The sequence below is a fragment of the Pithys albifrons genome, chromosome 3, assembly GCF_047495875.1.
Source record: "Pithys albifrons albifrons isolate INPA30051 chromosome 3, PitAlb_v1, whole genome shotgun sequence".
Taxonomy (NCBI): domain Eukaryota; kingdom Metazoa; phylum Chordata; class Aves; order Passeriformes; family Thamnophilidae; genus Pithys; species Pithys albifrons.
The window spans coordinates 63,806,818-63,878,906 of NC_092460.1; the positions used below are offsets into that span (position 1 = coordinate 63,806,818).

At 38.8% G+C, this 72,089-nt stretch overlaps 1 long non-coding RNA gene across 1 annotated transcript; it reads left to right on the plus strand.

Annotated features, from left to right (window-relative positions):
* Positions 1-26,381: 26,381 nt before the first annotated feature.
* LOC139669462 (uncharacterized) lies at positions 26,382-28,753 on the plus strand. The gene is made up of 3 exons (XR_011697265.1): positions 26,382-26,463; positions 26,727-26,830; positions 28,689-28,753. It is a non-coding gene; the product is annotated as an uncharacterized lncRNA (long non-coding RNA).
* The last annotated feature ends 43,336 nt before the right edge of the window (positions 28,754-72,089 follow it).

Below are 72,089 nucleotides of genomic sequence, written 5' to 3' on the forward strand. Positions count from 1 at the left end.
ATGAGATGTAACATAGGATGGCATCAAGTTAGATCAGAAAATTGACAAAAATATTTTTAGACATAGCAAGGGCATTTTAGCACTGGCAGAAAAAGACTTTCTGCCTTCTCTGTTTTTAGCTGAAAATATACAGGGCAATCCAGTTGCTTTTTAATATTTTATAGCAGGTAGAACTGGTCAGATATTTTTTAATGGAAAAGCTTGGTTGGCATATTTTGATTTAATGAGTAAGTTTTTAAAGCAGATTAATGAAAAATACTTGAATGTTATTTTCTTAGAACTCCTTTTGATTTCTTTGAGTTCCAGCTTTAGGCATACGTGCAAAAGGAAATAGCTTGACTTTTAAAGTGAAGGATAAAAAATCATAACATTTAATAGAAATAGTATATGCAAACACACCTTTGAAATCCTCCTGGTGCTTCCATACATGGATCTTGGTTCTCCAGCACACCATGTTGTGGTAGGTGGAAAAATCTGGAGTACACGAAGTCAAAGCAGCAAAGGGCCTTATTTAGACCCACACATAGGGCAGCTTTGTTGATATGAGGCTGTGGCTGAGATGGGTGAGGGAACTGAGGAAAACTCCCTGGCTTTTCCTACCCTATTACCAGTTTCTGTTGTCACATAAGCACTACTTCACATATGATGGCACATATGCCCTACTGCATATGAACACACAGAAGGAAAGTACAAAAGAGTTTCAGAAGGCTTTATGTTACCGTCCAGCGAAGTACACCTTTTTAGAGCAATCCAAAGCAAAACCATTGTACAGCACTGCTACTTCTGCTCACTGAAAAAATCACTGAAAGGGCAGAGCAGGAAGCCAACTCTGGGAAAGAGCAGAGAGTGCAGTCATCTCCTCCTCATCTACTGGAGCAAGAACAAGAGTGAAAGCAAGAATAAGAGCAATTCTACTGCAGAATTTCCAAGTCCTTCTCACAGAGAGCGAGCAGGAAGCTCTTTTTAGCAACAATTTGGTCTACTGCAAATTGCCATGTTGTTGATGTGGTAATCAATGGTAAAAATACAATTCTACATTCATGGAAGTTACCTTGAATGAGAGGACAGAATTAGTGCCTTCCCTTTAGAAATTGGTTGCTAATTTCTAGTGGTTATGTATACACAGCAGCAGTTTGTGTTCTCAGGTAATTCATTGTCAAGTGGTGCTTGAAAACTGACTGGATTTCAGGCAAGAGTGGTATTAAGAATCCAAATGCTTGTAATATCTGGAAAGCATTTTACATTTGGATTTAAGTGACAGAGAAAAAATATATTTCCATGATAACATACAGGTTTTGACCTCATGGAATTTATCTAAAGTTCTGGCAATCAAAAGAGAGCTGTCACATAAACCTTAGCAAAGGCAGAATATGCCACTGAATGATTTACTTCCCTGAAAGGGAATAGAGAGGTATTGCTTTTTGTACATATAAATTCAGTAGCACATTCATCTCAGGAAATTCAACTTCTTTCTACACAGGATGAGATTTATTAGGGCAATGACATGAGGCACTTAACTCAGGAGATATTAATTACCAAACCCAGGAGGAACTTATTACAGTAAATCAAAAACATAAACCTATCTCCATGCCAAGGTCATGCGCTGTTGGTCACTTTTAAACAGAATAGCTATATACTCCTTGTAGTTTCATAAAACTGCATCAGTGACATCAGGTCTCTGACAGATAGATCAAATTACAATGATCACAAAAGACACATGTTTGGAAAATCTTCCTGTTACTGGATCATGGACAGCTGACTATTATGGAAACTAATGTTCTCTCTGGGGAAAAAAAAAAAAGAGAGAGAATATCTGGGCAAAGATGAGGAAAAGTCTTACCCTCTCTGCTTTTCTTCTGTGATTCTCGTCCTGACAGCTAACACACTCACTCCTTCGTTATCCTTTTGCTAGTGTTGTGTAGCTGCTTCAGCAAAGAAGCACTAAACTCCAAGTGTCCTCAATATATTTACAGGCATTATCAAGAGGAGAAAAATAAGGAGAAAATGAGAAATGTTCATTGAGACACAACTGAATTAGTATTCGTCATGGGGAGCAGGTTGGTTTTAACTTGCAAACTGAAGTGAAGCCATTTAGGATCATGGGGGCAATCTATATGGAAAAGAACTACTGTAAGCTCTAGTCCAAATGCAGATTCTGGCAAGCATTCTGCTCAAAAGACGTATGAATTGGCTGTGTAAACCACAGGTTTTATCAAATCATTATGCCTCATTTTATATACAGTGATTCTAGTGATTTCAATAGTCAACTTAGTATTTCATCTTTCAAATGCATTTATAATTTCATCATTCAAATGCCTAGTGATACTTTTCTATCTCCCACTATATGTTGCTTGTCTGTTTTTCATTATTATTAGAATACTTGCATGATTAAACACTTCCATATTCTTATATGATGGGATGATCATAACTCAAATTTCAATAAAATGATCTGCAGAGTATTGTTATTATAAACAAAATATTTTAAATTTCACTTATTTAGGATGATATATATGAAAAGCAGTAGTTAAAAAAGTCCCATTTTTTTGACTTCTCAGAGTAATTTTAAATGTTAAAAAGCCCCTTAAGCACCTAAAGAAGGGAAAGCACACTAGCATTTTTTTACAAAATTTTACTATCTATAAAAGGAGTATCACCCATTCCAACTTCAATATTTAATGAACCTGAAAACAATAGACTGAAAGCGAGACTTTAATTTTCATGGGTAATGAATCAGAATCTGAAAAAGCTGTTTCCCAAGAAAAACTAAAGAAAAACTTTGAAGAAAAACTTTGTGTCAAAATCATCTGATGGGAACTTCTCACAGATCATTATTATTTTCACTCATTAGGATGCTCCTCAAGCCTGAGCTCTTGCCCTCAGTGTTCCCTTACGTTGGTAAGATGTGAATTGCGTTCCAACATGTTAGACAATAACCACAGGTTATATCTTAGAAGTAACATTTATACAAGCAAATTGAGTATTTCTGTCCTCATAGTAATGCTGATCAATGCTCTCTGTTGATCCTCTTGTTTAAGAACAAAACAAATTACTACATTATGAAAACCATTGTGACTACAAAACCTCACTGTGATAGAGAAATTGGTCTGAATGAAAAAGTCTGACAGAGCTGCTGGGAAACAACTCAGAAAAGCTCCCATATTAATATTTCAGGGATTGATATTTAAATTGAAATTGAGATTTTAGACCTGATATCTTTCATAAGATATATGCCTTGTTGACACAAGAGAACCAGCACAATATTTCCTGGCAGTGGCAAAGGCCTTTTGAAAAGAATATTTTAGTAAAACACCACAAGAAACCATTTTTTACAGTAAAGAAATTTCTGCTTTTATTGTTTTTTCTGTCTTTTGAAAAATAATTAAATTGGAAAAAATAGGAATAAGTGACTTAGACCTCTCACTAGTTTTGAGCAGCACTACTGTCCACTTGATTGCCAAAACAGTTGTCAAACATCTCTCTTTTCTTGTGGTGATGGTGAAAGAAGGATGCTGTTGTTTTGGTGAGGGTGCTGCAATGGGAGTGTGAATTATGAATACAGTGTTACACCTGCTTTATGTTTAAAAAGCAGCAACACAGCCTTTGCATTCCCAGTGGGCTTTGAAAAACGTCAGTGATTTTTCTCCTGAAGACTGAATTCCCTTCAGAGTGTAAAATACTAGCTAGTGTGTGTTATCACTTTGTCAACAAATGGTTCATTTTTTTATTTAGCAATTTTTCCAGATGCCACATTTTCTACTGGGTATGATAAGTTATTTACAGACCTATCAGGGTATATAAAATTCATGCACGTATAGAACTTGCATGATTCTCCTGTGAGTTATGTGAAACTGTAACATGCATTTTATGAGGTCTTTTGGGAAGGTGCAAGTGAGAAGAGTTCATACTGATACTCAGAAGGTTGGCAGCAGAAAGCTGATCAAAGCCCTGGAAAGCTTTGATCACTCATCCATTGGATGCCCTGTGTTGTTTGCTTTTGTTCCACATCACCTGGTCATCTTAAAAGCATCACCATTACAAAGAACCAGGTGGCCTCTTTCTGCTATGCCACATACTGTTGAGGGAAAGGAAGACACAGGGTGCTATTATAGCAAGTAGCCTAATACGTACCAGGACATTCAATCCTGCTGCAGCATGTGATGCTCCTCTAGGTGTTTGAACTCAGTATAAATGAGTGATTTCAAAGCAGCACATCATTTGGAAGGCTGGTTTCCAGTCCTTTATCCTGCAGCAGTGGCCATTGTCCTGTTTGTTTCAATGGCCTGAATGTGTGCCAGACACATTCCCATATTTTATCACAAGCAGCTTGTTGGGCAGGTTGTTTCAGGTCATTACTTGCTTTTCTGAGCTCAACCGTCAGAGAGGGGAGTGCAGTAATTAATTCAATCAGATTCAGCTCTACAGAGTATAAATAAATAAATAACACATAAAAGTAGGATGGAATCCTGGATTCTTTATCTCATAGGGATGATATCTACTGATTATGGAATCTTCTCAGGGTCTCAGAGTGCTTAATAAATAAATAACAGAAAGATAAATTAAACACTCAATAAGTTAGGAAGTCAAGTTGAGAAAGGGATATATTTGGCATCAAGTCTTCATGACAGTAGGTCAGCCCATAATGTGCTGAGACTTTCAGCTTCTGAAGTCTGAAGCCTGGGCTGCTTCTCATCACGGGAATGCAGGTCACATAACATACAGTGCACCCAAAGTGCAAAGTATTTATCATCTTTGTGGCAAAAGTGCTTCATAAGTTACATATCTAAAGTTCTGGCCCGTTTGGAACTGCAGCCCCTGACACATAGCTCTGTGCACAAGAGGATGTAATTGCTAAAGACAACAAAGTGAATAATTTACTTTTACTAAGAGAAACCTGAGAGATTCCCTAGAACCTTATCAACCCACAAGCAATTACCTAAAGGTAAAAGTTCCAATACACCCATCCAGTGCCCTGAGCTGGGGTGGATCTGGAATTGAGGCAACCAAATATCCCAGGCGATCTTTGTGGTTTTTTTTCATATAAAATATTGTCTGAAACCAAGGAAACATGTACTGCATCCACACATGCTGAATGTAAGAGAAACCTGGAGGCAGACTGTGAATTATGACTCAATCTCTTTCTAACTTGCTGATGGGAACATTGAGCTGCATATTTCCTATATGTGCAATTCACAAAGAATGTTGCAAGTTTTGTTTTAAAGTACTGTTATGAAGGTTTCTGCTCTCCAACAGAGCGCTGTGGATACAGATGATGTTGGGTTGCATGTTGACTGATGCACACAATGATAGACTTTCATTTCAATGAGATCACGAGGAATCATGAGCAAAGGGAAGAATAGGACACATAAAAGGGAGTTGCAAAGAGAAAGAACAAGAATGTGCCTTATGTCTGTGTGTATCTGTGTATGTGACAAACACAGAGAAACATATTTAATTCTCTAAGCCTATATTAAAAGTTCAGACATTTACAAATTTGAAAGGGGTCCAAACAAATGTATCACAACCAGACATGCCGAGTGTTTCTGATTAGCAAATTACCAAAATTCTATGCAAAATATGGGATTGGATTTGGGAAATAAAAGCCCAAACAAATTGGATTTGGGGAGGTTAAGTACAGTTCTTATGGTGCAAAGGTTTTGGCAATGAGAAAAAACAAAAATTGAAATAAATCAGGAGGTATGTTCTGATAAAAGGATTATTTGGATACTTTATGTTGGGACACTATCTGTTTTCTGCAGCTAAAAAACCCAGAGAATTCTGGAGAATTATATTTAATAATTACTGGAGAATTATAGTTAATATTTGCACTCAGACTAATTAGGTTGGCAACTTTGGCTCTTGAATTCTCTGAGAATTCCCAGCTCCTTTTGCTACTCAACTCCACTATTTCCAAAACCTTTTTTCCAGAAATGAGAATTAGAGTTATATGAGTCCATAAAAACAAAGACTTTTTTTCAGATACTGCCTGATGATCTGCTTTGATGATCTAAACTGAATTATAATTACATAGGATGTTCTTTAGGACAGGAATGATATGAAATGCATTTACAGTGCAATGTATCCATCACACTTTTGATTAAGATGGAAAGCAGTTAATTAATTGCAGAGGAAGCTGATACAGATGTCAGTCCAGCCTTCATCACTGCACTTCCAGTGACTAGTTTTTCTTCTGTGAAAATGAGAACTGACCAACAGATTTTGTTTGGTAGCTGACTCTTGGACTGGGTGTCTTTCAGCAAGAAAAATTTAAGCCAGGAGAGCACGTTTTTACTTTTGATAGGTTCAGTCAGAATTGCATATTGACTCTTAGCTAGAACCTTACATTTTTCAGCAGCCCACGGTGTCTCTGCGACAAAGAATCTTTTCTTTGCCTTACATTATGTAAGAACTTTGCTCCATGTAGCTGGTAATTTCTAAAAGGTTTATGTCAACCATAAATAAGCATCCTTAAGACTGGCCTGTGCATGGGTGGCTACCAGGTTTGCAGTCCCCGCTCAGACCTGTGGAAAGTCAGGAGTCCAGCCCAAATGGTTGTGACCCTCACTAGGTCATGGATTGGGACAGGCAGGTGAGTCTTACCTTTGCTAACTGCCCCTATGAAAAGGTGTCAGGAACAGCTGGGACCACAGCTTGCTTCTGCATTCACCAATCCTTTACCCAGACGGGGACTCACAGAGCTGATGTAGGCAGCCTAAGGCTCACCTTGGGAGTCCAAGGCTCTTCCAGATATGTCTATTGGTATATAAACACCCCATTAAACGCTTGTTCACTCAGGGACCCTTCTCTTCCAGATGATGTCCTGGAGTTCCCCAAAGGGGACTTGTTTTCAGATTTGCTGTCGGTTTGAAAAAAAAGTTGATCTTGAGAAATGCCTCAAAGGGACAATTTAGAAAAGCCCACTGGAGCCATTAGAAAGTTCTGGGGAAATCTGAAACTGTGACACAGCAGGAGTAAAAATCAACTACCCATATTCTGAAACAAAACAAGAATTCAACACAATTTACTTTAATGTCAGTGATTGCAGTGAACTTTTAATTAAGAAAGTATATGTGGAGCAACACAGTTCTCTTCTGAAGCATTCCAGTGGTCTTCTGCCCTGGTTACAATCCCAGAAAGATCCTCTTTTCAATTCATGTAGTGGATGAAACCATTAATCAAACTACTCACACATTTAAAACAAGGGACAGAGTGCCACAGATTACTTGCTGCATTGAACTTGGTTTTGTTGAAAGGGAAGATCAAAAATGTTTCTTTGATGGAGCTCTACAAAATTCTGTATCTTTTCCAATAAGCAAATTCTTCAGTGTTTAATGTATGCTGCATTTGATTATGGAAATTACTGTAGGAAAGAGCAGCAAACAAAAAAAAAAACCCAAACCCAAACAACTTGCACTATTAGTGTATTGCTTCCTTGTGGCAAGGATCTCTAAAATGTTACTGTTTTTCAATTATCTCTTTCTAGTTGATCCTTGAGAAAGCAAAGCTATTGCTCACAAGAATGTTAGCAAACTGTATACATAAACTGGGTAGGTTAGTTTGGCTTTAACTTAAGCAAATAGTAGAAAATACTATTTTTGTGCTATCAGTCTTGTAATAAAACCAGAACACATTAGAAAAATATGTAGCATGTAAAGAATTAATGGCTGTAATTAGTTTCCAGAACTTGGAAGGGAGTCAACTTCCCCATCACATGAGGTTTCCGGGTTCTCTTAAGGATAGCAGTAAGCAGAAATGACATTTCTAAGCATGTTAACTCTCTCCAGGGGGAGGCTGAATTTTACTGTGCAGCAATTTAATTCCCTGTCAAGTTGTATGTGAGGCTTCAATTGTCATAAGGTCAAGCAGCATTCTCTCTTCAAAATTTTTCCTCTACTATTTTCAGTTTCCTATCTGCATAAGGCTAGGAAACCCAGGTAGCCTGTTTTACAGATGTAGAATGGAGACAAACATATAGGAGGTGAAGTCTGTGAGGAGACTTTATAGTAGCCTTCCAGTACCTAAAGGGGGCCTACAAAAGGGATGGAGAGGAACATTTTACAAGGGCATGTAGGACAAGAGGGAATGGCTTCAAGCTGGCATAGGGTAGGTTTAGATTAGATATTAGGAATCGATGATTTATTTTGAGTGTGGTGAAGCACTGGAACAGGTTGCCCAGAGAAGTGGTGGATGCCTTATCCCTGGAAGTGTTCAAGACCAGTTTGGATGGGGCTTTAAGCAACCTGGTCCAGTGGAAGGTTTCCCTGCCCATGGTGGGGGGCTTGGAAGTAGATGATCTTTATGATCCCTTCCAACCAAAACCATTCTAAGATTCTATATATTAAGGTTATTCCTGCAATGCTATGTTGCAGCGTAGAGGAACAAGCAGAACTGCAGAAATGCACTGCTAAGCTATCTCTGCTGAATATTTGAAATGTTCCTGGATTTTGCCTGCATCTATATTGCTTCTCTGCCTTGACCAGTTATGTACCTTACAAGCAATATCCTCAAAAATACTTTTTACAGCTCAGCTGTTCAGTGATGTGTCACCTTTGCATTCATAACCTTAGGCTAGGTATTCAGGGTCTTATTGTAACAGCTGCATTACAAATGGCCCAAATGTTTACCCAGTCTGGTTTTAAAACTCATGCCTATCTTCAGGGTGTATGACAAGATAACTTGTGATTATTAACAATTTTATTTGGTAATATCACACCACAAGCTATTTCAACAAAAGCATTGTACCCCAAGCCTCCACCTTCTCAGAGACACAGGCAATTACTGTGCCTGTGGGAGAGATACCTCCTTTTGGCTAGAATTCATTATAGCCATCAACCATGTACAGGAGCTGATCACTTGACTAACATACTAATGTGAGATGTCAGTGATGCTGAGGCATTTCCATCCACTTTCAATTTTTATCTTGGATGAAGAGATTTGGATTGTTTATCCAGTATGTTGGATAATCACTCACCATTTTGAATATTTTCTTCTTGCTTTCTAGTAAAAGCAATATCCAGTATGTTGGAGAATCACTCACCATTTTGAATATTTTCTTATTGCTTTCTGGTTAAAGCAAGACTCAAGGTTAAAGAGGCTACTCAACACACCTGCTCCCTGTGTAACACCTGTGTGAGCTTGTAAGTGAGGTAGGTGAGAAGTGCCCTGCTTGGCCTAAAGCTTGTACATTTTTGCCAGGTCTCAGAGTTGCTGATACAGCAAGTGATTGAGTGCTTCTCCCAGTACAGTGATTACAAAATCAGGTCAGGAATAAAGCTGACATTTTCCTAACTCTGTTTGCAGGTCTTTCATCCCCTTATGGGTTTGCTTAGTACATTGAAAGGAAAAACGATGGGAACTGATCAGAGCACAAGAGCTACCATGACTTCTATGTAAATTTTTAAAGTTGTTATCTCTAGTATGGCATAAAAAGGCTTAGAAATACTGGATTTATCTCTAAAAACTCTCCGTTGCTAAAGAGAAAGCAAAGACACCTGACATTGTTACTACAGAAGTCTAACTTAAAAGTATTGAGAATTGTAGTGCTAGTGCTTTCTCACACTGTTTTCCCTTCAAAGCCTGCAGGATTATAAAAATTTCCCCATGAGATCTGTCCTTAGCAAATACAGCTTTTCTATACTACCAGAATAATGAAAAATAAAAAGTCAGCCTGAAAAAAGTAATGCTGCTCATCTCATGAAGGAACATAGCACAGACACTCAATTTGGTGTTGTTAAGCTGTACTGAGGTGTGAGATGTCTGTATCAGGGGCTATTGGGGCAGAGTTCTTTGACTGTACAAACCTGGGATTAATGAGGAGCAGTAGGAAGGTGACATTTTACCTCTGTGTGATGCTGCTGAGATCACTAACAGAACAACATGTTCACTCTGGGTGGCCACTGATCTAACAACATGTTAAGAAACTAGAAAGGAAATAGCTGTGAACGAAATAAAGGCACAGAAAAAAATGGGTTTTTTTCTGCTGACAGATTTAAAATGTTCAGCCTGCTTCATTTTAATAAAACCCCTCACCCTCATGATGCTACTTATACTGTCATAAAGAGCTTTTCAAACCAGTAGTGAAACACAATAATGAGACTCAGTGGAGGAAATTATTAATAATTAGAAAAATTAATATAGGAAACAATGCACAAATTTTAACAATGACAAGGTTTAACTACTGGTAAAGTTTATCAGGCAAGATTCTGAATTTAAGATTTTTTAGGGTTTTCCAACTGATATGGGGTATGTCCCCATAAGTATGCTACTGAATTCAACTCAGGAGTAGCTTAGGTTATCCACCGTCAGTCCCTTCCTGAGGTTAGCTCAGGCTCTAAACACTTGCCCTGCACAATGAGAAATATCCTGAGGACTGCCACTTGGCGTCACCTTCCACTAAGCAGAAGGAAATCCACCACATCTTGGAATTTCTGCCACTCACACCACAGAGACCTGTCATCCCCAGGGCAGTAGAACCTCACTTTTCACAGTGAAGCACCAGTTTGGCAATAGAGAACTAGAGAATGTCACGTGTTGGAACTGTGTATTGCAAAGGACAACCTTACTTCTTGGAGCAGACAATGTGCTAAGACGGTCTGTTTCTACGTAGCAGTTCAGCACACTTTGTAATTAGCTGTTCACATGCTGTTCAGAGTGTATAAGATCTGTTCAGCTGGAGACAATGAGTGTTCTTAGAGCCCTTTAGTGTGGCCTCTGGATCATTTGTAGTCTAGATCCCCTTCACTCGAAGTCTGCTGAAGTTTGGAGCTGGTAGAAGTGTGCTAAAATGCTGCCACCTTGTGATGTTTGGCAGCAAACAGTCTGAGCATTCTGCTTGTGTTCCCCTGGGGATGCGATGTTGTGCTCTGGTAGAGCTCTTTTCAGAAGCAGGACAAAAAGCACTGCCGGGGACCTGCATCCCAGATCTATCCTCTGACCATACAGCTCTCCTGGCTGAAGAAATGGAGAGGGAGTCAGAAATCGCCCTCAATTTCAGCTTCAAATCTGAACTTACCGACAGCTCAGGAAAGGAAGAAACTCTGATTTGAACCAGAAGATTTGTCAGGAAGTCAGAGAGATGTAAGTAATTTCTCTGAGTCTCCATTTTGTGACATGAATACCACAAATACTGAACAAATATGCTGTCTTCATATTGGCAGGAACCTCCAAAAATGCAGAATAGCTCTCACATTTAGCCTTACTCACTGCTTTTGTGAGTAAGGCAAAAGGTAACTCCTAAGGATGTGCCTAAGTTGCAAGAAGGAATTCAAAGCTTCACAGAGAAAGTATGATTTACCTGGTACTGGTCTTTAGAATTAGCACTCTCCAACAATTTGCTTGTCTTTCCTTATCCAGTTTACCTTCAAAGCCTTTGTTTGTTTGTTCCAAAGCAGTCTTATGACACCCTCTCTAAACTATACTTCACCCTGCTATGAGCTGCATTTAATGCACTTAGAGTCCATAAACTTATAAGTCTCAGCATCCTCTTTAATGATTAATGGTTAATCAGATTAAGCCACCAAGTTTCTCCCTCTGTAGAACACTGTGCTCTGACAGTCCTTATTTGAGCTGAAAACAGAAAAGTTCAGAATAACCTGGAGAGATCTTTTTAGTATTTGATCAGTGAATCAACATGAATTAGCAATGGAAAGTTATATATGTGAAATGGGAAGTACTACATTATGATGAGCTAAATATTATTTCATTATACTGTTAGTCTGAAAGTTAAAGAGCTTGTTTCCTTTGACCTGAGAGAGAAATTGCTCATCAGGGAACTGTTGTGGTCTAATGCTTTATAAGAAATAGGCTTAAGTCATGAAAGCATAAATTTTTAGATTTACTGCTCTGGCTGTTGCCCCTTGGCACTGACACTGTTTTGGATGTCAAAGCTTGAAGCCGGTTGACAATCTGGGAGTGCCTTTGCCACCTGCTCCTGGACTCTTTCTCTGTGTCCAAGTAACAAATGAGAACTAAGCTGTAAAAATGCTGAGCATCTCCTGTGAAGCTGCTGGAAACTGCAAGAGCTGGGTGCTTCCAAGCCAGACGGTAGAAAGGTTGCTAAGCAAATCAAAGCAGATACTGCGAAATCTAATAAACTCTTTGCACAAAATACTTTGGTGGGAATTGTCCATAAGGTAACATTTCCCCCCTTACTTCTTGCTCACTGTAAGTCTAATTAACTAAATGAATCACATACAGAAATAAGAAAGGAGATTTCCTGATCTGAGTAACATTCAGCACTTAGATTAATATTTCTTTTCCTGTTTCATTTAGTGCTAATAAACTGAAACACAACTACTTCCAGACAATTCTGCTGACATTTGGTGGAGTGACTATGTTGTTATTGATCTCTCGTTTGCAAAGCTGACTTTGCTAGAATGCAAGCAAATTGCAGCACTACTGTTCAGGTAACCTTTGGATACTGATAGTACACTTGTATGTGAATAAGTGTGCTAGTCTGTGTCTGAGAGAGATTCAGACAGCAAGGGGAACTGTAATGCCTGTGATTAGCAGCTTGAAGTGCTGGGCTGTTGGTCCAAGATGGGACCAACAGGCATCTCCAGGCTTTTGGCATCTCCACCACTCATGCCAGTGGGATTAGAGGAGTGCTTTTCACTAGAGAGAGAGAAGCAGAGGGAGAGGACAAGACTACATTGGATTTTTGGACTCTTTGTTCCTCTTCACTCCTAAGAAGGATATGTGTTATATGCTCCCATCACCTCTCCTTTCCTCAGACCTTATAGACAGGTGCTAGTGACAGAAGATGGCTGTTACAGGGCCCTACAGTGTTGTATTTGCCTGCCTCCTACATTTGATTTCTAGGGAGAGGCAATCATTAAGTTGGTTTTGTTGCTCTTGCCCACTTCATGACATTTGCTTCTCTTGCAGCCTCTCCATCCATGCTCAACTCCCAGCTGTCACAGAAAACCACTGAAAGCTGGACTTTCCCAATCAGTCTAATTCCTTTGGATGTATAGTGAACTCCTGAGGGCTGGCATCCATTTCTGAGATTGCCTTCCTTCCCTTTGTCACACATCCTTCTGGTCGTTTCACTGTGAGACTTATGGTTCCTGCTGGTTTCTACAGCCCAGGTTTCTGAAATGATCAGTAAGGGATCTCTAATATAGCCACCCATATGTGGGGATAGAGTAGGCATCTGCCTCACCATCCACAGACTTTTGCAGATATAACAACAAGCAGATGTATCAAAATGGACTGAAAAACTATGACAACTCATTTGGAGGGGAGGAAAACTGTGTCTTATCCCGATTTTAAAACCGTTATGGTTTTAAACTCCCCCCCTCCTTTCCCCCCCCCCACCCCCCCCCCCCCGGCCTCTGTCTATACAGTCTAAATGTGGACACCTTACTCTTTGCTCTTAATAAAAAGAGGGAGAGCTTTGAAACAGTAAAAGTACTATGAGGGTTAAGAACCCTGGGACATTTGACCCTGGCCCCTTTGCTCAGGATGTGAAAAGTAGCCAACAGTCAGTTTTACACTAACAATGATCTACTTATCTCCATTAATATGTCAGGAGGTGTCCAAGAGCCTCTGTGTAGATGGACTATTTATCCCTCTAAGAGTGTGAGGTGAAGATCTTTGCCCCAGGCTTTTGGTCAGACATTCAGTACATTTCTCAGACTGTCAGTTGCCTGTATATCATAACTGTGATGCTCCAACAAGAAAAATGAGATAAGCCAGGCAGAACACAAAGACATTGCCTGATTCTTCATACTAGCTGGGTTTACCTAGTGCAAGTGCTATATGATTCATAACTTGTTTCTCATATGCTGAAGAGAAATCCTGAGCTATGGACAAGTCAAAAGTAGAAAAGAATAAAAAAGTGTTCTTATTTATAGGTAATGGTATATGTACCTCTGGAAGATGTAGATGTGGCTTCTAAAATACGATAGTGGCAAACAGAATACTTTGTCTGAAGGGGTACGAAGATGGATCACAAGTATGTATGGGTACCAAACTGCATTTAGTGTCAGACTGAACAATTGGTTCATCAAACCTGTGTAAAGTAAAAAATTTACTAGTTGCTATTTTATTTTCTGTTTGCTGAATAGAATTTAGCTCTGTATCTTTTTTATCCAGTTATCAAAAGGCTACTTATTGCTGTGGAATAGGGCAGAAATAGGCAAACCAATTATTAATTTAAAAGAGATCCTATATATATTTTGATAAAGTATGTTTCTATGCTCATTCTCATTTGGCTTAACACTTTCAGTAAGTGTATATTTAAAAAAAAATCATCATCATGGCTAGGCTTCGCAAACGAAGATTTGAGAAGGGCACTACCCACGCTTGCTGCAAGCGTGCTGGTGGCTAAAAAGGCCGATACGGGATAGGCAGGTCCGGTCACAAAAGGCACAGCGGAACGTCTCCCTAGGTGACATTGGCAAGGAACAGTTCTTTCTGCGTTGTCTTTTCTCCTCAAGACTGACTCTCCGTGCATTCTCAAAGGAAGCAGCAGCGTCGTGAATGGTGTGTCTCCATGAATCCCGATTGGAGGCCAGAGTGGACCATTGGTGGCAGTCAGTATGGCCAAGGCTGAGGTGTTGTTTCAGGGAGTCCTTGTATCTCTTCTTCGGGGCTCCTCTCTTGCGGCAGCCGGTGGCAAGTTCACCATAGAGCACAATCTTCGGAAGGTGGTGATCCTCCATCCTGGAGATGTGCCCTGCCCAGCACAGCTGCGTTCTCATCAGCATGGCCTCGATACTGCTGACCCCTGCCTGTTCAAGAACAGACACATTGGTCACGTAATCAGACCAGTGGATGTTTAGGATTGAGTGGAGGCAGCGCTGATGGAAGCGTTCAAGAAGCCGCAGGTGGTGGCGGTAGATGACCCAGGATTCAGACCCATATAAAAGAGTAGACAGTACAATGGCTCTGTAGACACTAATCTTTGTACTTTTCTTCAGGTGTTTATTGGACCAGACTCTTTTATGGAGTTTTCCGAAGGCTTTGTATGCCTTTGCTAGCCTGTTGTCTATCTCTTGATCTTCCCGTCTGAGGAAATGATACTTCCCAGATAGGTGAACTGCCGGACTGACTTAAGCTCTGAATTGCCTATGGTGATGTGAGGATGATGGAAGACTTCTTGAGGTGCAGGTTGGTAGAGAACTTCCGTCTTTTTCAGGCTGACTTCCAGCCCAAAAAGCTCAGCAGCCTCTGCAAAGCAGGATGTTAAGCGCTGCAGAGCTGCTTCTGTGTGAGCAACGAGGGCGGCATCATCAGCAAAAAGCAGCAAGCCTGCACAATGGATTTTTTAGGTGAGGCACAGCGTGCACAGAACTGGCCCCACCCTTTACTCCTAAGGTTCATCTGCCACAGCCTAGCGAGCTCGGACCGTGACAGCAAATACCTCAGGACGTAGGTTTGGTTAGAGTATCCTTCTCTTAGATGGATGGCCTTACAGGGCTAAATGAGCTCCATCTGCCCGGGTTTGGGGTTGGAGTTGTCCTTCTCCTAGGATGGTTGCCAGACGGCTAGCGAGCCCATCCTACCCCTGGACACACTTTGTCTGACCCTTCAGCTGAGACCTGTCTGGCATGGGAGACCCTACCGGCGGCACAAACCACCTCCAACATAGCTCTCAACCTCATGAGGGCACACAAGCTTCTCCCCCGCGACAAGGGGGTGTCCCCAGAGAAGTAAAAAAAAAAAAAAATACAACTAGGACATATGTTCATATCTTATGCAAGATAAGACAGTGTCAGCAAAGAGAGAATCAACTGGAGGAACTTTTCTTTGATTAGGTTTTTGAGGTTATTTGACCTTTTCAGCTACGTTGCTCAGTTCTGGCTGGTTGGTTCTGTTCCACTATCCAGTTTCTTACTCTCAACAGTGAAGTGACTTGCAAAGGGATTTCTAGCAATAACACAATACAATCAAATGAAGAATAAAATTGCTTTGGAGAAATGTACACCACAGACAAGGGCTTACATGAGAGCTGCAGGGTGAATGAGTTGGGTTCGGCAGGGAAGAAGCCACAAGGCATGGAATCCTGTCTGTGTCCCTGACTGATTACAGGTGATTCAGGTGTGTCAGGTGGTATACAATTTGTTAGACAGTATTTAGAATTATTTTTAAGTTAGCGTATTTTTCAGTCCAGGTCTTGCTAGAAGCAACTGGACTTTGGAAGATGCAGTGAGCTTTTGTGGCCAGAGCTGTGCTAGGAGGATAGTTTTGCCATTTTTGGAACCTGCTATTGCTTGTCAGGACTGTGAGGATTGAAAAAAACTCAAACAAAAAACAACGCCTGCATACCTATCTCCATGGAAAAATTTCAGATAACGTATTGATTCTTGACTGAACATTATAGAGGTAGTGCTTTCTGTTATTACTATTTTCCCTTCTATTTTTTTTTAACTGTGCTATAGCATATTTGATTAAGTAATATTTCTTTCAAGTATCTGCAGTACTTGTAACTCAAGGAATGTTGTAATTTCTGCTTCTCTGCCTCTTTTTACCCCTCCCTCTAGTATCTTTTCTGTGGTAATTGCTGAGGTAACTATTCCTTCTACAAAAACTTATCCTTCTCATTTTTCAAATTTTAAATTAGAAATTATAAAAAATTATCAAACCTCAGTAATAAGAACTGTACAAATGCTGTTCTGTCTTGTTAATGCATTTGAGCTGTGTTACAAATAAGTCTGACTTTTAACTGAAAGAGTTGCTCTATAGAATCAAGAAAGTTAAAACCACATTTGAATGGGGAGGGCAAGAACTTTCAATACAGGAGATCATCAAAGGTGTTGAAAGGAGGCAGCTGACAATGGAGTGCCTCCCTTATGTCTTCTAAGTTTTACTTGCCTTTTGCAGAGAGTTAATATGACTGACCGAAACTATGTTTGATCCCAGGCAATCATGCCTCAGCCCTGCCCTGAAACAAAAGCAGCATTGCTCCTCGTGCAGATGTATTCAGTAAGATCCTGCTGGTAAATGTGCTCAGCAAGAGATGCCGAGGGCAGTAGTGTCTTGAGGTGTTCATGGTTTCAGGCTACCTGTCAGTTCACTCTCTGCAAGACTCACTGAAATGAAGGCTCTTCTGTAAGTTGCCCTGAGATTTGGTGGCATGGAGAGGCTCTGGGTGTCTGATTGGAAACTGGGCTCCCAGGTATTTCTGAGTGACAGAGCTCATGTTTTTACATCCCTGCCCACCATTTCTCAGATGACACCTTGAAAAAACAGTGAGTTCTATGTTGAGAGGAATGGTAACTATAACGATGGTATCCTGTTCATGCCCATCAGATACACCAGTTTGTTTCTGAGTACCTCAAAATCAGAAATGGGCAACTATGAGAGAATGTTAAAGGTACAAACACAGGAAAGTGGTGTTGGGAGGCATCCCTCAGAGAATTTTTCTCACCCTACCAACACAAAGGTTTGGGCTTGGAGTGCCAGGACTGAGGACAAAAGATGGCTGATGACTTTCAGATTCCAGCTGAATGATGGGATGGAGGTGAGAAAACAGAACTCCAGCACCTGGGGGTGGGGAGAGGGTTTTTCCCCTCTGTGCTGGCTTGACTTTTAGGCTTTTCTTTGAGCAGCTGCAGAAAAGGAGCCACTGCTTGCTAAGCTGGTAAGACCTCTTTTTTTCTGGCTCTGCTCTTTGCTTTTCCCCCTGAGCTTCAGAAAGAGAGAGAGAGAGGGGGGGAGGGGGGAGTCATGGGTTCTTCGGGACATGCTGCAGACCTTTTTTTTTTTTTTGCTGGGGAACAACTTAGACTTCAAGGAGATTCCTGGGAATTATCACCATTCCTCCACTCCCAGCTTTTCCTTCTTTTTGAACAAAGGACAAAGGAGAGAGAGAGAGAGAGTCCACGTGAGTGTTCACCCCTTGTCTCTGCCTTGCTGGGGAAACTGGTTCCCTTTCATCATATGCTTTCACGCCCTGTATTGGGGTGGTTTCATGTATTAGAAATTCCTACTGGTCATGTACCCATATATCTCTCATATTTTTTAGGTTCTTTCTCAAAAACTTTATACGGTTATTTACCATCATTTTTTTACCTTTTCTTTCTTTCCTTCCAATAGTATTTGTTTTAATTACTGTCATATATGCATGCAGTACAGGAAGGTAGGCTCCTTTTGAAGTTATGTTGAGGAGTGAGCCATAATGAATTCTGAAGCCACAGTGGGTTTTTTTTTTGTCTGTTAAAGCATAGCACATGCTCAAAGAGTATTATTATTATACTAATAGTTCAAAAGCATTTAATTCAACTGTGCTGCTGAACTTTGGGGACGTAGCTGGCACTTCTTTAGAAAACTTACAAGAGCTGCATATTGAAAGCACTCAGAAAGGAGGCAGAAGAGTTGCAACGTTTTACTGTCATCTTCCTTCAATGAAAGGAGAGCATTGCTCTGTCTCCATGACCTTGTCTCTGTAGCTGCACTTTTTTTTGGTGCTTCAGTTTTCCTAATCATTGGAATTGTTGTCCCTACTGTGTATGATGCCTATAGACTGCTGGCAAGACTTCACTAAAACAACTAATCATTACTAATGTAGGGATGTAAAACATAAAGGAGAAAAACCTGGACTCTAGAATGAATTTGATATATCCAGTCAAAAATGATCTATCTCTTTTTCTTTAATAATTACAGAATGAAATTAACACTGCCAAGCATCTGAGAACTAAAATTTAAATTGCCTTAAAATTGCTAAAGGCTATAGGAATCCATATTCAGCAGTTTCATATGTTATTGCATCTATTTTCTTTTTGGTGAAGTATAATGTTTTCTTCACAAAATATCAGGAAAAAGTTTTCAGGGTGGTTTTTTTTTTCATTAGCCACCTCATCACTCTTTCCCTGGTGTGAGATACCTTCACTGTCCAGGTGGTAGTTGATACTTTTCAGGGAGAATATGATATGAAATTCTCTGGTACCATGGTTTGTTGTCTCACTTTGCAAAGCACATAACATCCAACTGGTTTGAAAAGCAAAGAAATAGATTTGATAACTAGTAAGAAAATTTTGGAGGAAGTTCCTTTTCTCTGAAACTGCTTGTATATTGGGGGAAAAAAAGACAATTTTTGGAAAAAGATTGGTTTTAACAAGAATTTCCTCTGACCCAGGGTAGAATTCTTCATTCAGTATATAAAACCTACTTCATGATGAGATATATAATTCATTCTGGTTTGTGAGAAGTCTCAAATATTTAGCAGAAATGCAGCAGAGTAGGGATTTTGACCTGAGTCTCTCCACAGGCAAGAAAAAGTCTAATAATAAGGCAATTAACACTTGTATAGGGTTATCAAAAGATGTCTTTCTAAAATGAAATTTCATTCTGTAGGGAAGCCAGCAAAAAATTTGAAATCCCTCACTTTTTTCATTAAATAGGGACCTTGTTTTCTTACACTGTCTAGTTCTGAGCACAGAATATCTTGTCAGAAACCTTCAATGCAGGGACATAATATTGAGAGGTCTTTACAATGGGCTAGTGAAAAAGGGGAACTCTTCCCCAGGGAGAGGCAAAGGAAAAAAAAAACCAAAGTAAAAAACCACAAGGAAATAATGACTGCCACTTTGTTAGTGTAAGTGTAGGATGGACAACCACTCCAAGCTTTAAAGTTCTCCCTATTTTCCCTACCATCAGACTTTTTCCTTTTGTGACTCATGAAGTCATGTTGCTGCCAGTTTTCATGAATGAAGAATTACCCTTGCCGTGTTTTTTCCCTTTATCTGAAACTGTAGTAGGTCTCCAATGAGATGACAAATGAGTAGTTTGCATGAGGAAGACTTCTTGTCCTAGCCTACAAAATCACAGAATGGGTCAGGTTGGAAGAGACCACAGTGGGTCATGTGGTTCAACCTCCCTGCTCAAGCAGGGTCGTCCTAAAACACATGACACAGGATTGCATCCAGATGGTTCTTGAATATCTCCAGTAAGGGAGACTCCACAATCTCTCTAGGCAGTTTGCTCCAGTGTGTGGTCAACAACACAGTAAAAAAGTTCTTCCTCATTATCAGGTGGAATTTCCTGTGCATCAATTTCTGCCTATTGAAACTCCCTGCCCTGGAGGATGTACTGGGCATTCCCACCTGAACCTAAGCATGTACAATCTTGGGGTTTGGGAACTTCTAGTACCACTTGTCAGATCCAGAGGAGGACCAAAGCCTCGGCAGGGCTCCAACTGCCACTCTTGACCAGACTGTGACCATCATCCTAAACAACAGGTTTTCCTTTCCTTTTACTTTGTGTTCAGGAGGACAGTGTGGTGCTCGGCAAAGGGGCTAATCATAGAATCATAGAATCATGAAATCATAGAATCAATTGGGTTGGAAAAGACCTCCAAGATCATCGAGTCCAACCCTTGGTCCAACTCTAGGCCATTTACTAGATCATGGCACCCAGCGCCACGTCCAATCTGTGTTTAAAAATCTCTAGGGATGGTGAATCCACCACCTCTCCAGGCAGCCCATTCCAATGCCTGATTACTCTCTCTGTAAAGAATTTTTTTCTGATATCCAACTTAAATTTCCCCTGGCAGAGCTTAAGCCCGTGGCCCCTTGTCCTATTGCTGAGTGCCTGGGAGAAGAGACCAACCCCCACCTGGCTAGAACTTCCCTTCAGGTAGTTCTAGACAGTGATGAGGTCACCTCTGAGCCTCCTCTTCTCCAGGCTAAACAGCCCCAGCTCCCTCAGCCTCTCCCCATAGGGCTTGTGCTCCAGTCCCTTCACCAGCCTTGTTGCTCTTCTCTGGACCTGCTCCAGCACCTCAATATCCTTTCTGAACTGAGGGGCCCAGAACTGAACACAGTACTCAAGGTGTGGCCTCACCAATGCAGACCATTCTGTTCATGCCTCAGGATGCTGGGTTATACCTCTGTTCTTTGTGGGTTAAAACCATTTTTTTCTCTGTATCACAGTATTTATTGTAATTTTCTTAAGTAAATTTTAACACTGATTTGTAATCTCTCTTGATTTGGGTTAATTTCTCCTGATAGTTTACCCTTAACCCAGCACAGAAAGCTTCTGCCCCTTCATCCAGGTCATTGATACATAAGTTAAACAGTACTGGGCTCAGTGTTGAATCTTGGAGGACATTGCTAATGACAGGCCTCCAACTAGACCCTACCTGTAAGTACTTTGAAAAAACAGCTCTTGAGAGGTCAAATTACAAGCACCATGAGAGTTCTCATAGCTGTGAAGTATGATATGGGATTAGGCTGTCAGCAATATCTCTGCATATGCTCCAAGAGGGACTACAGGAATGAGAAAATGCTCCCTAGCACAAAGATGCCGCACTGTTTGTGTAATGTAATGCTTTGTATTCGGAGTTTCTACCTGCAGTGTTGCAAGGAAGCTGAATCTGCCCTAGAGGGTTGTGCTCTTGAAAACATTTTAAAGTGTAGATAGTTCTGTTTTTATGAGTTTGGATGTTGAAGTAAATATGGGACAGAAAGTATGAAAAGCCCACAAGTCTAAATTAGGCTGCTACATATTATGGTTCACATCTGCCAGTCCTAAGAAATGAGGTCTGAGTCAGAAATGGGAGTTTCACTAAAATCAACCTTCTCAAAAGGAATTTAGAAGGAATGCAGCAAGATGAATGACCAGTCATTTCAACTATATAACAGAAGCAACATTTTGTAATATAGTGAAAATGAAAGAAAGGAATAAAGAGAAATAGAAGATGACAAATGAGAGAATAGTTCTCTGAAATCTTGTTTTCTGACAGGTGACCCCATACTTTAACGAATGCGAAACTGATAACCCAAGCTCAACAATTCCATATAAAGTAGAAATGATACAGATCTTCATGAGTTTTTAATCAACTCAGTTGACTCATTCTTGCTGTGGACTTGTTTTGTTCCTCACAGTCCAGTTGTGATTAACCTGCAAAAAACTAACACCCACTAGACAGAGACATATAGTAGAAAAACTCAGCTGAAATCAGTGCATATTATCTAACTGACTCCAGTGGTTACCTGATAGTGTTCCCTTCCAAAGATCCCCATTAGAATGCTAAAGCCATTTTGTTATCTTCTTTTGAATGTCGGTCAAAATTTACATTTTGTACAATCTTCTTTTTGCAAATATTTTTAAGCTATTAATTTCTGTGTTTTAGAAAAAGGAAAGGATGCAGATGTGAGATCATTAAACTCTGAGACACAATCCTCAAGTGCTCAATTCTTTCTCACTCTGCACTTTGCATTTTTTCCTTCTCAAGAACCAACTTCATTGGTTTTCAACACAAGCTCTTTTGGATGCTCTCTCAGGTCAGCACCCTGTACAGAATGTAGTGCATTAGGATTTGTCTGTGCATAGCACTGCATGGAGAAAGGGCTGCATTAATCTCAGCAGAGCTGTATGCTAACAAACCCAGACAGCTTTTTCTATTGGAGCCAGACTGTTCAGGATGAACCTTGTCTTGAACAAGGCTGTAATAGACATGTAACTTTAAATTGTACACTTGCAGTGGTTTGCACAACTTGTTCTCTCATCAGGACTTAAAGAACCAATCCTTAATCACTCTCAGAAGTGTCTTTTCAGAACCACCTCTACATAAAAAAAGAATTTGTGCCTTGTTTTAACGCTCCAGCCCTGGAGCTGTGGGCTTGCAGGCTTAGCTAGGAGTTTTAATTTAATATATATATATGAAGGGTTCTTTAATACCTCAAGATATCATTCAGAGAGTAAGCCACAGACTTGTTCCCAAGAGGTACCTTTATTAATCTGGGGGGGAGTGTGGGGTTGGGGGGGGAGGAATAAGAGAACTTGGCAAAGGTTCAAGAAGGGCACTACACAAGCTACACAAAATGTTCCACAATACCAACTCAGCACATATTAATCCACAACACTTAAGTCAATATTCAATCCCTTTAGTTCCAAGACACCAAAAAAGGAGAAAAGAAAGAGAAGCAGAGGGAGCAAGAAGATAGAAGAAGGAAGAGGGAGAGACACATCATTTAGCTACCATTGAATCTTGTGGAAGACCAGATGGCAGCGCCGTGATATATGGCACAGCTATGCCTTTGGTTTTATCTGCTCTGGTCCCTGTGGCAAACCCCATCAGGCAAGGCCCCTGACCTTCTGGCCACTCTGGGGTTTCAGGCTAGGGTGAGGGCAGTGTTCTAACCATCCTTGCCAATCCATGCCTGGGACAGGGGCTCCAGGGGGTGTTATAGTTTTTTTGGGCTGTTTGTGACTGACAGCTGCTCTGGTGCTTCCCCATGTGGGCTCCAGGGCCTGCCGTGAGGGATATGATGCTACCCCTGCTCTGTGAATTTCAATCCGTTCCTTCCCTCTCCACACATACACAGGCATCTCCCTGCTCCTCCCCAGGTGATTCTGACCCAAAAATTACTAATCTGTGTCTATCTCCTATCCATGTCCATAGCCATTCTTGAACACTACTTGGGAGGATGTGTATGCCCTCAAAACAGGGAGACAAGTACGAATTAAAAATTCTCTGCGGTCAAAGCAGTTGCCAGTGAGAACCTGGTTGTTTAAAGGCAGCCCAAGATGATTCATTCAAGGTTAGATTGGATGGGGCTTTGAGCAACCTGATCTGTCTGTCCTAAAGTGATTTGTCTTTTGAGGAGCGGCTAAGGACTACAATTTGTCTACCTCAGAGTAAAGGAAGCTGAGAAATGACTTGGTTTCTGTTTACAGCTTTCTTAAGAGGTGGAGAGGGAGGTGCTGATCTCTTCTCCCTGGGATTCAGTGATGGAAGGCATGGGAATGGTTCAAAGCTCCACCAGAAGAGACTGAACATTAGGAATCATTTAATTACCAAGAACGTGGGCAAACACTGGAATGGTCTTTTTAGAACGTGGTCATTGCCACAAGCCTATCAGTGTTTAAGAGGCATTTGGACAATGCCTTTTATACTGTGCTTTAACTCGGTCAGCCTTTAGTTGGTTGGGCAGTTGGGCTAAATGATCATTGTAGGTCCCTTTAAATAGAAATTATTCTATCCATTCCATTCCTTCCCCCACCGTGGCAGGGGTCTTGGACTAGATGATATTTAAAGATCCCTTCTGACCCAAGCCCTTCTGTGATTCTCTGGTGATCTTGGCTACAGAACATTTTTCCATGCTATTTGCCTGTGTGCTGTTGTGCCTTAATCTCAGCTGCCTGAGGAACCAAGAAGGCTGTGAAAATCTGAGACACTGAGCAACAATTGTCTGTCAAAACCATGAGCTTTTCTTCTAGAGAGAGAGGATTATCAGCTTCATGGAAGAGAGACATATAAGCTGTGCTGAATGAAATTAAAAATGAGAAACACATTGTAAACATTGCAGCTTTTGTAAAGATCACATGAGACACCAGCCTTCTTCGTACAATGCCCCTGCTTCTCCTTCTATGGTGCTATGTAACTGAAGTACCAGTGAGAAGACAGAGACCATGTTACAAGCCATTCTGCATAGAGAACTGGCAGCTTCTAGAGGTTTCTTGGAAAAAGGTCTGCTTAGCCAAAAAAGCTTTCTGCCCATCCACAAATGCAAATGCTTTCAGGGCCAATACTAAACCAAAATCCATAGAAAGGACTGTCTGGGAGACATCTATCTTCTGGGATCAGGTATTTGGAATATAAATCTCTGCTAGTTAAGAGTATTAAATGAAGAGTGGTTAAGAGTTTTAAGAGTAGAATTATAGAGAAAAACAGCTGGCGCTGATAACCTGACACTTAATCTTATCTCTGGTATTATTTATTTTTATTCTGGATTAGTTCTAAATTGGTCCTGTGGTCCAAATTCCCATTTACAGATGGAGTGTAACATGTGAACTTCAAGATTCTCTTCCTGATTTTTTTTTTTTCTGGAAGTAATCAAGTGTATGTACACTAAATATTTCCCAACATAATAAATGGAGCCCAGGGATAATTACTTCAAAAGTGTACTTCTGTTTGCAACTAAAAACATTGTGAATAAGCTACAGACAATGTACAGAAAATGTACGTATGAAGTCTATAAAAAGTAAAGAGTTGAGCAAAGTCACTGAAGTCAAGGATAGCAAATGTTGCACTGAAAGGTGTGTCTAAAACCTCATAATAGTTGCAATGTCTTGGTTTGGTGTTAAGAAAGGAATTTCTCACCACTTAAAATTGTAGTGCATCATAATGTCCTGGAAAAAGAGGACTTACTAAACTGGTTTTATTTAACCCTAAATGGCAGACCATAAATTTGACAAATTTTTTTTTGTGAGTTGAAGACCTATTTACATCCATATATCACAAGCACAGTTAAAACAGAAAGTAGAACAGCAAGAAAGTCAATTATATGAACAAGAAACTACAGAATGGAGAGAGCAAGTTGCTGTATTACTTGCCTAGTTCATGTTGAGGCTCTGAGGGCCCTACCAGGTTAGACTAGACCTGACAATCCTTCATTATGAAACACAAGTTTGTTTTCTTACTCATTTGTGATTTGTACTAATTTTTAAGCTCTAGAAAGGGCAGTAAAACAAGGGTTCCATCATCCTAACTTCATAAGCTATAAATTCTAACCCAAAAGTTTATACCTGTAATCTACTGCTTACAGATCTGAAAGCTTTTTTGCCTGAGGCTCATGATGCTGTTGCTGTCCTGCTGTGAGGCATTTGAGGGCATTTCTGTACTCCTAGCACTCGTTCAAATGTCATGCTGAAAGTCCATTTGCAAATTTCCTCTCTTACTCTGTTATTAGCCACTAAATCTTCAAATCAGATTATGATATTCAGGTTTCAAGAAACGCCCATTATAGGAGGAGGACTCACTCCCACTACTTTTTGTAGCAGCTTGTGAGCTAAAAGACTTTTCCTGGAGAAAGGGAGAGCTGTAAGACACTACTTTTTAGAGCATGTCATGAGAAAATCCAGGCGTCTTAACAAAGTGCATGGAGTGCTGCTTATTTCTGCTTTGCTTATTTCCCCAGGGGCCTATTTTATACTTAGGGATTCTTTAGATGATATTTTTTCCCCTCACTGACAAAATACACTTTTTATTCCTCTTCTCATATCATGTGCAATGAATATACAAACCTTCACAGGTAAAATGCAGGAAGTAACATGTTAGGGGTCTTGTGGAAATAGGTAAGTTAGGGTTTCTGAAAAATTTTAGAACGCAAGGTGGAGTTTCCTTTCTTGGCCCTTTTCCAATTTGTTCTTGTGAATCTAAATTTCACTTAACAAAGTTCTTAAGGAGCTTAAAGTGCTGTGTTGAATTCCATATATTAAGAATAAGAGATAAAAGTGCAAAGAATATTTAAAAATATTTTAAATAACTGAGGGAGTATGTGTGTAATAAGAAACATTAAGTAACCTATTTCAGAAGGTTACAGTATTAAAGCAACCTGTCTTTTCAAAAGCAGGTTAGACCAACATGTTACATAAGTGACAGACACCAGATGGCTCCACCTCATTAGAAATGAGACTTTTGTGTAGTTTGAGCAGGAAGTAAAGTGGGCCTGTGGAGAGGGACTGATCAAACCCTGCCTTGGGAATAGGGTGGAATGGACATGTAAAACTGATTATGTAAGTTTGCACTTTGTTAGATATTCTTCAAATCATAGCTGTGGGTGGGGTGGGGAGGAGGGATATAAAAGTGAAACACTGAAGTTAAGTGAAGAACGTAAATTGATTGTCAAACAGGATAAGAAACTCAATGAGGAGTCTGAAACTACAGCAGATATAGAAATTCCTGCTTTAAGTGGCAGATTGGACTTACTTGACTTATTATCCTCCTTTGACATATAAAGGTTCTTTTAAAATTAATATTTCTTCATTATTACTTTTAGTTTAGCTTTTATGGATCTGAAGTCATCTCCTGAATGTGAAGTACTCTTGTGCAATTCTATTGACTCCCAAGGAAAACAGTGGAGAATATGAAAAACAGTAAAAGGTAAATGATTATTTTGATAGTGTATCAAAACTTTTTTTATACCTTCTGATGTCAGGGACTAAATCAAACCTTTGTCTACATACCTTACATTTATTCTGCTTGTTTCTTTTCATAGTGTAAATGGAGGACTGGAGAGCAGCCACTGCAGCCCATTTTGTTATCATTATGCTATATTCAGTGGTTTTGTTACACACAGATACTGAAAATCTAGGGAACTATATCAAGGCATTAGGCTTGATAAAAGGGTTTTCTCCTGTACATGAAAGGAATGAACAGTCTCAAGGAAACACTGTATCTGCAAACACAAGGATGTTCCTTGGCTGATTAATTGAGTACAGTGATAGAAGACATGTATAAAAAAAACAGACAGTACAATTTGAGTATGAATATTTTACCAGTGGTGAACTTTTTATGATAAGTTCGTACCTTTCGGGTTTTAAGTACTGAACACCTGCATAGGAATAATACTATCTGTCACATTAAAAATTTCTTAGGGCATAACTCATCCAAACCTAAGTAATTACTTCTTTGGAGAAGAGTGTGGGACAGAAAACATCCTCATGTCAGAGCAGTGAGAGATCCAAGGTAAAGAAAGAGAAATTAAAAAAACAAAAAAGAGATAAAGCAACTGGACCACTAAATGGATCTCTTTGTATTCACTTAATTGAGTCAGCTGGCAGTTCTCCTAAAATGCCCCGGCTCACCATCACCCAGGGAGCTTATTTGCAAACCTGTGCTTCTTGTTTTGAGGACAGTGGCTGGGAACAGGAATTAGGTGCCTCAACTGCACAACTAGCTGCACGTCTGTTGCACTGGAAGTCCTTTATACTCAGAGAGTAAAAGCAAAAATCAAAATGGTTGCTGCAGAAATCTGGCTGCCTATGACAGTTACCATGTATATGTATATGAAAGAGACACTGGGCTCTTTCCCTCTCAATTAGGACAAATAATAAAACTAGAATGAAAGGCTTCTGTGTTCAAAGATATTCGGCTGGAAACTGCACAAATCTGGGTTGACCCTCGGTGTAATACAGTTACATGTACTAATTATTTAGAAATGTTGGCTATTTCAATAACGTTGCTTTTTCATGAGCTGTCAAGCTCCTGCACGGGTTGCCTCTGTTCCATCTTGATTTCCATTCCTGCTGCCTTAGCAATTTTTTTGTTATTCCTGGCAGCTGGATTTCTCTTACCCTGGCAGTGCTTTGCCAGCAAGTTGGATTTACTATTGATAACACTGTGCTAGCATCACTCTAGCTTAATGTCTACAGCAGCCTTTCTATCGCTAGGGTGTGTACTGGAAGCATAAATAAAGGGGTTAGTTTTCAAGTCTGAGATTGGGATATACTTATTGATTGGTAGAAGAAAATTCTAGTGTTTTTTAAACCAAAGAAATTTGTATCATGATTATATAATACCACTCCCCCCCTCCCCCGAGTACTGCCATTAGTTAAATTCAGGAAATTAATTATATTTCCTTTTTATAACTGACATAGCTATGTAAATATAATTTCCCCATGCAGATTACTGAAAATATCATAGCTTTCATTTACTTCCTCTTTAAGAATGCTTTTGGTTATACTTTCACATGTAAGGTTTAAAGAGCAGACAAAGTAGATTTATAACAAAGTAGATTTATATTCTTTAATATTGATGTCAGAAGACGAAATAATAAATAAATAAATAATCATAATTGACAGACACATTGCTAGAGAAGGTCTCACAAGTTACCTGTCTGCATATGAAGCTACCTCTGAATTTAGAGGGAATTTGAGGCTGAGTGTCAGGAGAAGTGATTGCCATGTGTTTCAACAGGTCAAACTCATATCCATTATTCTCTTTCTATGTTGGCTTTTAGTGCTGCCTCTTCTGTCTGAGACTTGAGGAAGGACACATGCTCCTGGAAATGTTTTAAGTCCCTTCAACTCTTTCAGTTATCTAATAAAAGATATTTTTGCTCTTCACATCTAATCTTATATCTGTGTCTGGATTGTTGTGGTCAGAACAGCACCACCTCTAACCTCTCTTCTGTGAACACCCACCACGCAACTGATTCACTTGCTCCTTGTTTAAATAGTACTGCAAGTCTTCAGAAATCTACTGAAAACACTGGGCAGATTCTGACCAACCTCAGTGAACTTTGTGTTTTGTATGAGCTATTTCAACTTCATATTCTTATGTTTAAAATAAATAGTAGATGTATACTTGACTCTCACGAAGACAAGCAGCTGGTTACAGGGTTGTGTATGTGTTCTAGAATTCAGTGGCTGGGAGGGTAAATGGTGAACTTCTATACTTCCTAACATAGAAAGGAACTGAAAAGATGGCTGAAAAGATATAAATTATCATATAGCACAAAATTAATATAAATTACACTCCCCAGAAGAGGGTGTGAACAGGCAGATGCTGCAGAGGGCAGTTCCATTCAACTGCTTATAACAGAATAAATGATAGCATCAAAAAGTAATACAGCTCAACGATACAGGTCATTGACTTAGACGTCTCTGCTGGGAATGATTAAAGTGGCATTTAGCCTTACTGGTTGACTCTCTAGGGTGCTGGAAAACATCGCATCAATACAAATCTGCTTAGCTGCTCACAGAAAGAATGACATCATGGAAACATAAATAAATTGCTGACTCCCAGCCTGAGGATTTTGGATTTCAGGAAATAATGAATAGCACAATGGAAGACAAAACAAATGAGCTAATCAGATGACCCCTGAATTATATTGCTTTTGGATATGCTCTCGTGCCAGTGGATCAGGGCAATGGAGTTTTGTTCTTATGCATGGGTAAGGAAGCAAAACTGTTGCTACTCAAAACATCAATTTTGAAAAAATCACCTATCAAAATAATATAAGAGATAAGACAAGAAATGCTGGAGGGATCTCTATAGTTATCTCAATTACAGCAGAGGGTATTGTTAAGGCTTGTTTTGCAAGTAGAAACATAAGCAATGTTTGCAGTACTTAATGGAACATTACTGCTGCTGCTACTGCTGCAGGAAAAATTGCAGTATAATTATGAATAATTCTGAATGGGCTCTATCTCTTCAGGCAAGGGCAAGGTCTAAAACATCACTCAGCTACTATACGATACCATTTCCAGTAACAAGATTCAGTGGGACTGAGAACTAAACCTCAGACCTGATCAACTTCTACAGGCACATGTTGGATTAAAAAACACCCTACTTTTTGTACATATTATATATCTAAAATAGAAAAGTTCAATGAAGTGTGCCCTTTTAGAAAATCAAATTATTTTATTTTCCTCTTCTATTTCTGGGGACACAAAAATCCCAAAAGCAAAACCAAAATCGTATTATCTTTCTTTAAAGTCTGACTTACTTAAAGAATATGATTGGCTTCTATTATGTAACAGAACTATATTTTCATAGAACCATGGAGGGAATTCTATGGGTCTTATAAACCATGTGCACGTATACCTATGCAACTTAAATCAGACATCATTTAGAAATCAGACACAAGTTTTATACCTGAGGAGAGAGGATACTTAGAAAATCACTTCAGCTGGAATTGTTGTGTGTTTATGAAATACAACTGCCTTTTGCAGAAGAAATGTTGTGTTTATTTGTCCTCACAGAAAGTGTGGTCCTGTATGACTTAACTACATGGCTGTCATTGTCTCAGTTCTTGTGTGTAAAGCCTCTGTTCATCTGATTGTAGGCAGGAGAACAGTCATAGCTTTTTGATTTGAGTCTTAGAGATACCTCTTATTCTACTCCACTGTTTTCTGGAGTTGTTCTTCCCAGGGAAAATGAATGCATTTCACTAGATGGGAGATGTTAACCAGCAGAAATTACCTTCTCCTCATGCACATCCATGGGAAATTAAAGCTTTTGCCTGAATGGGTAGGTGGGAAGAATAGGAGAAACTTCTGCTGAACTAAGTGTAGACAACATGACTTCAGGGAGAGGTAGATCAAGAACTGTTAACTTTCCTCTATTTAATCTAACCTTTTCCACTGCAACTTCCTTATGAAGTGCAGTGTACTGTTTACTGGAAGTTTGTCTTGGTTTGAGACAATTAGAAGGGGCAGAGACCACAGATAGAAGTCTCTTTCATCTGATTCAATACCCCTGGTTTATCCAATATAGAGACAGAGACCAAATATGTCCTGATGTAAGTGAAAAAATAACTCTTTAGCAAGAAGAATGCAATAACAATACTGATAAAACTGAGTTAAACCAATCAATGAGAAGAAACTTTCCAAACCTCACCCATCAGACCAAACCCAGATGGTGGCCCATCCTCCCCCACCTGCAAAAACACACATGGCTACAGAACAGAGACAAGATGGTTGTGCTTCCATATGGTTCACCTCCCCACACCTGAAAACCTGACAAGAACAGTTAAAGAGCCAGTGCTGGAGTGAAGCCGCTGTGCTGATACAGGCAGTCACAGTAGGGCTGTGGACCCCTCAGCAAACTGGAAGGACCCCCAAGACACCTGTTGGATCCAGCAATGAAACTTGATTGTTGCAATCTTGATGCTCATTTGTTGAAGTGGTAGTTGCAGTCTAGATCTGCTGAGATGGTAGAAGTCCCATGTTGTGAGGGAAGAAAAAGCTATATTAAGACCTGTGGTCTTTTATTTGACTTAGACTAGGTGGGAACCCCTGTGCCACCTTTCATGGGGCAGGGAGTTCTACCCCGGATGATGCAATATTAGATCATTGGACATTTCAGGAGTCTTTGACACCTTCTAAGATGTTACAGCTGTCGGTTATATCAGCACAGGTGGATCTATTATGGCTCATCAGTAGAGATGAGTATCGTCAGGCAGTGAATTGTCCCAATGCTTCCCAGGAGGGGAGTTATTGCAGCTGAGTCATTTGTGTAAGGACAGAGAAACATTATCCAGTCTGACAGAATTTTGCCTCTCCCCTTTTTTGACATCCAGCTTGCAGCTTGAAGTGGCAGGTGTGCACACCCTCAACACTTGGGTGGTTACTTTGCTTATCATCAGCTTGCTCCTTGATTGTCTGAGTCATCAGCATTCTGGTCTTTCACACTTATGGATGCATTGTTCTAGGATATTACTATCACTCTTACCTCAACTTCTTGTCACAGTCCAAATCAGTGAGCATATTTGGGGAAAAGAGAAAAGAAAAGGTATACACAAAATTTTAGTGTAACTCAGGACAAAGTTCAATCCATAAATCTTTAGGGGTAATGAGCAACTATTTCCAGAATTCACTGCTGTCAGCCTGAGCAAGTGTGCAGGACAGTTGTAGCTGGCAAAAGCAAAATGAATTACCACTACATTGCCTTCAGTTGTAGTGGAGGGGTGATGCTAATCTTAGCAAATTAATAGCCATGGAAATGATAGTCAAATTAGTCCATGACAAAAGTGCCTGGCATTTCACTGTTCTTTCATTTGCCTGTTTAAAGAACTAAGTTATGTGCAGTAAAATCAATGCTGAATTCTAATGACTGCTGGATAATAAAGAAATTTTTTTATTAAGTCTGTCACATACTGTTCTTCTAGTATATTTAGTCTAATAAAAAGAGGTTATTGGTGTAAATAAAAAATGTTCTTTGGAGTAAGCTTTATTTGAATCCTGTGGACCTCAGATCTGTTTCCACTCTCTGAAGGTAAGATTGAGGTACATCCGAAGGAGCTCAAAACTATTTACTAACTAACAGCACTTGTGCACTTGTTTACCTGGTTTGTTGTTTTATTTTGCAGCCGGAATGAGATAGAGCAAGTATAGTTAATTAGCATGTCTTGAACAAAAGGGACATAAATGTAATTTTTATTCAGATAGTATGCTGATGGTACAAAATTTGTGGCTAGAAGAGCAACAAGAAAGCATTATTTGTGAAAATTAAGGTCTGAATTGTTATGATTGGGTTTCAGTCAGATTCAGCTGGTGTAACTCTAGATGATATTTCACATATCCATCCATCTGACTTTTTAGCTTCCTGTCTGCCAGACTTTATTGAAGCACCAGTTTAACAGATTCCTCGACTCCATCACTTTTCATTAAATATCCTCATTTATTTTTTTAGATTGCAATGAAGGTAAGGTTTAATTAGTATTAAAATACAATTCCTCTCCTAAGTAAACCATACAATTGAAACCACAATACTTAATTTAATAGAAAAATTACCTAGTGAGCAGAACTGATTGTAAAAAAATTAAGTATGGGAAAATATATTTTTCAGCCCAGACCTAAAATTGAAATATTCTGGAAAAAAAAAAAAAGAAAACAAAAGAGAAGGAGGGGAAAATGTACTTTTCAGAGGGTAGATTTAAAATATTGTTTCTAGCTAATTTTCATTCTGTAAGTTTCTTATCTGGCAAAGAGTTGTGCATCTGCTTAATTTTAAATATAAGTAAAGATATTGGTGTTCTTGGCATTAAGTTTAAGCAGAAGACTTAGTAGGACTGTTTAGAACATAGTTCAGTGCTGTTCAAAGTATACATTTAGGCTGCTGCAGGATATTTTTAGGATCTATAAACCTTGTATGGATAAGTGTGCACTACTTAATACAGCTTAACTGAATTTTAACATGTGTAACTGAATAACACCTAGTCTTCAAAAATTAATTAAAATTACAAGAAACCTGAAGAGTAATAGTAATTTGACATTAGTTCTCTCTCCACATCCTTATCAAGTACTTTATTCCCTGCTCCTCTGTACTTTCTCCCAAGCAGGGAGAACTCATGCTCTCTGAGCAGCAGAGGCAATAGTTTCTGGTTTGACAGAAAGACTGATTTTATTGCAAACATACTTCATTGAGGAGTGAGTAATTAATTCCAGCCAGGGAAATTAGGGGTCAATCTCTAATTTCATATTGGTAAAGCATAACATTGACATATAAAAAATCAGAAGGATTCAGGCATTTTTGATCATTACACAGAATACAACCCCCCTTAAAAAGACAATCAGAGCAAAGAAATACAGAAATTCACCAGAGTATGCACATGGTTTGAGAAAATACTTATAGAATGGAAAAATTGAACAGATTCTCCTGTGTCTGTGTTTATACCAAAGTGCTGTTAAAAAAGCACGATACATCAATTCAAATATGCCAGTTTGGCAGCATGCAGCACTTAGAGAAATCAAGCTTAGCTGCCATCATAAGGAGTCAGTCACTGCAGAAAGTTGGCACAACAGGAGGGCAATTAAAGAGATTTATAGATCTGATTTTCAATGAGGTCAAATGGTAAGACAGAGAAAGGACAATTTTACTAAACCTTTTTCTAAGAAGTAGAAAATGATGAGTTAATCCCTCCTCTGAATTTTGAGAATATGGAATGTAAAGATCAGAAAATCCTGTGTCAAAGGAGAATAATGAGCCCCTTTGATGTCAGTGCAAAGAATTCATATTTATTCAGACTCCAGAGTGTCATGACAATGTTTTGAGAACCAAGTGCATTGAGTTTGGCTGTGCTGAAAGGCAACAGACTTTAGCTCTACCTCAACACTTTTTGGCTACTCTCATGTTACTTTTGGCTGTACCAGTGCATGGAAAAGACTGACAAGCACTCACTCTTTATCTATGAGACAGTTGTTCCCTACTACAGCACTCTGATTGGTGTGGTGGGTTTGGGCCAGCTTGTAGTCATTTTGCTATCTGTGCACAGTACCATGCCAAAGCAGAGGTTAGCTGCTGCAGGTTTAAATCTATCTTGGATATGTCTTCATTAAGTGGTGTTCACAGTGACTGGAATTCATCCTTGACCAGACATTGACACCTGCCTCTGAGCTAATCACTTGGTGCTCCCTAGATTATTAGTCTCCATTAAAGTCAGTGGAGAAAAATGGGCAGGTTTAGAGCAAAATTTATCTTATGCTAAAGTAGGCACTGGAGATAGGTGAGATGAATCACATGCTGCGAATGCCTCTTTCAGTCTGCCAATTACAGCAGCCCAGGTGTGAGCATCGACCCTGAAGACTTCTTGAGGCAGGTGTGACAAATTTTCCCTCCTAAGCTGCAGAATGAATGTGCTTAGAATGGAAGAGTGTCTCCTGAAATCTTTAAGTAAATAAGGCTCTTACTGTTTTCAGGACCAGTGAAGGACCCTGCTGTGGTTGTATTAAGGAAGTTAGTTTTCCACGGTGGGTAAAGCACAGGGTTGTCTGTCAGAATGTTTAACCCACAGTGGATCAAATGCACTGACATCAGGAACCAAGAAGACATCACCAAAGATTAAGGTTTCAGCGAGGTACACAGCACCTGAAGTCACATCAACTCCCTTAGACTTCCCCAATCTCATCAATAGGCGCATAGGTGTAGAACAGTTTTGTGTAGTCAGGTATAGGCTGTACAGGCAGAGAACAGAATAATTGTGTCAAAGAAGAGCATAGCTTTGTGTTTAACTTTCTCTTACACACCTTTTTATACCTATTTCTAAACCATCTGCTATTTTCTGCTGGAAGAAAATCATTTCAGACAAGCTTAGGAGACCTCTTAGTCCAAAACAGGACCTGTTGGATGTTTTGCTGTCTGAGTAAGTTTGCTAAAAAAAATTCTACTCCTTCTGAGCCCAGCTATCTAAAAAAAAATCTACTCCTTCTGAGCTCAGCTATCTCTTCACCTCGCACCCTGATTACTAAAGCTGAGCTGAGATTGCACATGTGTCAACAGGTCTGTACACTGGAATCTCATCTGTTTTCCTATGCCTGTGTGGGCTGAATCTTGTGAAAGATATTATTAATTTTTCTTCACTGCTTCTTGCTGTTGAGGCACTGTCTGGTATGCATTTACCCTGTGTTTGCTGTTATTGATGCCTTAAAATCTAGATTATATGGACCTTATATAACTCTTTGAACACTTTTAGTAGCACTTTAGCTAAGTATCTTCTTATTAGGTTCTTGAAATATTGTTTAATGTTCCTTATCAAGAATTCCAATGGCCAAAGATTGTAGCAAGTTAAAGAAAACTTTATCTCTAAAAATGTTCTTAGAATAAGACACAACAGGCATAATGCTCTTATAAGAGTCAAAATTATCTGAGAAGGCTTAGAGTCCTTGAAAATGGTCCAAGCAGGACACAGAGAGTTGATGAAGACTTTCGTGGGAAGAAGATATGGGGTCTTGGGACCACCAGCTCAAATCTGGGTGGTGTGACTGTGGGAGGACCTAAGAGATGGCCAATTTTTGGACTGGGTGTATCCCCATGAGGTAATAGATATTGTAATTAGATGATACTATAAGTTTGCAAAACCTCTGTGTGTGTGGGTGTGTGTGTGTGTGCATGTGTGTGCATATGCTATCTTTGTGCACTACAGATGTCTTAAACAGTTTTTTCCTACCTTGCTATACTAACATTGTCCAAAGAATTATTGTGTACAAATACAAGAAAGCACTGCTCTAATTTCAACTAGTTAATCTACATGTCAACCACAAAAGAATTATCCCTATTTGCAAAAGGAGCTTAGGGAATGTGAATAATAGCTAAAGCTCTGTACAAAATTTTTCTGTTTTCCATCTGACACCTTCATGAAAGATGTCTAATGTAAAAAATGCAGACAGCACAATGCTGGAGGAAGAAATACTTACTTGTGTGAAATGGGCTTCTTTTCTAGGAAGATGTATATGCATATTTTTTGATCTTATTTAGAGGAGAAGGAAACAAATTTCACTGGAAATATTTTCATATAAAAATACAAAGTAGAAAGGTAAGTTCCAAATCTTAGTAAATGAGAAATTTACTATGCAGTTTACAGTTCTATCTGTAAAAAATATAAAATTGAGTGAAAGCTTTCTAAAAAACATACACATTCTCGTTTTACTTTCTCAAGCAGCAGTTTGAGTTAGAGCTATTCTTAATGCTTCAAGTAGTAGCTTTATCAAATGGTATGTTTTGGAAATCTTATGACCAATGCTTTTTTTCTATGCTAAAATACACAGGAAGACAATTAAGAAACTAAGGCTTTGAATTAAGCATGGTGTGAGATTAAGTCAATTCTTGGTGCTTAACCCTGCTTATGGCAAAGACAGTAAATAACACATGAGAATTGCTTCTTGGTACTGAAAAATAAACCCCCACATTTCTTTAAAGTGGGAAGCATTTCTGGGTCTTTAAGTCTCCTATGTCTCCTTAGATTTCATGTTGTTTTAGTGTCTTCAAAGGCTTCACTTTGATAAATTTTCAACAGACTATTTCCTGTCAAAATCTACAAGATTTCTCCTCAGTTCAAGAGTGTGTGTTGCTTTGTTTAAAAGTAGGGGAAATCCTGGTTGCTGTGCCTGAGGAAGGCAACCCAGGCACGCTCCCAAGAGTATTTATTCCTCTAACTTCATGTTCAAACTCACGTGACTGTGCTGTACTGACCCTGCACTTGCTAAACTAGCATATCTGTCTCACTGAAACTTTAATATTCTAATTTCCTCAGAGGAGTAATGCTGCCCTTACGTAAGAGAGACCCGCTTTTCCTGTCCATCTCTTCTCTTTCTCCTACCACTTCTCTCCCCACCAATGACCACTTTTCCAGCAGTCAGCTGCTCACAGGGTAGCATCTGTTATCACTAGAATGGTTTCGATGTGTTTGAAATGAATGTCTTTAAGAATTATTTACAGAATAACTGAAAATACAGTTTGTATTCAACAGACTAGTTCCCCCCATACTTTTTCAGCCTCCTCCCTCCATCCTTTGTTACATTCCTTGATTTTGCAGTTAAAAAGCTAATGGAGCAAAACATTCTTCATCAACTTGGTATTGAGCTACCTGCTTCAAGTAGGTCAAGCTTGGGAGAAGAGAAATGAAAAATACAAGCTATGTTTCTGTGGTTATTTTCATGAAACGGACACAGAAATTGCCTGCAAAATTCTGTTTTTCAGAATCAGTAATTTTCACAAGATTTTACGGAAAAATTATAAATGTCCTTGTCATACATGAATAAAAAATGACCAGTGCTACTTCAGAAAAAGCCACTTTCGTTTAATGTTTACTTGTATTAATTCAAATTAAAGAAGTAGTAGCTACAAAAAGCCATGTTCGTTATATATGTTTATAGTAATTTATTCTAGAATGTTTTGATAATTTCTGGGAAAGGCCTATATGTGTTCAGAGGTTTGCTGTCATACCTCTAAATTCTGATCTGCTTCTGTGTATATAACCATATCTTCTCTGTCCTAGAATAACAGTAACAAGTAACAAGTGGTGTTTCTTTTATCAACTGAACCTTTGGTGGCCTGCATTCCTCAGCATCATTTAAGCCACAAGGATTTCTTGCAGGTGATTTTCAAAAACCTTTAGACTGACTTATACTCTCTCATTCACAGCATGACATATACCATAGGAAAACAGTTCTGCAAATGTGCTTCTAAAATTATTTGAATTTTATTTTTTATTTTTCCTGTTATAAAACTGAATGCCTTCATTATCACATGGCTAGTTCTGCAAAGACAGCAATAAAGGTTTCTTAAAAATAGTCTAAAAGAGATTGTTATATACTAAAATAAGCAATCTATTCAGTCTTTCATCTTGCTACTTTGATAGACAAAAATGATTGATGGGTCTCCTTAGGAAGCTAAGAAAATGACTTCCCCAAAAGTTTAAATGTGCCATTTTAGATTTTACAGTTCTTTGAGATATCACCTTTTCCATTTAGATGATTTAAAAAAAATGTTAAAAGGAATAACGGGTTCAGAATATTATCTTATGGCTTGATTCAGTGAAATTGTTCAGGGAAACTTCAGAACTTTTCATGAGAAAAATGGGAATCATCTTTGTATTTGAAATACGTCAAAAAGTTGTTAAAAGTTTTGAAATGTCAATGAGCTACAGAGGAGGGGATCAATGAGCAGTGGGTAGCAAGGATAGGTTTAATGGTTTCTCTGTTCTTTTTCCTTTCACATCTTCTATATAAAGACCAGAAAGTCCCTAAATAAAATCAGAATATTATCTAATTAAAGTAAGAATTACTCCAAGTCAGTGAGATATCATTGAGAAATACACCAAAAAATCCAAGTTAAACTGTCTTGTTGAAGTAGGAATTGAAATATTTTTAAGGGGATAAGCTTATTTTACACTACATTAAATTAATAATTTCTCTTATTATTTTTTCCCAATACAGAAGAATATATTGAGTCTTGTTAACTTCTTGTATTCAGCAGTGAAACCCCTAATTTTGTAACTCAAATTCATTTAAATCTCATATGACTGTCTAACTGAAATAATCTAGATAGACAGATATTTCAGCTTTTTTTCCTGAAGGGACTATTGTGGGTAACGTCCAGGACAGATTCAGAAGTGAAATATTGCATCTACATGAAGGATTGGCCCTGAAGGCTAGTCACTGTATAGGAACCATGGGGACAAACACACAGAGAAAAGGGTTTCGTTTTTTTTCATTTTCCAATAGGCCTGAGCATGTACCTCCTGTGATACTGTGTTCTTAGCAGAGAAAAAAATTACTTTTCTATTCACAACAAAATCCTGTTTTACATTTTTAAAAAGGACTTTGAGTATCAGAGTCATTTGTTCTAATGGTAGAAGATTTTAAATACTACACTGAAAAAGTAGCACCTGCTGCAATATTCAGGAAAAGAAGCCACACCTTTTGTGTGTTTGGAACTCTGCACCTTTGGAAAGAATCTACAGCACATTTCTATAAAGAGATAAATAAAAAGATGAAATACCACATTCAGAACTGATATGAAGGTAATAGCTTGACAACTGACTTTTAGTATGCAGCATTTTGCTGAGTCATAGCCATTGGCTGCCTAGAAAAAACCAGTCATTTAAAACATTAAGAGGTTGAAGAGATAAACTTGCTTGTATGGCTTTATTGCCATGTCAAAGACGTAAAGAGATTAGGTGGCTCCTTTGAATGTCAAAATTTTTCTAAGGAAAAACATGAAATAGGAGTGTAATTTCTTTTTTAAATTTGGATGAACTGTGTGCTTCCTCAGAGGAGAAGCTGGTGTGAAGGGTTTTAGAAATATAGGACTAGAATTTTGCCCATGTTGATAGCATCACTTAGTTCTGAACACTATCAGATTCCAAGCTAAGACATATTCATATTTTGCACTGTGGGATAGAGTAAAGTTGCTAGGCACCCCTGGGCATTTATTTTATTACTGTGCACATCACAGGGTCATCTGGGTATGTATTTCCAAAGGAAACAGAAAAAATAGCAAATTCCAGATCTGTCAGAGAAATTAAATTCTCATTTTGTCTTAACCTTTGTTTCATCTGAGAAGAGAGTGAATTTTGGTTAAACAATGAGGGTGATTCAATGCCAAGCATTTGCTTTCAGAATGATTTACACTCTGAAATGGAAAAAAAGCTCCACTTCAAAAGTATTGTCCTAAAATTAAATTTCAAAAATAACACGAGGAGTGCAAAGTGGAGAAACTCTGTTTTGTAGGGAAGCACAGACAAGCCATGAGGGGAACTTTCATTTGAGTCATCCCTAACATTAGTGACTCACAGTGGTGTTCAAGGAATGCAGTTCAGCATTGGCTCTGGCAGCAGGGATATTTCTGACAGGGAGATATTCTCTTTTAACTCTGAGCTACTGTTTCTTCACAAGGATCATTATTTGTGTTTTGGCTGAGAGGAGGTCTCAACATAAAATTTTCTAATATATATTTTCATATGATTTTCCAGTCATTTTTCTATGGTATGTATGCACATGTGTGTGTATGTGTCAAAGAACCCAAGAGAGGCTTAAAAGAGCAGAACTAAACAAAAGAAGTCCAGTATTCAGATTATCCAGGGAAATATATTTCTTTGGTACATGGGAAAATACGAAAGTAAGGCATAATTCCTGGTAGTTGATCTTTTAAGTTTGTTTGAAGGTTCCCTTTGTATGACTAAAGAGTGTTTCTTGCATGCTTGGAGTTAACCAGCAAAACTCCTGATGAGGGCTACTGAGCAGGCAAATGAATGCATGGGAACTCTCTGGTGTGTTAGCAAATTGAGTATTTATGGAAAACTGATATATTTTGAAAAAAACTTGTTAGCTGTTGTAACAAGCCTTTATGAAATTCGCAGTTACCTTTGTAAGGCAGGATAAGGCAATGTTGGGTTATACTTTTTTGTGTGTCCCCACCAAGACTGAAATAAAAGAAATTAGAGATGTTTATGTGTTCTTGCCAGATTTTGTTGACAAAAAGAGATTCTACTTCCTCAGTCCCCCACACATGTACATACAAATATATACATTAAAAGTTTAGAGAACATTGTTTATTATCAGTTCATTTGTTGGAGTTTTGGGTTTGTTTGAGGTTTTTTTATCACCAGGGATGTCCTTCACATGAAGGACTACTTTACTGCTTCACTGCAGTACATGTAGTATGTACCTACCACAGGAACAGTGCAAACAGCAGAGCCTGAAGTGGAGATTGGACCTGTGAGTATTAGAGAATGCCACTCTGTTTGTTGCAGTATTTCCATGGCAACTGGATGCTACAAAAAGGTTCTCTAAATATATTGCTTTTCCTCTTCTCTTGTTTTATATTTTTTCTCTGCTAGTTATCAGTTACTATAAAAATAGTCTGCCATGATGTTTTGTTTATTTACACTCACGCACGTGGTTTTGTATTTATTTTGTTATTATTAGTGACATCAATTTTAATGGCTCAGATTACCAGAGAAGATAGAAAGGTAAATGATGAGTCACTGTGGCAAAATAAAAGTAAACTCTACTCATAAAAAAAAAAAGTCAAGGTGAATATGCATATCAGTATCAGACAGAGATGTTTTTGTTCATACGGATTTATTTTTCATGCCAGTCCGCCATTTGCTGTTAACTGCCCTCTGTGATCCTAGCTTAGCTTCTATTCAGAGACTGCAAGATAAATTAGAGGTGGCAGAGAGCATCACCTTTCAGTGCTCTGTGCCACATGTGAGAGCCTGGATGCTCCCAGGCAGACAGAAAACAGTGTCGATGTGAGCCAGAAATGACACATCGACTGAAGTTCAAGGAGTGCCATTGAAGTCTGCTCTTTATCTACTAACAAAACAGCTCCACCGCTGTGCCCAGGCTTAGCTAATGAACCACCACTGTCAAGCTGGGCAACATCCAGCCTTGCTGTCCTGATCCATGACACCTGTTCAGCCATCAGACAACACCACATGCTAAGGATGAAAATCATTTATTGAAAAAAAATAAGAGTAGATTGCAGCTGGAGATCCATTCTGCCATGTGTGGCAGCCAAACCCAACAGGCATGAGACATGGCTCCCCATTCTCTCATGCAAATTGTCAGTGCTGCATATGTCTCAGCTAGGCTGATATACAAAGGCTAATTACAGGGCCCATCACCTGCCTTTCTGGTTCATATCACTCAATCTGGGAAGCCAGTGACAAAATTTCTTCCCTGGTTTGTATGCAAAGGAGATACATGTACATGAGTCAGCAAGGCAGGCTCCACTATCTGCGTTATTCTGCAGCTGAGTAATGATGTGGCACAGACAGGGAATGATGATACTACTAAGATCAGTAAATAAGACCACTCACCTGTCAGCTCAAAGACAAAAACTGTCCCTCTAGCACCAACAGCCAAAGGCAATGGGAAAGAAAAGGACAAAGTTTCATATTCTATGAAGGAGAAAGGAATAACATGAGAAATTTGGACAGCACTGCTCTTCTGTTACTAGGTACTTTGGCCCATTGTTTGAAGAATAGTTGTGAGTTTATCAACTCCATGCCAAAAACCCAAATATATATTCCACTGAAAGAAACTCTGTGTATGTGTATAAATTGCCATGACTTTGAAAAATTCACACGGGACTGGAAAAGCAAAATAAAAAAAGTCATGAAAACTTGCATATAGTATAGCTTCTAAAAAGGATTAAAAAGCACCCTTCAATTTCATACCACACACTGTAGTTCTTAATGGTGGAACAAATAGCAACAAATTTTATTGTAAAGATTTGGCTATGTGAAGATGATTATAAGGTCCACCAAATCTTTCTGTGGTTTTCTTCAGCTTTGAGTAGGGCCTAGATACTTTGAGAACATAAGACCCCAGGTAATGCCCTATTGCTCACTATTTCTTTTGTTTCAGTCCCCTGCCATCCATTCTTCTTCAAGAGCATAAAACCATAATGTAGCTAGAATGATAAATCATCTATTATAAATAATTAACAATAGAAGTTACATTATCATTGTGTGAATTATCTCCAGACTCAGAAACTGAACTGGTTTTGTTGAACTATAGGATAAAAAAAAGGGACAACAGTCCTGAGCAAAAATAGCTTTAAAATACAGACAGGTTTGTGTATGATTTAAGAAAAATCGCTTCCATTTTTTTTCATACCCTTAAGTTGTGCTTGAAATTTGTAGGAGAAATTGTATCTGACCAAGAGGTTAGACATATGCAGTGGTGTTCCTCAGGGATTGGTATTGGAACCAGTACTGTTTAACAACTTAGTCAGCGATATAGACACTGGGATTGAGTGCAGCACCAGCAAGTTTGCTTATGACACCAAACTGTATGGTGTGGTTGACATAACCACTGGGAAGGGATACCATCCAGAGGGACCTTGGCAGACTTGAGAGGTGGGTCTGTGTGAACCTCATGAAGTTCAACCATGCCAAGTGCAAGGTCCTGCACCTGGGTACAAGCAGTCACAAAGCACAGTACAAGCAGGGTGGAGAATGGATTGAGAGCAGCCCTGAGGAGAAGGACTTTTGGGTGTTGGTGGATGAGAGTCTGAACATGACCCAGCAGTGAGCTCTCAGAGCCAAGAAAGCCTGTCAGGTCCCGGGCTGCATCCAAAGAAACATGGCCAGCAGGTTGAGGGAAGTGATTGTACTCTGCTCTGGTGAGACCCCATCTTGAGTATTGCATCCAGCTCTGGGGTCTCCAAAATAAGAACGTCCTGGACCTGTTGAGTGGAGTCCAGAGCAGGCCACAAAACTGAATCAGAGGGTTGAAGCACATCTCCTGTGAAGGCAGACTGAGAGAGTTGTGGTTGTTCAGCCTGAAGAAGCAAAGGCTCCAAGGAGACTTCATAGCAGCCTTCCAGTGCCTAAAGAGGGACTACAAAAAAAGCTGGAGAAAGGGTATTTACAAGAGCATGTAGTAATAGGACCAGGAAGAATGTTTCTAAACTCCAACAGGATAGTTTTAGATAAGATATTAGGTAGAAATTCTTTTACTGTGAGGGTGGTGATGGGCTGGAATAGGTTGCTGTGGCAGGACATTTTGGAATGTGGTCAAACAATGCACTTGTTTCACAAGCTATCAGTGGTAGTCTGGGAGGGGGTGTTGTGCTGGTTTTGATGTTGAACTATGTTAAAATCTGTCTGACACAGCAACACCAAACTAACATCCTGAGAGTGAGGCAAAGATTTGGCAGATAAGCTGCTAAGCTGACCTGGAGGCATATGACTGGCAGTCAATCACTTAATACTATAAAAGTCCAGTCCACTTTCATATGATCAAGTTCTTCTCACATAACCCTTCCTGTGGTGTATGTATGGAGATTCTTCCCTTGAGAGGGGATGCCCTTCAAGGATACTGCTCAAGAAAGAGATCTGTCCATGAACGTTGGTATGGGTGAGTTGCATCCAATTGCTACATAATAATTCCTTTTTGCTAGCGTTAATATAATTGCTTTAATATAATGCACTATCCTATCCTAGTCTATCCTCTACACTACTAGTAGTTTTTTATGTTGTATAGGAAACAGTTCTAATTAAGATCTTTTGTCTGATCACTTGTGATAATAAATCATTCATTTTATATAAATATACCTGGTTTGCCATCTTTAACCTTATGGTACAAAGTTGTACTTACACGTTGGACAGTCTGTGGCTAAGGTTGGATCCAGCTGCATCCAGGTTCCTCTCTGAGAAGGCATTTAGTAAGCAAAGGCATCCCTTATGCACCTCCTGACTCAGTAGGAGGGCTTCTCTAATAAACTTTCTCTAAAGCCTCCGTTCCACCCATGACAAATTGTTGTAGTCTGGCAGCATGGCAGGCTCTGAGAAACAGACAAAAGGTTTAACGGAATATTTATGGAGGCACAGTAGACACATTAACACTGATGATCCTTGGCCAGTGGACAATTGGTATGAATGGGAAAGGATACAACAGAAATTAGATAAAAAATGGGGATTACTGAAATGGAAAGATATTTGCCCAGAGAAGTTTTGGATACCCCATCCCTGGAAGTATTCAAGGCCAGCTTGGATAGGGCTTTGAGTAATCTGGTCTAGTGCAAGGTGTCCCTGTCTATGGCAGAGGTTTTGGAACTAGTTGATCTTTAAGGTCCAACTCAAACCATTATGATTCTATGATTCATTCTAATTTAGATATTTTGATTGCATTAATTCCCCTAGTATTTAAGATGCCAGAAAACTACTATTCTTTTGCGTTGCCAGGATTTTTCAGGAACAATGTTTGCCTTTTTCTGGGACCTCTTGGAACTCTATCCCGTCCTAAAACACAGTACTTTTCTAGTAGATTTGCTACAGAAATTAGCTTTACTCCTAGTAGCCATCCATAATACCCAAACCTGCTTCTCAGTATGTCACTGAATCAAGTCTATATGTTCAGTTGCCACATGTAATGAAATGTTTAGGTTTTCGTTAGTGTGCAACAGGGATCTGTCAGACATCTCACTTCATTCGGCCACTGCAGTCTGTTCACTTACATACACTGCAGAAAATGAGTGTTCATGATTGCTGTGGAAATGGAAATTGTGTTGTGAAATCTTTTCTTTATGATAAGGCCCTGATCCAGTAATACACTTCAGAACATGATTCAGTAGTACCCACAGCAAGTAGGCTTAAAGCTAGCTAGTCAAATGCCTAGCTAATGTTTTCAATCTGTCTCAGAAAATTTGTTTTCTGATGACATATTTCAGACAGATGAAGTAATTCAATTTTAAACTTAATGTTGAATTATTTCTCGCCAAAATAATGGCCAAGTTTAACTCATGCACTTTAAATATCCGCTAATGTAAATTGCATCACTCTACTCTAGCAGGTAAAATGTAAAAAAAAATATTCCTAATAAAGGTGTCAGTGGACATGAATGAGATGAGATTGCGTACATTAGCTGAAATAAAGCCTTGCAGAAAACTGACTTAAATAAAACAATTAGTAAGATATTTAGTGTCTTCAAAAGTCCATCTAAACCTGTTTTCACAGGACTTAACATGATATGCAAAGGTCTTTTTATTACTTTGCTTTCCTTTAAAGGATAATATTAAATAAACCCTAAATTACATTATTGGAAAAAAAATACATAAATGAATGCTCTGCAATGAATGGCAGCACTGGTCAACAATACAGGTAAGAGATCTGAAGTCTTGGGGTAAGCCCTCCTGTAACACAGGGAACTAGGATGGATATTGTGCACAGTCTTGCCCCCACCATGTGCTACAAATTTTGGAAGAATATAGAGATGAAATGAGCCTTTACTCATTCCTTGTGTTGTACTCACATACTTTACTTCCTAATACAAAATTTACTTACTCTCCCAGAGTCCTAACAGGCTTAGAAATTGCATTCAAATGAAGAAGAATTAGTGAGGAATGTGGTCTAAGGGATAAAGTGCAGCTAGTGGCTCCTAGCTACCCTGAGGCGGGGACTGGCTATAGAATAGCATCACCCCAGACTCTTTATGTATGAAGAAGAAAGTATTGCAGCCCCACAGTAGCTCTGGGTAACAGGAGAAACCCTTTCAGCTGGGGTGATCCCTCAGGTGCTCTGCTTATGGAATAGCAAAAATCAGCCCAAGCAGAAGACTTGGCCTTTTAAAGGATGCCACTAATTTTGGTATCAGTGCTATCCACCCCATTAGTCATTAACAAAACTCATTTCTGCTTTGCCAGCCTCTGAAATACATAGTTGTAGGAACAGTGCTACCAAGTTAGCAGGAAAAGACAGATTAAAGTGATTTTTATTGTAAGTGGCTTGTATTATGCGTGTTTCAATGTCAAAAAAGGGAAATTTGCCGTATTTTATTTTAATCAGAACAAACAAGGCCAATAATTTTCTTTAGAGTTTAATGTTTCTAAATCAGACAGTACACAACTAACAGTGAATTTTTAAGATACTGATTAAAAAAAGACTGAAGTCTTTACACCCTGGAGTAAAATTTCAACAGATGCTGATCAACCAAGACTGAAGACTTGACATCACTGGAGTAAATTCCATACCATGTAATATTTACTTCCACAGTTTTACTGTAAGATGAATGACATTGACTAAGGAATACAAATCTTCTAAATAGGAACTCAACATTTTTAATGAATTGTCTGCAACAGTAATATGCTGTGGAGAGGTAATACCAGGTTCTCCACTGTGTCAAAGGAGATCATCCAGTTTGTTCCACATGACAGTAGGGACTACAACAGTGTGTTGATAGGTGGTAGTGAATCCTCTTAGCTTTAGTAACCGAAAGCTTAAGACATGAATAAATGAAAGAGAAAGAGAGAGAGGGAGAGAGAGGGAGAGAGAGATGCTTCTCCTGAGTGATTCATGCTACCTGAAGACAAGTAGGTTGAACTGCCCTTGCATATGCTTCTCTTTCTCCTTGGCTACATAAGGAATTTTAAATCATAAACATAGATCAACTACCAGACCTTTAGGTGCACAAATGAATTGCTGTACAATCAGGATCTGAGAGACCTCTTTCAAATTTAAACACTCCTGGGCTAGGATTGAAAATAGTTTGTTTAGTTAATTTTTAAATATCATTATAATTTAGACGCAAAGACCATACATTTATAAGTAAAGATTATAAGCGTGATATTTGTGCCTTTTTATTTAAATCATTGCTAAAACTTCAGTTAATGAAATAATAACTCAGGAAGATTTGCTATAATTCAGATGCTATAGAAATAGCATGTGCAGTGTGACAACTCCATTAAAAAGTGTCAAATTGAGTCATTATGGTAATGTGCTGTCAAGAAGTATTGTGCCTGGTACATGACCAAGGTGTGACCAGTTCAGGCACTACGCAAAGCTTTAACTTGTGACTCCAAAAAACCTCAGAATGGCTCATTTCAGCACACAGAATTCTTTGGAGCAGGAGACACACTAGGAAATCTGGCTCCAACAGGACAGGAGGTACAGAACCAGAAGTGACAAAACTTTGAAGAACAAAGGCATAGAAGAGTGTTTGCACAAACTGGGATCCAAGATAGGAAAATAAGAGACCAAGACAGCCCTACAAATGCAAAAGCAGGAAGAAGGCCATGGATAGGGATCACTTGCTCACTGAAAAGTCTTTTGGGACTACTCATGCTAACAATTTCTAAATGAACTCAAATATGGTACCTTTATGGCTGCTTTTATATCTTTTATCCTAACTTTCCCAAATAAGATTTGCCGGGAAATCCAGACAGAATTAGAATTTGTCCCTCTAGGTGTTGATGGATGTTAATGTTTGCACCACAAAGGTCAGGTGAGAGGGAATGTTTGTGCTAATGGCCCACGCAAAGGAATTCCTGCTGCAAAGCAAAATTGAAAGGAAACACATTAGAATCCCAGCATTTTGACATTTTTTGATGACAATCAAGCTTCTTCATTGAATTTATTTCTCTCCCCCCCCCTTTTTTTTCTGAAAAGAAACAGAATCATGTGTAATACCTGGATATTTGCAATGTACATGGATGCTTACAGTATAAGCAGGACTTGATGCTCTGTATACATGATGTCTGAATTTGAATGTATCTCTGTGTTTGCAGCTACCAGCTCAGGCAGGGACAGGATACGTTTGTTGTGGTAAAAATATTCATCAATTTTTTCTTCAGTTTTCCATGCTCCAGTTTGATCTTGGAAGCACCTTGAAATGAACTTCTGATTTTTAAGGTATGTCTAGCCACTTCTGCAGTGTGCATTGTTCTGATCTGAGGGACCTGGAGAAATTCTGTTCTGCTCACTCTGAAATTTTAGAGCTCAGAATAAAATGGACCTTTGTCTAATATGCAATTTTTAAACTGTATCCTGCCAGAGGCTCTAAATATGTGTAATCTTCCATCTTTCTTTTTCAGCCTGACGAGCAGTAAGCACAAGTCAACATTAACACAGTGCACATTTTCAAACATTGACAACTTCTTTTTTGGTTGTTTTTTTTTTTTTTTTTAAACTAAACCCTCTGGGTTCGATAATTGTGAGTCTTAGAATAGCTCCTGCTCCTAAAGCTAGAGGGAGGGCAAGCCTTATGTTATTGAATGCATTGTGAAAGTGCCTATTCAAGAGATACAGAGCTAGTTACCGTATCTTGGAGGGTGGGGACAGGACATGACACCACATGTTTTGTAAAAGCTCTATCTGTCATCAAACGGTTCAGAAACTACCATCTGTTTTTTGTCCTGAAAACGCTGAGCACTGATGGTTATACTCTGTACTCTGTATTTCAAAACCTAATAAAAACATATCTGTGAAGGACTGGAATTCATCTGACAACTTCAAGATAAACATACACGGATTTAGCTCTTGAAAGTAGTTTAAAGTCTCAAAACTCTTTTTAGTACAAGAGCATTAATTTTTATTCCTATTTTTATTATTATCAATGATACCTGGCATGTTTCTGTGCATTCAAATTACAAATAAACATATAATGAGTTTTATATGTCTCTTCCAGCTCTTAAGTGTGTCTGTCTCATGACCAGAAGCCTTTCTTTCACCTTTCAGAGCACTCTTCTTTTCCTCGTGTTACTTTCTCCAGCAGAGCCGGTTCCCCTGCACTCGCCAAGTGCCGCTCGCTACTGTGGGAGCTGTGCGGCACCACGCGCACAGGCACTGCGCTGCCGCAGCAGCGATAACAAGGTGCCACCTTCTGATTGCTTCAAGATGTGCATCCCACGCTGAGAATGTCTGAAGTCCCCTGAACAGATGAATCACTGGCCAAATAATGGTGTTTGCTCCTTTGGAAATATTCATGGGACCTCCAGTGACAGGGGCATCTAGATTTGGATAGTGAGGAAACCTCCTTTCTTCACATGCCGAGCTGTTCAGAACTAATCAAATGACACAATTTTGAGCTATATTTGAACCTTTGCCTAGTACTTACAAGATCCTCAGGTTTCAAGGATATTTCAAAAATTCTGTATGAATTTATAGCTTTGTTATTTTTCTCCTCTATTATCCTAAATTTCCTTTTTGATTTGTTTTCCACTATAACTTCATTAAACAACCATGACTGAACAATCTGTAGCAGCTTTCTGTATGAAATTTGCTAAGATTTTGTCTTCTGTGTGGTCACAATGAAGGTGAAGGAGTGATTCTTGCTGGACATCATCTCTGTTTCTCAAGTAGGAGTCATTATATCATTTTGCCCCTGTAGGTAAGATCATTTTGTATAAATCGAGCCTCCACCTAAAGCTTTTCTTGGACAAATAAATATAGAGACTGTAGGCATGGGTAAACCTTTAATACAAGTCACACCTAAGGTCTAATTTGGAGCAAATTATACAATGGTTTTGAGCTATTGATATGCGCTGAATTTGATAAATTTTGCATATGTGGTGCTTACCTGAAAGTGATAATAATACAAGCCAAATGGTGCCAAATATAAACTTTATCACGAAAAATTAACAGTCAGTTACAAACAAACACCACACACTTGTAAATAAATTCAGTATTTTGAGTTTATTTTTGAGACCGACATTTTCTGTACCTCATTCTTTTCAAAGGCTGTCATTTAAAATAACCTTGACATGGAAATTGCTGTTTTCTGTCCTTCTCCTGCTCTGAAAAAAGGAGTTTGCAGCTCCATACAGCTCTTGGTGGCTGTTCCCCTTTAGCAAGGGGCAGGCTGTGAGGCTGGCACAGATTTGAGGTAGCTCAGCCTTCCCATCATGGGAGGAAAGTTGTTTAGCTCAGCAGCACTGGGTAATTTTCAATGCCTTTCTGTGTTCAGCAATGAAATCATTGTACTCCCTTGCCTTTCCCAGAGTTTCACATCCTTTTGGCTCTCTGTTTTCTAGTTTGTGGTTTGATTGTCTTGGCCATGTGAGGATCTGGGGATATGTGGTTCATGAGGTCTGGTCAATACTGAAAACATACTCTGCCTTCAGCTACTGTTACCAAATATCTACAGAATGAGATCTGGGTTTCTTTTTCTCTTTTTCTTCAAGGTTACAGCTTGTGGTATATGTGCACATTTCACTTTTTATTTGAGTTGATAGGCTCTTCTATAGAGTGCAGTTCCATGAGCTATTATCTGTCCAAAGTGACGTTTCTCTGTTTTTCAAAGAACCTTCAAACTCCTTTTGTGCATGCCAGTCACACAGACCTCACAGGCAACCTGTCCACTTATAACTCTCTGTCTCGTTGTCTGGTCTATAAACAGACTGCTCTTTGAGAAGACCAAAAGCCCTAGCAAGCAGACATGCTCTATCCTGTGGCTGCAGGCAGTTACTGATATATTTTAAAAAAATAAAGAAGTGCCTTGCTATTCTAAGAACACACACCCCTCACAATGGAAAGCAATCTGCCATTTGGAGCTATGTTCATCCCAAAGGCATTGCTTGTAGAATTCCTAGTCTTTCATTTAATCATTCAGCTCCCAAGTTCTTCCAGGTAAAATAATCATGTGTAAAGATATGGTTTCTAAAAGCAGGGAGTTGGGCTAACACCATTCAGTGACCTCTAACAGTGCTTCCAGTAGGAGTCGTGCTGTCTCTCTGTGCTTGCAAAGAAATTCTCTCTTATTTGCAGATATAGAAACACGTTACAGTTGTATATAGAAATGTAGATAGTACCAAATCCCTTCTAGCTTTCTGGGGAAGCTTGGGTGCCCTAAGAATGCAAAGGACATACTAGGAATTCCAGTATACAAAACCAGAGCATTTAATGGTTAATGCAAATGACTTACTGGGAATTACTATATACCAAACAAAAGCATTTAATGGTTAAGGTTTTCTGTAAAAACAGAAGCTTTTTTGCCAATAATAACTTTCTTCTTAGAAGAGCTTTCTTTGATAGTAAGTCTAGTTTATGTTTCAGTAGCATCACTGTGTCTGGTTCTGGGCTCACCAGTACAAGAGAGACATTGAGCACCTGGAGAGAGTCCAACAAAGGGACACAAAAATGGTTAAGGAACTGGAGCATCTCTCCTATGAGGAAAGGCTGAGAGAACTGGAACAGACTGTTCAGTCTGGACATGAGAAGGCTCAGAGACATCTTATCAGTGTGTGCAAATGTCAAAGGGAGGGTGCAAAAAGGATGAAGCTAGACTTTTTTCAGGGGTGTCCAGTGACAGAATAAGAGGCAGATGACACAAAATAAAACACAGGAGGTTTTCTCTGAACACTGGGAAACATTTTTTACTGTGAGGATGACAGAACACTGGCAGAAGTTCTTCAGAGATTGTTCAGTCTCAATATCAATTTCCATCCAGAGATGGTCCTGGGCAATGGACTCTTGGTGGCCCTGCTAGAGCAGTGCTGTTAGGCCAGATCCCTCCAATGGTTCCTTCTAACGTCAACCGTTCTGTGATTCTATGATACATGAGATCATATTCAAAATGTATGCTATAAATATTTTTTCATAACTTGTTATTGTCATCACTCCACCTTTGTAGACTGCCTGCAGCAAAAGGGCAGTCAAAATCAGCTTAAGAGGTGTGAAGGGAACATTTATTCATATAGACTACTTCATTAAATTGTATAAAGAAACTTCATTATAGATTGCAAAAATCCCTCTTTCTGGAAAAAAAAAGGCACTCCCTACCATCAATTTATATGTTTTACTTTTGTGAGATTGTCCAAATTATTGGTGTCTGCTTTTAATGAACAAATTGCTGGAGCTGAGTTATGCTTATATGAGGACAGTAGTCTTTGAAACAGTGTTAAATCAATTGAAAGAAGCAGGTGGGCTGTCCTCATGAAAACAAGGAACATTCTGATGTTCCTGCATTTCCATATATCCAATTTTTGTCATGATCTTTGTACTCTGAAAAGTGAAAAAATAGCCACAACTTCCAGAAAGTGTTCTATTATTTAGGCTAATTTGGCAAATTGCAATCTTCCAGATGTGGAAGAGAGTTAAACATTCATCAGTAAATATTGACATTTACAGTCTGCCCTTCCACATCAATCATTTTAGACCTGGCCCATGTATTCTGATTATTTTCCTAATCCTCTTTTTTACATGCCTTCTTAATACTCAGTCCTGCCCCAAGAACTTGCTCATAAATTTCTTCTACTTATCAAGGCAATATTAAATTTTTTTAGTAAATCCAGCACCACTTTGTTCTTTATCACAATTAAATCAATCTCAACAGTTCTAGATCCTGCTTTTTTCTTTTTGTTTATTTGTTTGTTGGTTGGTTTTGGGGTTTTTTGGGTTTTTTTGGTGGGGGCAAGGAGGGGTGATTTGTAAGGAGGCCAAAATGGTGAGGAATACTAGAGTTTTCATGTAAAGTAATAGCTAAAAGACTACAGCCAATGCTTGCAACTTATTTTTGATTATCTTTATCAATGAAGTATGAAAGCCATTCAGTATGCACATGATTATAAAATTACTCTATCTCCTAGAAAGCTAATAATTATCAGAACACCTCCTTCCTTCTATGATCTGATACATTAGCAATAGGCTAAAACATATACGTGCATTGCCAGTTGCCTTTCTGTTTGAGGGAAAGTCACTCAATTACCCAAAGAGGGTCCTTCCCTGCAGAGCTTGCTTTCTGCATGTGCTGCCAAAAGCTTGGGTTAATCACCTTTCACTCACATCTAAAAATCTTAAGTTCTTTGTCATGCTTCTGGGCCTTGTGTGCTAAATTTTGGGAAAGTAAAAGTCAAATCAGGAGTACATTTAAATGAAAGTGATCTCTGTTTGCTACATATGATCGTCTTAGCTTGATCTAACACATTATCTCTGACAAATATGAAAAGAATCCTTTGAAAAAGTGTTGAAAAAACAGTTGGAAAAGTGTTGAAAGAACAGCTGGAAAAGCAGTGGACCATTTCTGTAAATGTTTTAGCTTGTGAAAGCGAACTTGAATGATATATGCATTTATGTGAAACCTCCCTAAAAACTTCATGAAAAGAGCAGAACAGAACAAACATGCTAATTTTACAAATATTTGAAAAAAGTCAATTTGTTTATATAGAAGAGTTCCATAAAAACATTAATATTTTAAACAGTAATGGAAGTTTTAAAGCAATGCTACAATTTTTCAGCAGCCTTCTACATTAAAACTCCTACCTATTGCATATATGATTTTGATTAGAATCTGAGAATCACTATTATGATAATTAGAAAGAAGATCTTGTTTTTCATACTGACAAAGTTAGTATATGATTAATTAGTCTCTGCTGTAATTCACTGGGCACATCAACACACTCCTCATGAAACATATCAAAATCATCTCTGAAAAAAGATCATTAAATCACCCCTTAGTAAAAGATATTATATTTTTAAGGTTTCACTGGGAATCTGCATTCATTTGTAATGACATTATCTTAACATCTGTCTTTGGCAGTACACACATTTGGTGCTTAGCAAACCATGAAAATTACAGTGTTGAAAATCCATGTCAAGTCAGATAGTCTCTGCCTGGGATTTTGAATGTCAAGAAGTGGCTTTTATATTTGTATCCCTGCAGGACCAGCCTGGACTGTTTGAACCATGTTTGAAATGCTTAGATGCCGTAGAAGCAAGGGATGGTGGCATAATTCTTATTTCAGCACAATTATAAATCCATATACATAAATCCATTTCCTGCATCACTTCTTTACTATGACTTCTAGTAGAAATTGATTCAGATGAACTTTGTTTCTTTATAAGCTTGGAGTTTTCATCTGTATATTCATAATTTCTTCCTTTGCTACTTATTGCTAGGTGCAGACATTGGATATTTTATTGGATTACCATACTGTTACAGAGCAGTTTCTAAAATTTTCTTCATAACACCCTTTTGCATTGACTGCTGGTCACGTCCATGTTTTTGAAAGGTCTGCCTTCCTGCTGGTTTAAGAAGATGTCTCTTGTCCTCCTGGTTGCGAAGTGGTACCTGTCTCTCTTTTGATGTCACTGTGATGCAAGGTGACACAAGTCAAATGAAACTAAGCCACTTACAGCAGGGTAACATTCAGGCTGAGATCTGTAATGTCTGTAAAGATGTTTCCTCTGCTGTTGGCAGCCATGTGAACCTACCTGAAGTCACCATGCTGACTGGGTTTTCTTGAAAGCGTTGCTGTTAAGTATTTCCACTTGTGAAACCTCCCCACACATTTCCTTCACTCCCTCTTTAAAACATAAAGCAACTTCAGACAAGTAGTGAGTCTAGTTTTTCATGAATCCACTATCGCATGAAAATACATCCTCAATCCTTGGCTGTGTGTTTGCTCTGAACTTGCCCTGGATTGCATGGGACACCACGCAGAAAATATAAAAGCCTGCCTTATTTCTGTGACTGTTTTTTACCGAAATTCGGGAACAGCTGCTGGATTTGCTTCCCAGCCTCGTTTTCTGGTTCCAGACCCACGAGTGGGCTCCAGGTGGCAGCACTGGCACCGTTTCTAGAGCAGGTGGAAAGGTTTGGCAGGGAAACGTTCTGATTCAAATTGTTTGGTCCTTCCTGTTTCCTGGATGAAACTTGTAATGAAAACACAGCCTAAATTTTAAATTCTATCCTTTTTAGAGTTTTGCTGAATAATATTATTCTTAGAATCATCTACGTCTGCTTTCTTTACTCAAAAGCATGTTTTCTGACTCAAAACCTGTACTAATAAAGCTATTGTGAAAAGTTTCCATGAATGGGCTTAAAGCAATTAAACAGAGATTATTTGGGTTAAATGATACCCATTTTTTCTCTTTTCCCCAGGAAGTTCTAGTCATTTCACTGCTAAGTATAGGAGTTCTTCTCTTTGCAGAAACAGAAGACTGGAAGAGGATCCCTGGGTCCTGAAATCCTCCATCTGCAGTTCCAGGTACAATGGCATATATGCCCTTAAAATAGCCTGAATTATTGAGCCATGAAGACCAAAGAGCACTGGACATTAATGGTGGGGATACAAAAATCCCAGCTTCATGCACCGACCAAACATCTGAATCATGGTCAGATTGGTGGGGATTGAGAAAGAGAATGACCAAAGGAAACAACAGCAACGAAGCAATATAAAGTATAGATATGGTAATCTAAGGTAATATAAAACTGCTGGTAATGGCTGCTCTTTACATCCGAAAGACAGCTGTAAGTTTACAGGCTTTAACCATGATTTGATACACTGAGAAAGGAACTCTGCGTTTCAAGTACTTGTGTGTGGTGATTCAAACACTATACAGTCTCCCTCCTGAGCATAATTCTGCTTTTTACATGTTATTGACTCCCTTTCAAACACTCTGCAGGACTCTGTGCTCCTCCCTGAGGCAGAATTTGCTCTGAGTAACTCCTTACATCTCCTTGCTATTACCACAAGCAAGCACAGACACAAAAATGCACATTTTCCCAAGCATGCCTGTTCTTTCTGTTCTTTTACTTTGGATAGATATAAAATCTGGATGATAGATTAATTATTGAAAAGCAATGTCACCTCTCACTTGTTTCTGTTAGCATCAGAAGAGACACATTTCATGCAGTTTTACACACACAGAAAATAAAACATGTTATATAAAAATTCAAGAAAACCTTTATGTACACACAGAAAGGGCAAGCAACTCAGCTCTCTTTTCAGTTACAGAAAGAGAAACAAGCAGAAGAGTGTCTGCTGATGGAAAATTTTACACATTAGAACACACATACAGTCTTTCTCTAGTAAAGTCTTTAAAAGCAGTCTAAAAAAATTGAACATGTGAAATTAACAATGCTGACTTATTAAGCAAATAATTCCCAGTTCCTAATTCCAGGTGTTACAATACCATAGAATACATATTTTATACAAAATAAATAATGTAGATATGAAATCCTTACAATTTCAGGTTTGTCTGTTTGGTTTGGTTTGGTTTGGTTTGGTTTGGTTTGGTTTGGTTTGGTTTTTTCAGAGGAAGTAGTATTAAGTTAGTCTGCATGAGAGTTGAAAATATGAAGTAAACAGAAGTGGTTTGAGTTACTTTTTCAGAAAGATACAATTTACAGTCAAGTAGCCATTGAATCCAGTTCATTAAATGAATCCATTCTCCATTCATTAAATGAATTAATGTGCTCTGTTTCACATGTTGGACCTTTGCCTGCTTCTATTTGGGGTAGTCCATTCTGAAGGCTGTTCTCTGAACTAACCTCATGCATCATTATGGGCTTTTTTCACCTTTCAGCCTCAGGAAGATTTATCTGCGTTTCTTCTGACTTTTGTAGCTCTTTTCCTGTGGAGAACTTTCCATCCTTGATGCTCTGTCTCAAGATCAGTACTCAAATAAGGCCTAGGAAATAGACTATAATGATTTGCTTTATCATCTTTGTTGTATCAAAATTGCTTTTGACTTTAGTAAGTAGATTTCCTGAACCAAAGCTGAAAGACTAATTCTTAATTCTGAAACCCTTCATTAAGTAACTTCATGGATCTGCAGATGAACTAATTTGTCTTGCTAGCAGAGCAGAACAAATAATAAGAATTTTCTTCTCTGTGCATGTATGCTGCCAGAGCCTTTCTATGCTTCATTTCAACAAAGAACCCCCAAAGTGCAAAAATCAAACCTTCTATTGAAAATAGGTTTCTTGCTATTTCTCTCATTTGGGTTTCAAGCATATTGAAAAGACACTATGTTCTTGCATCAGTTTTGGTGTGAATTCTAATCAAACCCCATACATTATTTAAGTGAAACATGAGTTGAGGGCTTTTTGAAATGGTGTAATAACAACTAGGCAGAATGAAGGACAAAAATCAATGAAGCAGAAATATTCAGTCCCATTGAAGATATGACATAAACACAGCCTAATTTACAGCAGTTCTACTAAACTAGTCATCTGCCTTACCTACGTCAGTAATTCTGCATGGCTTACAAGCAGGGCTTTCAGATTATTATCATTAAAGCACTCTTTCTGGTTTTGGATTGCAATAAAGTCAGAGACAACAGAAACAAAAATAAAGCTTTAAGTCTGTCTTTGCACTCCAGAGTCTTGGGGAGCTGATAATTTTCCTTTGTCATGTCTGCAAAGACACTGCTAGTAGTGGCTTAGGACAGAGGACTATTGGGACCAGCTGACAGACTCTTCTAGTGGGCATGCCTGGCCCTGCATCCTGAGTACACACCTCATGCTGTCCCAGCTCCCATGTCCTTGCTCACTACAGCCAGGGCAGCAACACACCACTGCTACTCTCACTCAAAACCCACCAAGCAATTGGTGATAAGGTGACAGTTAAAATGACAGAAAATGATTGACAGTATGGTTCAAACAGGTCTTTCAATCAACCTAAGTTTTTGAGAAAGGATGATAAGGGATTGTGATTGGATTTCTATGGAGATCATTGCAGAGGTATTAAAAATACTACTCTTGTTTGTGTCATTTTGAAGTACTAATTTCCCAGACATATACAGGAGAACAAATATCTTGTGCAAAAGGACTGTGACTCATTATGCTGTAACAGCTTTGTCTTTCTAATGTGATCAAGAGTGAAATCTGCCCAATTTCCTTATATGGTAAAGATAGATTATATGGATAGATCTGCTGCGCTCTAATCTGTATCCCACAAATGGCCAACCATTCTGTGAAATTCCTTAAGGGAGTACTCAAATATTGCATGGTCATCAATTAGGAGAAAAATAAGTTAACTTTCTCAAAAGCTAAATGTTTTGTTAGTTGCTGCCTTGCTACATAAACATGACTCTTCTGGGGAATAATATCTGAGTGCCTGCTCTTGGTTTGGGCCAAAGATGAGGGAAAACAAATTTTCTTACGTCATCCATCCAATGACTACAGAGCTGCAGGCTGATGCAGGGATAAAAAAATCAAGTTCAGCTATTTCCTGAGTTACCAGTCTGAATAAAAGAAAATAAATTGGTCATTTGTATACGAAAAACTTACCAAGAAAACAAATCCTTGTGTATTAGCTTTCAGTTTCTTGACATAACAATGCCTAGATCCCTGTTAGCATTACACAAAACTCTTGCAATTATTCCCTTGAGGCCAGTTAAAGATTCAGTTAAAGATGTAACAGATCTCTGTTACACCCCTGTTAAAGGTTCAAACACAGGAAGGTGGTGTTGGGAGAAGCCCCCTCAGAGAATTTTTCTCACCATACCAACACAAAAGGTTTAGGCTTGGAGTCCTAGGAGTGAGGACAAAAGATAGCTGATGACTTTTAGATTTAAGCTTAATGGTTGGGTGGAGGTGAGAAAACAGAACCCCAGCACCTGGGGGTGGAGAGGGGTTTTTCTTTCTTTGTTCCCTGTGTGCTGGTTTGACTTCTGGGGTTTTTTTCCTTTGGGCAGCTGCAGAAAAGGAGCCATGGCTTGCTGGTGAGCTCTCTTTTTCTGGCTCTGCTCCGCTTTTCCCCCTCCATATCTGGACACCCTGGGCTTTGGAGAGAGAGAGAAGAGAGGAGAGACACAGGTGCTTCAGGACACTGCAGACCTTTTTCTTTTCCCTCTTCCTGGGGATTGATTTGGACTGCAAGGAGATTCCTGGGAACTATCACCACTTCCTCCATTCCCAGTTTTTTTCCTTCTTCATTTGGGACAAAGGACAAAGAGAGAGAGAGAGTTCATGAGTGCTCCCCACTCATCTCTGCCTTGCTGGGAAAAAGACTGAGGATTCATCTTGTAGCCAGCCGAGGTGGGACACGGACACTGTCCATAAATATAACTGTTCCAGGACGAATCTACTGTTTTGGGGGTTATTCTCTTTTGTTTTTTACCTTTGGTGGGGGAGTAGTTTGCTCAGGTCTGTTTATAGTTATATCTACATATATATGTATATGTCTATATAGTAGTTAAGAACAGTTATCCTTCTTATATCCATTTTCTAATTAAAGTTGTTTCTCTTAAATTTAATAAAGAGTGACATCAATATTGTGGAGGAATCTTCTCCTCTGCTTTTTGGAAAACATTTTGGTTTTTCCCTCAAACTAAGACAACGCCCCATTTACTCTCAACTTTATATAAGCTGGAGAACCTCCCATAAGAACTCAGAACTTCTTTGTTGCCATAGTAAATTTTGGGAATACATTCCTTCCTGACTGCAGATATCAAAAGATAGGTATCCCAAATATTTCTGGAGGCACTGGTGTAGTACACTTCTGTTGAAAAATGAGTTTTTTATTTCTACTCAAAATTGTCTAGCTTTGACTTTTTACCACTTTTTCTGTCATCTTAATGAATACTAGCTCTTCTTACAGCTGTAGACAGTATAAAAGGCACTTCTTAATGGCTATTGTGCTTCCTTTTGTTATATTCTCAAGTATAGTAGGTCATGCGTTACAGGCTTTTCAAACTTTTTTCTAAGTGGAAAAGCTAGAAGATACAGAAAATTTTCATCATGAATGCATCATGAAAGCCACACAGACAAATTAAATCATCCAAACCTACTTGATATTTGCTGTATTTCTGTATCCAAAACTTTTATTTGCAGAAACAAACCAAGAGGACAAGATTCCTTATTTATCACGATGCCAGGGTCCCATTTACCATCTTTCTCTTGAGAATACAGTCCAGAACCTAAAGTGTGTGAACCTCATCTTCAGCTCTGAGGTGCTGAGCTTTACCTGTGTTTTCTTTTGGGTCCAAAGGCATGTAAGTTAGCTTGTCCTCACCATTAGTTCTAGCTTAGCTGGAAACATATCAGCCACTCCCTGTTTCTTGGTAGCCTCTGTTGTGCTCCATGAAGCTCTGTGTAGCACCTTGCCTGTTATGTTCTTTGTCTCTGTATTGTTTCAGTAATAGTAATATAAGCTGTTATTAACTACAAGTGAAATAAATTTCATTATAGAGAGCATAACGTATACCTATTTCTAAAAATTATAAAAGTAATAACTACAGAAATTTTTCCTTCTTTTCTACTCAAAGCCTGTTTTATGACAGAATTTCATATTCAACATTTATATTCATATTCAACACTTATATTCAGTGATAGCAAAATTTCCCTTGATATTAATGGGAAAATAGAGTAAAACTTAGGTGTTTGGTGCAAATTAATTCCACAGTTTCCCCTCTCAGTTGTTATCAATAAGGTAAGCACGTAAGTCTTGGTCAGTTGATACACTGTGCTTTAGTTCTGCTGCTGCTGCTGTGGAGTAGCACTGCAAATGCTCTGACTTCAAGGGGACTGTCAGATGCAGATTATGAATGTTAGACTGAATCAGTCTTCTAATTATGATAGCTTTTAAGGTTGTCATAGAAATGCATTAGTCTCTGCAAGTCTTGCAGGTGAAATATTGTGACATTAACTAGCAGCTCTATTCACACTGAAAGTTATTTATCACAGTAGTAAAATTTAAAGAAATTACATGATTACATATAACTGAAAAATTATCATACCCCTGTGGTTCTGACTGTCTGGTTACGTCCTGTGCCTTGAAGTCTCCCAGGTGTGTGATTATCTAATAATGTTCAATTGTTTGCCTAATTGATTCAGCACCATATGTCAAATTGCAAAGGGAACAACAATGAACAGAAGAGTTTATGCCTAAAGGGGGAGTTGCATGTTTCTATATTTCAACTCCTTCATATATTTATTGAAATATTTCAGATTTGAAATTGCAATATAAATTTTCTTTGGAGAGTTTCTGTTTCTCCAGATGATTTAAAGAGCATGGAATTAGCTTTCCAAGGCCTTATGTCTGATTTTAGTGGCAGTACAGTTAGTTCCAAGAGATAACTCCAGATAATTGCTGAGAAGATTTCTTTTTTTCTTCTTCTTTTTTCTTTTGTTCCCCAGTGTTCATTTTTATAAATTAATAATACAGACCCATGTCTTAAAAATTTAGCTCAAAGTCTGTAAATCACAGTTATAGAAAGAAGTAAAAGCTGGTTTAATATATCATATGGTGAAAGTTCTATTCCCCTGAAATAAATTAATTTCAGTAAATAACTCTGTTATGGGAATTTCTCCCGGACAGACATTCTAGGAAATTCTGCTCATAATTTGTAAAAGAATACAAAACCTACCTAAAATTAAAAACAAAGGCCTAGCCTCACACACGATGTACTTCAGCCATGGGGAGGACTAAATCTTTGTAAAGAAGACTGCAAATCAGAGCAACTCGGTTTTGCTTTTCCTCAAGCCCAATGTATCATTCCTCCTGTGAACAACAGAAGAGAGAGAGCAATCATTTAAGAATGCAAGGGACTAGAAAAGTGTCTGTAAGAGTCTTCTTTACATGTTACTGGTGGTACATATTGACTGCATAATGCAGGAAAGAAAAATGGAAAGGGTTATGACTAACTCCACTGAATGTCTTCAGGGGGGAAAAGGGCCATAACCTTTTGAGTGCCACACAGTTTCTTTTGGTGCCAGTCATGCTTTACGTCCTTCTGTAATGCAGAATATCAGAGAAATAATGCTATTTGGAAATATGTAAAAATGGACCACAAAAACTCTGATATTTTTTGGATCTTCATATATTTGTAAAATGGGAAAAGAATACTAACCTGTCATTTCACAAAATATGATAATAGTTATTTTTTGTAGTATTCACATTATATAATGAAAGTGCCACAGAAAAAAAGCACATGAGAAAACCAATATCTGTGTCCTCAGAGAAAGACAGGAATTGAGTGAATTAAAATAAATCATGGGACTGCTCACTAAAAACTGACTGTAAAACCGAATGTTCAATGAGTGTTCATTAACTGAGCACCTCTCATTGTATGCTGTAAATAAAGACAAATTTCCAGGAAAATATTAACATGAAAAGTGCCCAGCAGACTCTTCAGGCTCTCCGTGTCCTCAGGGCTCTGAAACAGATATCAAGTTGGCAGAAGACACAGCAACATAAGGAAGAGGTCTACAGAGATAAAACTCAGAATCTAAAGCTGTGTAATCTCCTTCAAAAAGAAAGGTGTTAGTCTCTTCACTGTATAGCCTGTTAAATTTCTGGGCCACCACTTTCCATAAGAACATCAACTGGTTTATTACAATTTTGCTTCATATTTTGAGAATTTAGTGCACTAAGTGGTGAAAGTCTCTTCTACTATTTGACATACCAACAGAGAAAGTGAAACAGCCATGAATATAAGGTGCAATGAAAAAGAAAATGAGGGAAAAATCCCTCCCCAAGCCAAGGGAAAACAAAGATAGGCAAGAGAGGCAACTTCTCTTGGTGAGAAACTCTACAAATGGTGAAAATCTTCAGCACCTTTTCTCTGCTTCCAGAGCAAATGTGCAATGATGCAACATATATATAACCTGTAGCATCCTTCTCAAACCAGTCAGGAAGATATTTGCTGAATCATTTTGGAAATCCGATTAGGCTGTGAGACATGGAAGTAACACCTCGCCCCAGCCACACCATGTTTTTATACATTTATTTTTTAATTAGAAGTGAGTTGGAAGCAATCAGGGATTCTTTGGTCATCATCATGGCTACTTTTGATACCCTATTCATCCCAATTTAATTAACCGTCCCTTCTCTTATCCATGATCCTCTACTCTATATCCCTAAATTAGACTGTGAACTCTTTTTCTGTCTTGTAGTATTGCCATCAAGTCAAGGGAGGTGATACTTCCAAATATATTCAGCACTAGTGACGGTCCTTGATTTTGTCATCACACTGCAGGAATTTCAGAATGCCTTTTTGATGGAGGAAAGCACGCTGTCCTGATCTCCAGCATGGCAGGGTGGGAGTGATTGGTGGGTATCTATTTAGAGCTCTCACAGCCCCTGACTTCCCAAGCTAGGCTTTGACCCCACCTTGAGCATCATTTCAGGGATGGAAGTCCAGAGGTGCTCTGGCCATGTGCAGAGGGAAAGACCTGGAGCAGGTGAGGCCAGAGCTGCTCTAGCACCTGCTACAGCCTTTGGCCCCTTCAAAGGAATACAACTGATGAAGGCATGTGGAATGTATTATGATCTTGTAAGTGGGCCTTATCAACATTTGGTGCACTAAAGGAGAGGTGCCTGGCAGGATTCTTTACACAGCAGGGCCATAGAGACATGCATGTTGTTATCAGCATGGTAAAGGCCTATGCTAGTTAATCTTGGAAGGTGCTCTTCTTTCCCAGTGTTCAAGAGCTGAGCACATTGTGACAGAGTGAGAGGTAAACATTGAAAATCTTTCGCTCTTTGTGTTGTTTTCAGGCAATACAGTGACAGCAATAAGAATGTGTGGCTATTTGGCTAGAGGATGGTGCTGACCTGAGTTTGGCAAACACTAAAGGCAACACTGTCCTTCTTCACTTGGCTGTCCTATCTCCAAATACAACGGTAGTGCTGCTATTACTTGAGCATAATGCCAGTAAAGATGCTCAAAAGCAGACGATCTTTGCATCTAGGTAAAGTTGTTCTTTCAAACAGATGCAGACCTTCTCTGTGTTTTTCTAACAGAGATTATTTATCCTTTCAGGAGGGACATACCTCCCTTAATCTTGTAGTGTCCAAAAATCATGAGAACATGGTGAGGTTTATCCAAGAAAAAGCAACTGATGGGCATGCTCTAGGCCAGTGTGAAAAGTGAGAGTTTTTACAAAATGGCACGTAGGTCTCCTTATTTTTCTGCCAGAGTGACTGAGGAGAGACTTGGCAAATAGCTTTGAAAAACGAGGACCCACATGGAAGGAGTTCCCAGTATGTCATGTGAAAGGGGAGATTTTCTCAAATTCTTTCTGTTTCATTAAGCTGCCCATGCCCCAGATTAGTTAAGACCCTTGTACCCAACCGATCTGTTAGCATCCCATTTCAGGGAGCCTTCTCTAAACAGTTCACTGGATTGGATGGGAGTTTGACTAATGTTTTTAGGATCACATGCAAATAGAAAGAACCCCTCCTGGATCTCTGTACCTGTTGGTCTGTTGGCACTCCAAGAAAGATTCAGTGATGAATGAGAACAACATAAGAGGGACCTCCTTCTGAGTCTCCATAGTTGAGTATGTTACCTGCTGCTGACAACTGTTAGCACCCTTGAAGGACTCATACTTAAACTCATTTTACGGAATAACACTCTTTTATTAATATAGTAGAAAATTATGACAGATGAGGTTTGAATATTGCCAGTATCTGGTTGCAAATACATATTCAAAGCAATGTACTAACAAGCTCTAATCCCCAGTAAAAGCTAGCTTGAGATAATCAATCAGCACACATAGAGTATGACTCCTACCCAATAGGTGTTTCTGTGGGAGAGAAGACAGATTCAGCCCATTGACAGGTCCCAGAACTTATGATGGAGTCTTCTCTATGTTCTCCCCATTTTTATCTTACTTTTATACAAATTTTTACTTTTAGGTGGAGCTTGAGTGACTCTAGTCATACATCACTTTCAGTGGGGTGTTGTATACCTTGGAGGTGTATAACATCAGGTAACCCGTGGTAACCTTTGGGACTGAACCTGGGCAACTCTGGTCTTCCCAGTTTCTAGTTCAACAGCAGGAATCCTTTTTCCTTGCTTGGCTGAGAGCTGCTATGGGGCTTATCAGCTACAAGGTATCCAAGTTCCCCCTCTTGTAAGGCTTTCAACAGAGCCTGGCTGCAATGTATCCACTCTGTTTCACCCTCCATTTGGGCCCCCTTAGCATGCACTGTTTGTAGGAAGTCACTCATGCTGACCTCATTCCATCCAAGGAGTAGCAACTGTATTTTCTCCCTATAATTTTCCATATTTTGACAACTGTGTTGGTAACTTTCCACCCTGCTCCATCCTCCATTTCATACCTGTTTAGCATGTAAGCTACAATTTTTGTAACTTTCCAGTTTTCTTTAATTTTATCCTGTGTCTTTTCCCCACACCAGTAATAGCACATAGCACTTGGCTGTTCTCATACCTCAGATGGTCTCATACTTTACCTTCTGAGGAGTGCAAGAAAGTGTTGTCTGTGGTGTCCCCTCACCACAAAGACCCAAACCTGTAGGGAGATTTGCCATTAGATCAGCCGCACTGCTGTTCTGGAGGAGAGGGTATTTTACATGAAGATATAGTTGGTGCATATATGTTGTCAATGGAAGCGTAGGAAGAAACAGAAGCAATGTTTTCCAAGGGACAAGGGACATGAAGTTAAACATGAGGGGGTTCCAACTGCATATAAGGTGAAAACGTCTTACTATGGGGATGGTCAGGCAGTTGAACAGCTTGCTCTGGGAGACAATGCACTTGCTCTCCATGGGGGATTTGACGAGCAGCAGAAGGAGCCCTGAACAGTGTGGTCTGACCTTGTAGTTGAGTCTGCTTTGTGGAGGTGGTTGTTCTGGACACCTCCTGAGATTCCTTCTATGCAGAATTCCCCAGTGGTTCCATATATTTGGCTTTGCTTTCATTGTGTTTGTAGAAAAGGGGAAAAGAATTGTTTTGGGACCAAGCAGGAATTAAAATAATTCAGAAGCATATAAGTTTCAGGTAAACTTTTGGATGCTTTAAGACTGCCACACTTGCCAGATATATGAATGCAATCCAGCTTCTCTTTTGGTATGGTGATGATTTTCCTCTAAAGATAACTCTGGCTTCATGTCTGTGGATAATATTCACATGTCTACACATGCTGGGGAAATGGTTTAAGCTGTCATTAGAGGGACTGAGTAGTCAAGGTGTCTGTGCTGATTTATGAATTTTTCTGCTAATGGCATCTAGATTTTATATTTGTTGAGACTTTATTGAAGCTGGGCTCAAGAGTGGATATGGAATTGGAGGAGAACTTGCACCCATAATGTGCTCTTAGAATTCCTGCATGTGTTGCTAAGCTCCACTCAATCCTACTGACGAAGGACTACCCTTTTTTGTGAATCTGACAGAGGACTTGCTAATTTTAGCAGTGCTCACTCTATGGAGATGTGGTTTATCAGTTTAGATTTTAGCCATCAGGGCTTAAGTGCTTCACAAATACCAGTATCTGTGCATCTAGAGAATGAACATGACTGCAGGACATATTTCATCATGCAACAATTGTGTAAGAGGAAGTGAGGGTCTGTATGTGGGGTGGTAACATTTCTTAGCTGACAACAAAAATGGAGAGGTTGGATAAGGAATGTCTGTTGCTGTTCTACTCAAGTATCTATGCATAGATGAGGTTGTTTCTACTAACTCTATTTCCTCCCTTTGTGTGTATATCTTCAGTAAACTACATGCAGAAAATGTGGACAGTGAAAACACAGAAGAATCATCTGCATGTGGTGCAGAAGACAAGGCAATTCTCTTCAGCTTTTGTTCTGTAAGGACTGCTGACGTGCCATGCACTGCACTTGCTCAGGACAGAGGAGGTAGGTTTCTTAATTGTGGAAGAGATAATGAGGATAATTGCTATGGCCTGTAGTAGAACCCTGTTATATGGCCTGTAGTATAGTGCTGAGCTACTGCATCTAGTGAATGGCATCCCTGCCCATGGCATGAGGGTTGGAACTAGATGGTCTTTAAGGTCCCTTTCAACCCAAATCATTTGATGATTCTCCTTTACCCATGTACCTAAGACATATACTGAAAAAGCAAAGGCAAAAAATCCAACTGGAATCCATTACCCAGATAGCTACTTATTCCTCCTGTTTCGCCTATCAGTGATCATTATTGTTATTAGCATAAGCATCAGGGTAGAACAGTAATTGCTAATGAGATCAGTGCTTGGGAAAAAGCATTTCACCATAAATCTTCACGTAAACTCATGTTTTCAAACTTGGATCACAGCTGAGTTTGCTTCACACTACTGCACTATGAACAAAATAGATGCACAGTTAGCTGAGAAAATGAAATAAAGATGAAGAGAAGCACACTGTAATGTTGTTCTAGCCATGTGCCTATAAACTGGAATTAAGTGAAAGCTGTAGTAATCTGTCTATACCCTTTATAAATGTAATTTTTTCTTTCTGACCCATGACTTGGGTTCCCTCTATGTAACCCTAACCTTAGAGAAAAAAATAGATGGTGCAACTGCTGTTTAATAGATGAAATGTGATAGTCAAGGCTTGGTAAATATTGATTTAGAAGTTCTTAACCCCAGGCAAAGGTAAGCTAATTTAGCTGTTTTGTGCACTGGAAGAGGTGAAATAATGTCCCATGCTTCAAGAAGTGGTTGCATGTATGCAAATCCTCTAAGCAATATATGGTTAAATCATAGTACTTTATTTGTATATATTTCCTTAGAATCACAGATTTTGAGCCTGCTTACCTGAAAACCAGATAAATCCAGTAAAAAAAATCTTGGCATCACAGGTGCATTTAGTTGTTTAAGAGAAAGAATATCTAAATGATGATAAGCATAACCTGAAGAGTCTTTTTTTTTCTAATGAAAGGCTGGCTTTAGGTAATATAACTCTGAGTTACTTTATTCAGGCATCTTCACCCATGTGTAAAGAGGCAATGCAGCAGGATAGATACTGTTTAAATATACTTTTTAAAGCAATGATTATTAGCTAAAATGCATAACTGGGGAATTAGCAAGCAACTGAATGCATTATTATGCTTATCAAAGAGTTTTGCTGTAAGGCAGCCATCTGTCAGGAGAGGAAGGTTTAGACCTCCTTGCCTACTGGAGTTAGTCTTCAATGTTCCTAGGTTGCCATCATTTCCCAGGTATCTGTTTTCCTTTATAATTTTATACTTCACCATTTTGGTGGTCTTTATTTGAATATTTGAGATACTAATTATCACCATCTGAACAGCCCAGCCTCCATAATTTTCCCTTTTGTAATTGAGCTCTTTCTCATCATTTAGCAGTTTCCTCAGCAGTGTAAGCTAAGGTTGGATGGTTTGGGAGTATTGGTACTGCATCTTGCTCCTGGGCTATGGAGGAAGAAGGGTATTACAGAGTGTGCATCTCATATGGCTAAATGAGGTTGATAGATGTGCACCAAAATTGTTCCATTAAAATTTTCCTTTGCAAGAGAAGGTCTGGATTGAATGCCAGCTATGTTGGCAATTAAAACTACTACTTGACATGAAAACAAATTACTGTGGACCATCACTTCATGACAACTGTCTGGATGCAGACTCTTATTCTAGTGTATAATTTTAGTAAGTTAAGGTTGACTGTGCCTCTAAAAGTCTTCCTCACAACACATTTGTAACTTCACGGATTTTACTGTTTTTTCGCACTGAGAAATGGACACTTTACTAAATTTGGGGTAAAAAGAAGAAATAGTAACTATTTTCTGAAAAAAAAGATTCAGTGTAGAAAAGTTTAGTCTTCTGTTTTGTTACCTTATCAATATATTAATATGCTTTTCTAGTTTAATCATAAAATCACAGGTAATTCTTTATACTTAATGGCCTGTAGCAGGTTTTTAATTTCCCTGCAGTGGCTCAGAAGCAGTATTTCAAATATAGTCATATGATTTACTAGTGTAATTATATACTGATCTGCCTTAAAATGCATGCACCTTTCAGATTTTCCTTAAAAAAAAGAGGCTGTAAAAAGCCAATTTTTAGTGTATGGCTTCAAAATGAAACAAATCTGACTTCTATTACTTCAACATCCTTTTCAGTGGAAAAAAACAACCTTTAGTATTTGCAGTTGTTAATTTCTGCAACTTTGCCTCAGCTTTTTATTTCAGTTATGTGATAAATCAGACTGCTTATTACAGTATCGAAGACCAAGTCTTTATGTGAAGCAAATCAAAATCCTGTGCAGGGGAGTGCAAGAGATATGGTCATGTCAACAACTTTCCAATCCCTTCACCCAACATCTGCTGGTTATCAGAATAGGCTCTCATGTTACTTTAAGCAATGTAATGCTAGAAACTGCAGTGAATTTGGTCCTAGCCATCTCCTGTCTCTATCCCACTTCTGGATCATCTATGATGATGTTCATTGAATTGTTGAACAATTTCTTCACTGACCTTCTTACACAGGTTTCTAGTAGAATGCTACTCTACTTTCAAGTTCAGACCACTGAGAATTAAACACTGCTTTACAGACAGCAAAACTAGTATAGCTTGGTTTGACAGGATGTGGAGATGAGTATGAATTCCTTAGTGTTTCATAACAGCTAAACTACCATAAAAATGAATAAGGTCTCTCCCCTCTTCATATACTTATTTGCTCTTCAAATACATTTTTTTTTACTTATAGGTGCTTTTACAGTATGTTATGCAAGAGGGGAAATTTAGGATTTAATCAGTAACACAGCTTGTGCTTAAACTTCTGAGAATGTGAGAATGACCCTCAACTCTCATGACAGTGAAGTACAAAACTTTTTGCTTCTTATAAGGCAACTGCCTGTCACATGGGCCAGAGTGTGAATTATTTTCAAGTAATTTGAAATGACTAGCAAATGCATTAGGATTGATTGAACTATTTCCAGCTCCCTATGGCTGCTTTTGATCCATATCTGAGGCATGTTTACCTTTGGACCAAACCTAATTCTTATTCTTGCCACTTTACAAATCATGAACACTACAGGAACTAAATGTCTGTAGAGTGTTAATGCAGCTGTTTGACTAGAAATTAAGTATTAACAGCATGGCTATTCCTTCAGCCTAGAAGAATAAGAATTATTACTCAGTGTTGGGGCAATGATTTTATGAGTATTTGAGCTCACCTTATGATCCCTGCTTTTCCTTAAGAGAACTGTTCTGACACATGCTTGAATATTTCTGTTTAAATAAAGACACCTACAGGTACCAACGTAATTTTTAGACATATACATGTTCATCTAAACTCTTCTTCCTCCCTATAGTCACACATTTTATGTGGCCAAATCCTTTGAGATGCCCACCTCTTGTCTAGCAGTGGTCAACATATGCAAAAATAATTAATGACAGGAGAGTTGCAGTCCAACAGAAGAAAAAGCAACCAAACAAACCAAGCTTGAAAAACCCAACTTCAGATTATCTTGACAATAGAGGTAATTTTAAGGTTGTAATTCTGTTGTTACCAACCTGGCTTCCAGAAGTTGCACCTCTTCTTGTAGTGGATTGCTGTGCCATAGGTGTGTTGCAACCTAAGACATTCGTTGGCTATGCCAGTAAAATCACTGAAAGTCTGTACCCTAAACTGATCACCTTGAAGGTTTGTTCTTTGGTTTTCTGATCATGGATCACTTAACTCTGGTAGAGCTCTGGTTTCACAGAACTCTACAAAGGGTCAGATTGGCCCAATTTTAGGAGCAAATAAATAACTTAGAGGACTGACTGGAAAAAATGCAACCTAAACAGTACATTATTTCATCCTGTTTTTCTTTTTTCTGAAGCTAATTTTTTTTAAAATCCATACAAAATGAGATGTAAAACACTGCATCTCCTTTTGACTGTGTTTTGATTGCAATGAAACCAGTCAAAAGTGGGACAGGAGAAGCTGTTCACAAGCATATTAAACCCTTAGTGCTACTTTAGTTCCATTTTTCTGCAGGTGGTGTCCCTTTTCAGCTTTCAGTTTTATGCTATGTGTATACAATGAATCCATGTTTTTAATTAACTTCTGTTCAGTAAATAGATATTCAGACATGGTTTAGCACTGCAATTAGGAGATTAGGTTAGATTTGAGCCCTTCTGTGCTAATTAAAATACTTTTGAAGTCTGTTGTTCATGCATTAAAATGCCATGCGATTGAGAAACCATAAGTGAAAAATTGATCCAATTATCAAGATAGACAAAATGTGCTACTTTTCCACCCTCCCTGCCACCCAAGAGTTAAGATTTATTATGGCCATTAGAAATACAGATGTTTATATGTCTATGTCTTGGAATTCATTTAAATTTCCTTTGTCTTAATGCTGTTCTGTTTGCTATAAGACAGAATTATCAATGGCTTCTTCAGTGGAAGGAACTGCTCAACCTCTTTCAACTGAAATTTTAATCTGGAAACAAATGACTGGTGTTTCCCACATTAAGGAGTGGAGGAGCATCAGCAACCTCCTACAATTGTCCTGCTTGAACTGACAAAATCTTACTGAGTGCTCCAAATAATATGATAAGGATCCACCATTGAAGTTAAGTGTACCACAGAAGTCTGAAGAATGACTGTGAACAAAATCCAGACATGATTTTATCATTAATTATTGGTAAATATGTGGTAATCCAGCAAGTTCTAAACAAGCTTATCAAATATTCATAATTTTATAAGTAGTTTTTAAAACACATCATGATGTATTTTAGAAGTGTTTAGGTCTTCTGTAACCAATATGAAAATGAACACTACAAAAGCCTTGCTGCTCAAATGGTGGAGTTTTTATATAATTCAGATTTCTAACCTACCTGCACTCATGTTCCTGTAATACTAACTTGTTCCCCTACCATTAAAACTCCTTTTTACTTCCCCTTAAGTGCTCCCTAGCACTTTGATGGAATATTGTTTCGTCCTATCCCAGCTATAACTTTGCTACACTACACTAGCCAAATAATCTTTTTT